The sequence below is a fragment of the Argentina silus genome, assembly GCF_951799395.1.
Source record: "Argentina silus genome assembly, chromosome: 14".
Taxonomy (NCBI): domain Eukaryota; kingdom Metazoa; phylum Chordata; class Actinopteri; order Argentiniformes; family Argentinidae; genus Argentina; species Argentina silus.
The window spans coordinates 12,816,388-12,888,117 of NC_139668.1; the positions used below are offsets into that span (position 1 = coordinate 12,816,388).

Below are 71,730 nucleotides of genomic sequence, written 5' to 3' on the forward strand. Positions count from 1 at the left end.
CCCAGAGGAAAACCTGCAGAGTAAAAGGTCAATGTTATAGTCCACGGAAAACCCAGTGTATAAGCATTCTACACACTTACTCAATTTACTACTACTACTACTACCATAAGACTTAGAAAGAGATTACAAACTAATTCAATTAGGCAACAAGAATTAAACAGGACTTAAGAAAGAAAGATCAATGTATGCTCAGTGTCATTAAGCTTATCAGGTAAAACAAACAAAGTCCAGCACATGCTATTCAAGCAGCAAGGCGTTACAAAATGCATGGTCACTACACAACAGTTTCTCTTTAAGTTGCTAATATTGAGCTCCATACAAAATTGACCTTGTCATCATTACTAACTTAGCGCTACACAACAATATCTATGCACAATTTCCTTTTTTTAAATACTACTACATTTCACTTTATATATATATATATAAAAAAAATGTCTACAGAAAAAAGGAGAAAAATAAAACAAGTAGTAACTTAAGGTAACATAATGTTACTCCACTGGTTTCCACTTTCAGAGTTTTAGTTCACTTGTTAACATTAGGCTCGCACCTCCGGCGGGAGCCTACGAAGAGAGACAGATACTGCAAGAGAAAAGAACATTTGATGGCCAAAAGGTTGACGCCTTTGGCAACACACACACACACACACACATTTGCAACATCTGCAGGTTTTTTTTTAAGCCATATGGTGTTGTTGAGCGTTCATTTGCTCCAGCGCAATGCATGATCAGGAGAAACAGGATTTAACTGGTTTGATTAAATTAACGTTTTACAAGAACGGAGGAAGTCGAATTCTAATTCCAGAGGTTAGAACAACAAAAGTGTAACTTATGTGTAATTTTTGCATCAAAACAATAGGATCTCATTTCAAAATGGAATTAGGAGCACCGAAACCATTGCACTCGAGCAAAAGTGCAACATTTCAGCTAAAGCAGCTAATTGCCATACCACAATCGAGACAATGTAAATGGTTCAGTGGAGCTACTTAAGGTCATACTGTTCTCCTCACTCCTCTTATGGCAGTGTGAAATGGAAGGACTCCAACGCTCTGCGCTACTCTGCCTGCATTCCAGCCCAGCTGCACCCTCCCCCTGCAGATGACACTATAAGACAGCCAGCTTCCAGCGACTGGATGAGGCAAATATGCTCATTGTGCCCCAAAATGGCCGGCACAATCGCAATTTACAGTTTCCCTCCATTTCGGGAGTCATGTTCTCACTGGCATTAAAAATGGGGTTGTGATGCTCAATTCATGATCAAATGTGCCTTAAACTTGCAGCAGCCTGTTTCGGCTGGGGTTTGGCTGATTGTTTTTATAGCATATATGTATGAAAGTGTTTTTGGTTTGCAGTCAAATGAGGAAATTTTCCCCTCGCACACTAGGGCTGGAGCAAAACGCCCAACTGTTTTGCTTCCATTCCTCATCTGCTTGAAACGCTAATATAAGATGGAAACATATCTGGGGGAGGTGGGGGAGGTGCATGAAGGAAAAACCAATTATGAGGCAACTGGGAATTCATTAACTTAGATCATGTTATTTTCGACTCCAACATTGTACCCTAGTTAAGTTTGGCCGAGTGTTTGGGACAAAGGCTGACATTTATGGAGATGCAGGCAGTCTGCGGAGCTACAAAGAGTCCTTTCATTCCTCATTAACGACAACAATGACCCAAGCCCCTCTAAACTGACTCCATTACACCAGGGGCTGAGAGGGGCACCACTACAGAGACAACAGGCGTGCTGATACTGGGCCCTGAACACACATATCAGCCCTCTGGGAGAGAGAGGCCAGGGGGGGCGGGGGGCTAACACACTACAAGGGCTTGCTACGAATAATCAGATAACATTACAATGTTGTGCACTGTACAACTCAAAATTAGGGGGTGCGGGTTGAGAGAGACATGAATACTGACAAATGCTTTATAGAAAAACTACAAAAATAACAAAATGTAAGTTAAGGTGTGCTTAATGGTGGGGGGTTCCTTATCAAGTACAGATGGGAGTGGGGGAGAGAGTGGGGTGGAGGTAGAGATGGAGGGAAGGGTTTTACTGCCATTCTAAATCACTGTTGGGAACTGAAATTATAAAACAAAGGAAGATCTGCGACAGCAGAGTTAGACAGACATGGAGCAGCACCTACGTACGGGAGACCTTGCGGTCAGGTGCACGACTGCCCCAGGGCGCGGGACAACGGGCACAGTGCGTCCCCGGCCGGCATGTGGCACAGATGCCCCCCGCGATCTGCACCGGCTGCTCTATGTCAGCGCGGCACTCCCTTCAAAACCACTCACACACAGAGCTCTGTCCTGCCACCACCTGTGACACAGGGAAAGCAAGACACACACACTGTATGGACACACACACCAGAGGGCTAGCTACAGTAACTGCTGGCATGATCTTTTCTTAAGAGGGAAGGGAGGGTAGTAGCAATGTGTGCATCTGTGGACATGGTGGACTTTGGTCAGTCAATGGAGTCTGGTTTTAGGATTCATAGCTGGCTATATAGTTCATATACGTTTCCTTGATGCCACCAAGTTTGTTTGAGAAGGATGTAGCCAAAAGTAATTGTTAAATATTGATTGATTTTGCTGACACTGAGTTGTATGGGTAATTAACAAAAGATAAGGCAGGTATAAAACTGTCAGCAATTCAGCATCAGCCATTTCAAAACAACAATAACCTACTCTGTTGTGGGTTGGATAGATGAAAGGTACTGAAACTATTGCAGAACCATGGTGGTATTCATCTCTTTAGTCTACATGTCCATTCTAATACCAAAGCGGTTTCCACTGCAAAACAAACCAAACCAAGAACCAAAACAAAGACTACAGGCAAGGTTGTATCGGCTAGTTATGACACCAAGCATAGAGGTGAAGATTCAATTGAGGGGGGGGGGGGGGGGGGGTTCATTGGTAGGTCATTGAGCATAACTAGGCACAAGCAATGGCACACAGAGTAGCAACCCATCCTAGAAATGAAGGCAGAGAGAGAGGAACAGGTGTACATACCGCTTTGCCAGCTCCCACAGAGCAGAGGATGGACGAGTCGGGGGAGAAGGCGCTGCAGTACACCCAATTCTGATGCCCCCGCAACACCTTCACCATGTTCCCTAGGACATACAGCATAACGATAACACTGATTAGGACATGTGTACAGTATCAAAATGCTAAGGTCATCCTTTTTACAGTAAGCATGCTTTGTGTCTATCCACCAACATCCTCTTGATGCTGTAGCAGTATAACAAACTTTTCTGGTGTTCACAAGTCTTGCTGAGTTGGTTGGGGAATTTAATAGGCTTAGCTAGAAGCATGTCGGCTTTCCAATGGTTCTCTGGAGGCTGTGTCTCATGGTGCGCAATTAAAGTTGAGAGAACTGGGCAAAATCCTGCTTCTTAGCCCTCCTTAAGCAGTGGCTGACATTCCATCTAATGAAAGGCTTGGAACAAAGTCAAGTAACCCCCCCCCCCCCGCTCAACTTCCCCCCCCCCCCCCCCCCCATAAATCACCCAATGACAGACGAGTAGGGGGTGTTTCTTAGGGTTCTGTGCTCTTACCATCGTCTTTCAGGTCCCACACTCGCAGGGTCTTATCTCTGGACGCTGAGACCAGCACTAGACTCCCATCGGGGGCAAAAGTCAGGTCTCGCACAATATCTGTGTGGTCCATTAGATTCAGCAACAGCTTTCCTGGAAAGACCAACCAAAACAAAGCAAAGAGTTAATGAGAAGCTTAGGGGGATACTCAGCACGGGCGAATGTTACTCTGGGTCAGCCCCACCCCTTCTCTGTTTACAGAGTCTTGAGGAATCTGTCACAACTTGTGGATTAAAAATACCAAGGGCTACACCTTTGGGGCGTAGAATAGTTTGTGTTACATTCTTATGGAACAAGTAATGACAGTGTTGATGACAAAGTCACAGAATAAGAGTGTAAGTGGAGAATGGAAAATGTGAGAGAAGGGTAAAGAGTGTCAAATGAGAGAATGATAAAGAGTCTAAACAGAAAATAGAGGGGATGAGAAAGAAAACAGGAAAAAAAGGGGGTGGAATTTGGAAAGAAAAAAAAACTCTCCACAAGAACTATTCAGTGACTGTGAAATCTGACAAGGGCTCCATTTCAAAGTCTAAGCTTGCTGTTCACAGAGTGACACAGAATGCCCTTTGGGTAGATGGATATGCAATTTCAGTAATCCTGACTTAATCCCTGTAATTTGTTGCTTCCTGATACTCAGACCAAACATTGGCTGCATTGAGGAGAGCCCCTCCAATCAGCGGCTCATATACAGTAGCTATTCACAAACAGTCTGCCAACAGAACACACCCATGGGGATACAATAGCTAACACAATGGTAAACAAACTGTAGGTGAAGCAAAGTCTTTTCTAAAGCAATGCCACCCAACATTATAAACCAATGGAAAAATATTGTGTAATCTGAAACATTTTGGTAATGTGACTAGGCCATTTGATTGAGGCTTTTTTTAATAATGCAAAATGAATGAAATTACTTAAAATTACAATGAATGAAAGTACATTCTCAATACCCTTTTTTTGCTTTGAGTGAAATTATCTATTAAACATGTGATAGTCACGAGTTTGTGGGCTGTTCACTAAGCGCCCCATGGTGGTGACTGGGTGTGTAGAAATAGAGGATAAAGTAACTGGTTCGACGCTCCACCACTGTAACCCTGAGGCAGATCATCAACAGCCAATGAAAACACACTTCTGGGACCAGCCCCTGAAAACAACATCTCAATCAATCACAACACCACACCGCTGGCTGTCAACCAATCACAACACCACACCGCTGGCTGTCAACCAATCACAACACCACACCGCTGGCTGTTAATAGCTAAACTGTGGGGGAATTCATAATAAAGGACAATTTCGTAGACAAATATTGACATGAACGTATATATTGTTTGGGGTTGATACAGTTTCAAGGTCAAGTTTAAAGAGCTGCATTGTGTGTTGTGTCTGTTTGCAAGAGAGGGCCAATGAGTCGGGGCCTGGTAAGGGTGGAACGTCAGCAGTGTGTCTGCTACAGAGGGAGAGAGGAGCTGGGAGCAAACATCATCACTCAGGTATGTCAGAGAAAAATGAGGGAGGAGGCGCAACCAAACAACCAGCAGGGCTGAAGCTAACTCAACACCTTACATAACCCACTATGACTGTCACACACACACCCACACACACCCCCATACACACCCCCATACAGACCCACCCACACACACACCCACACACACACCCACACACACACCCACCCACACACACACCCACACACACACCAGTTGGGGGATGAGAAGCAACCAGCAGTTCTGCACAAAGGCATACAATGTCATCAGGTCTGAGATGTTAAATAATTATTGTGCTTATTAAATAAAAAAGTTCTGTCAACAGTCTACACTTCGGACTTTGATGCCAAATAACCCCTTTACAGATCTGACACAATTAGGTAGGTGTAAGTAATATTGCTACACCTATTCAGTCCTATGAGATCTGCAAGGAGTGAACAAGGGCAAAAAGGGAAACAACTACTTCTTGCAAATAGATGCTGCTTTTAGGATGTGAGTGGGGCAGGCTTGTCCTAGAACAACTCTATGGCAGCTTAAAGTTCTACTGTAGAGAGCCATGTTGGTTGTGGTTCATTCAGGTTCTCACCAGTGTAGACGTCCCAGATCTTGATGCGGCCATTGTTGAGGCCAGTGGCCAGCAGCAGCTGGTCCTGGCCGAATTTGAAGCGGTGCCACTCGATGTTGACACAGCGGCTCTGCTTCTCCGGTACAGACGAGCCGAAGGCCAGACCCCAGACGATGTCACCGCAGTCGATGGTGTGCTCCCGGGGTTCGCCCCCCGCCGACACCTGCCCCCCATCGCTGTTCTGACGTGACAGACGTCGAGGGCCCGCTCCGGTGGTGCCCTCCCCATTGCACATAGAGCTGGAGAGAGAGAGAGAAGAAGAGGAAGCAGAAACAAAGAGTGTGTGTGTGTGTGTGTGGGGGGGGGGGGGGTGAGGTTGAAGAGAGAGATGAAGAGAGGAAGGTGAGTGACACGTACAGTGTGATGAGAACATGCCTGTTTAATGGACACCGGCCTCTGTATTACTCAAGAGGAGCCCAGGGTCAACTGTACTTGAACGCATCTGGGTCAGTGGCCATCAGACATTAACTAGATGACACCCAATAGATATGCCTCAAAAACATCAAAACAACTGTTGGTCAAGCACTGATGACACCCATAATGTACTAGCTTTTCCCCCCCATGCCAGTATAATATCCTGTTTTGTTGTAGATTACCCCGGACTGTTCTCGACTGTGTCGATGAAAAACAGCAAAAAGACGCCACTCAGAGACGTGTGTTAGGTGGAAAGGTTGGAGGAAACATTGCCTCTTAGTTTTTTATCATTGCTATTGCACCTAAAAATGTTCCCACAACAACATCTTGTTGGACATACTTGTCTGCACCGTGGCTCTGAGAGCATCACAAGGCTTTATTGTGTGTAAAAAGAGCCCGCTCGGCAGAAAGGCAGGAGATAATACACGCCACGTGTCCTTGGCAGCTCGCACCACAGCACACTGTGCTCTTTATGCTTCCTCCTCAGTTAGAGAAAGAGAGAGAGAGAGTGAGAGAGCAGACATAAATGAACTTCTAGAATATTCCAGAGAGAGAGTTCAACTCGTGGAGAAGGGCTGTGACAAATAGGCCGTCTAGAACTTAGATCTGTGTTTGAACCCAGATGAGTCCACTGCTCTATGCTGTTGACATCATCGGCGCTGGAAGGGGGGGTGGGGTACACGGGCAGACCGCTTTTAATCTCACCCTTTGACAAAACATAAGCATATAAAAATAATAAAAATAACTTCAACTTGTTTTCTGGCGATTAACGGCACCTACATCGGAAATATTTTTGCCTCCTCCATGTTCCTCTTTCGAGTGGTGTAGTCTAAAAAACCTTTCGTTCCTCGGCTGCAGGCTACCTCACCTGATCTAAAAACTAATTGCAGAATGAATGAGGAATGGCTCCATGCGGTATTGGGGTCGCTTATAATATTGCCACTAGATAGCCGTGTTATTAAACCTGGTTATTTAATAGTTAAATATTACTCGCCTCTCCACTGATGCCTCTACTCTGCTCTCAGCCCGCACACACAGACATACAACTCTGTTGCTCCTGCCTCCTGGCCCATGACTGATCCAGCATAGATAGATTTCTAGAACTGTACGCAAATGTAATGACTCAATGTGTCATTTACTATCTGTGTGTTTACAGTGGTTTACAGCAGGTTTACAACCTGACATTTTGAATAGTTGAGATCATTGAGATTGTGGCACTAAGCCTTATTCTAGTTTACTATTACAGGATATGGTTATAAAATCACAAGCTGTTATGTTTTGCTTTCCCTTGCCAAATCTTCCAAAGCCACGGCCCCTTTATGTGAAAGATTTACTTTGATTTACAACAGCTTCTTCTCACCAGTCGGAATGTGGCAAATGATAACATCCTGGAGTGTATTTCCACTAATGAGTAACATCTCAGGAAGAGGAGCACACGTGCCTTTCTCAAATGTGAACTTAGCCAACCTGGAATCTACCAGTAAAGAAAGTCCAGTCAACTTTGTCACCTACCAGCTGTTGTTTTACAGATAGCACAATCTAGAACAATTCAACCTACAGCTATCTGTGCTCTGTGCAAGTACATGTTGTAAAAGAGATTAGGTTGATGCATCAAATGATTTACTCTGTATAAATGTATCACTAGTATTTTGTTTTTGGCAATCCTGCCACAACCTTTTTTTTTGTTTGCAAGGCGAGATGTAAGATGTAGCAGAGTGGCCTGTTCCAGCAAAGGAGTGGCAGCCGCCAAAGGAATACCCAGTGGGATCCGGCAACCGACCCGCACACTCCCCCGCCCGCCCCCCTCTCCCTCTCTCATTTCCAAATTACAATATTGTTGCTTCAACTGGGCAGCCTCAAAAGTCAACAGAAAAACTGGTTGGGTTAACTGTTAGGCTGCGTGTCTGTATGCTAGTAGTGGGTGAGGAGTTAGGCCTACTTACAAATTCTCCAGGCATTTTGACCAGGGAACGAGCCTCACAATGCGATGCCCTTGAGACCAAGCGAAGTAGGAACCATCAGGTGCGAAGGCTACCGTCCAGGTCTCCCGCCCAGACTTCTGGTCGAAGGGAGCAACAGGCACCAAGAGTTCACCAATGAACTTAGCCTTACCTATGGAAAGAGAGGACACATGTAATGGGTCAGATGGTGGCATTGATAGACTAACAACTCAACTTTGACTTTACCTCAAAGCAGACAAGCTGCTTTAAAAGGGACAGTTCACTCAAAAAATCTAAGTTTGTCAAGATGTTCAGACCTAAAGTAGTGTAGGCCTAATGACTGTCAGTCAATGACCTATTCCATTAGTTGTTTTGATACACCTGTGTCTCAATAAGTTATTTTGCCTTTTACTTTGTACTACCATAATTGTCATGGTTGTCCAGGTGAATAAACCATCATATTCCTTTTAATTCATTGAGCAACTGTTGCAACAATAAAACAAGACACACGTATGTGACTATGTTGTATGTGACTTCGTGAGGTAAGTGGGCCACGTCTCGTTTTTTTTGGTTATTGAGGAATGAGTCATACTGCAGCAATGGCAGAAACGTTACCACCAGATGCTTAATGAAAACAAGGAAGTGAGTGTGAGTGGGGGGATGGTGGAAATGAGACAGGCAGTGCGCGAGAGCCTCTAATACGCCTGCATCTAGACTAAAGGGGGGCGGGGGGTAATAATAATAATAATAATAATCACATACCCATAAAACTGTCAAAATTACGTTAGAGCGGTTATTATAATAGCTAAATTGCCTCCGCAAGATGTAGGCTCCTATGTTAAGTGGCATGTATTCCAGTCCAGCGTATTATATTGAAACGGATGTCCACTAGGTATTCTAATAATAACAGCTGAAACATCGGATATATGTATTTGCGCGTAAATTAAAGAGATCTACACACATTCTGCTATGAAACCCCTCCCCCAAACACAACAGAGCATGAGATGTCTACTTACCTATATCATTTTCGTTTACAGAATCTGGGAAGCTTGCCATCTAAATAGAAACGAGATACTAAGAGAAAAGCCTATTGATTTTATAACAAAGTTATTGGAAAAATAAACCAAAACTATAACGCTGGCGAGAAAAATGGGAAAAATCCCCGTTTTTTTTTTTTTTCTTTTCCGACGCCTGGAATGCTGGTGTGCACGCGTAGCCTTCTCTGTTGATTTCAATCTCGCGTGCGCAAATTACAGTACGTGCAAGTTTTTTTTCTATATCATTCTTTGAAATCCGTCGCTGGACGAGTGGGTTTTGTTCAATTTAGAACTCGATTTGCGTCTATCAGACCACGATTTTCAATGAGAGCGTTGTAGTATACACTATAGACGACTACGTTGGAATACGTGACTGGGTGGCTTCTTGTCATTCACACTGGGAGGGCTTTGAGTGGGAGGGGTTTGTATATACGTCAGCACAGTTACCAAGGTGATCAAAAAGGCACCTCCCCTTAACTTACATGGAGTAAGGGTACCCCCCAACACACGCACGTAGACCCATATTTGTTGATTTGTAGCTGTATAATTCAGCCAGAGAGCAGTGGATAGCAAGTCGGTTGCAAATTCAATCTTTTGCACCCTGCTGTGGGAATTGGGGAGGCAGGGGGATCAAACGAGTCAAGTTTACATTAGGGGATGGGGCATTAGCACAAGATACATTGTCACCCTCACATTCAGGAAAAATAATGTCATTGTTTAGGTCAGATGCCCCAGGGAGCACTCAATGTCTAACTACTCTTTCATGTAACGGTGATTCACAACAGAGATTCGCAACCAAAACAAGACCTCAGTGTCGTAATTATGGACATTTGAAAATAGAGAGCTCAGTGTACATGATTAACGTAACAAATCATTACAGTCAGGAGGATAGGCCTATCCTTTTTTCTTTTGGCAATTATAGAAGATCCTGTGCATCGTGATGGTGCGTCATCATGGCAGAGCACTAACAATATGATAATAAATAAGTGTTCATATTATGAGAGTACTTTTGACAGTTGATAGGGACTCTTTCACAAAGCTATGGTGGATTAGGTATCGGATACTTTACGTGGTTTAATAAACCACGGGGAGAAGACTGTCTCCACTTGAAACAAACCCCATATCCATATCAGAGACCATTCTCTGAAATTAGCTAATTTGGTTGAATTTAATAGAAAATATTTTTTTGCCTGTTATGTGATGTGTTCAATGCCTGTTTGTCTTTTCCACCTATGTCTCTCCATATACTGAGAGACAATGTGTGGCAGGCAACAACCCAACACAATCCAAAACGCTATGGGATGCCAGATTTATTAGGAGACACTGTTGTTTCATGACCATAGAAATGTATATGAATTCCTTACTACAAGTCAGTGACTGAAGCATGTCTCATGCAACAGAGAGAACCACAATAAGGAAATACAGGCACAGCGAATATTGTGTGAATTTCTACAGCTCATCCACTTGCAGTGATACTGCTGCCATCTATTGGTGCATTGTGCCAGGGCACAAAAAACATACTTTTCCCCTGAAGCAGATTTGTGACAATCTTGTTCAAGGGATTGATAGAAATGTCTTTATTGAACAGAATCTGTTAATAAATCCTTACAAATGTAACACACGATCACATAAGACAGGGCACAACACAACTGTATTATTTCAATGGCTAAGAAACTTTCTTAAGTGTAAGAAAAAGTCAGATTGATAAATAAAATTTTGAGTACAACAATCACTTCAAAAACCTTTACACGTGTGTTGTGGGGAGAAACAGGCGTATTTTTCCCTGCAAACTGTCGAAATATTGTCCTTGCAAAAACAAACGACACCAACAAACCTTTTGAATCATACAATTTTATGAAGTTCGTCATGTATTTCAGTTGTGATAATGAATTACATGTTTTCTGCCTATCTGGCCTTTGTGTGAGTAATGGGATGACCAATAGATCATTCAGTTCCATACAAACCAGACTGCAAACCTTCAGGCGCCTGGTACTTGTTTCTCAAAGTAAATTTGGCATACATTCTTCTGATAGAGTTATGAGCCATATAAGATTTCAGGCTCATGTGTACATCATAAACAAGCATGTCGTCATCTCTTTAACTGGCCGCATCTCCATTCATGTACACATACAAGTCTGTACAAAGAAACATCTCTACTACAAATCATTTCTCTTAGTACTCATTTTGAGAACACTTCTAATCTGTTGCTAAAACTTTAGTCCATATTATAATTCTTTCCATTGATAACAACAAATGAATACACTTGAGACTCCATCAGATCCCGATGGAGCATTCGCAGTACTGTATATTAATCAGTCATAAAAGGTTAACGCATCAATTCAAAGACGTTTTCCAACAATGGTGAAAGTATAGGTTATGGCATCTACAGTTATGAGTTACTTTAGAGACCCACTCTGTAATTTCTATTTCCGGTCAACCTAATGTGTTTGTTTTTATTCTTGATGACTGAGGCAAGTACAAAATCAAAGAAGACAAGTAGTAGGTGCCCTGTTTAGCATATTGAACACATGACACTGCGATTGTGTATGTAATTTTACAGCAACCACAGGGAAAAGAAACGCTACAGAGTGTGCCTTTAAGTATGTTTTTATCTATACAACAATGTAGAATGGACTTTTTGGTCTATCGCACAGGTTGAGAGGATGCATTTGAAATCATGTCTGACCATTGAGTGATATTTGAAACCTTTGGGAAATAAACTCCTGTCCTATACGTAACATTTTATTTTTCTTATTTGTGCTTTCACCAGTCAGACAAATAAGACATGGAAGAACAATAGAAAGGAGTAGGGCGATTCCCTGAGAGGATAACGTATCTACAAGTATCTATGAGCAGAGTTTAACATCGAGCCATTTCGAAAACACATCACTAAACCATGCAGATGACTGTTGCCCTCGACAGTGCACACAACTGCCCATATAGATGTCAGTCAAAAACTGAATGAATATCCACAACAATTTTCACTTCCCTTCAGAAAAATAAAAAGTTGACCAATGGTGTGCAAGCACTTGGTGACTGATATCATGCAATGTTGGAAATACACACAAATCGACCGGCTGACCGGTCAGTGAGTGAAATGTCATTGGCTTTTGTAAACAAACCTAACCTTTTTTGTCGTTGCTCCTTCAGTAGCTGCAGATATGAGTCAGACTGTCCAAATAAGCAACAGCTCTTTCCTATTATGGGATGTTGTTACCTGACACATGACCTTGATGGTCTATTAGGGTCCTATACTCAGTCTCATTAACCATTTTAAGTTGCATCTATGGTGCATTGTGCATTTGAGTAAAGAGGCCTCCTCTACTCGTCTGCCGTCTTACAACTGCACTTATGTGAAAGTACTGGATTGGTGAAAGCAATAACTAGATAACTTTTGACAATATCGCTTTCACCTATCCAATCTTTACAGATGTGTGTAGGTTAATGACAGGGGACAAAGAGAGGAAGCTACTTCAACTATTGCGATGCACAGCTGACATTTTGCATCTGGGCTGGCAGGTAGGATCTCATGAAAAGACACTGTGGAGGGTCCGTTAATTTCACCGCAGACAGTTAAATTCAACTGTAGGCCAATCTTAAATACATGTACTGTATATTCTCAATGTGACACTGACACTAGGGTTCTATGTATCATCATGGGGGTAAATGTAAAGGATGGATCAGTCTGATGGCAGTTTGAGTCTGCTTGATGATGGCGCCCCCTGTCTGCCGTTCAATAACAGTACAACTGAGGGAATGGCACGGCAATGGGATATAAGAGGGCAATATGCTCCTCTCATAGGAAAAGCTGTTTGAGAATTCCTTTGTTTAAAGCTGCAGGCTCAAATGGGTTTATGGAGACATTAATACAAAATTGCTGACAGCAAACGCCAATAAAAAATTATAATAAAATGACACAAAACACACACATTGGGGCAAAATAGCACCCGTTCAAACACAACTCGTGACAAAACATCTTAAAGAAAACACTGAAAGGGTTTTGTGCTTACAAAAAATCCCCTTCCCTTCACACAATCAAACACTTGAACTTAATGAACCTCTCTCGTTATGTACATGACCAATCACCATTATGAGGTTATCTGTCAACATCCCTGACAGAGAGGAAGGGGTGAATTTCTCTCTCCTTTGTGAAACAAGGAATGTCTTCTAAATGGCTCCATCTGAGAGGACAGGATGGGTAAATGCAACTTGGGTGAGTGCAACTTCATTACCCAATCATTATGTTCCTTTCATCAATTCTGTTCTTTAAAGGTACACTCAGTGATATGATGTTATCACAGGAAGTGGGATGACTTGAGAGATGTTTCAGATTCATCAAAGCAAGATGTTTCCCTCCAGATTCCTTAGGCGCATGTGCACAGCAATGCAACATGATAGCCGTGTGACTAATAGGCTGGAGAGTGAATTATCTAGTAATCTCTGCCTGTAGTTGCACCACTATTTCATGCCAACATAAAATCACTGAGTCTACCTTTAAGATATTTTGGTGGGTTTCTAGCGAGGGAGGAGAAGGAGCCATTTCAAACCATACGGTCATAACCTCTATAATTAGCTGGCGGCTCAATAAAGTTGCTTTGAATCAAGGCTTAAGCATCTGAAATAGTATGTTGATGTGCTGATTCATGATATCACAGAGCTGGGTCATCATCGCCAGTCTTCACTTCCATTGTACTGATACATCCAACCACAGAGATACTATATAATCCTGTGTTCTCATATTTCTTTATATGCATTCAACATCAATGCCTGTCCTCACAGAGGCATCAACTAAATCATCCTCTCCTTTTCTCCCTATCCACTTACAATGACAAGCTATTTCCCATTATACAACATTACAAAACACACATTCATCAATGATGTGTAGTTAAATATCACTGGCATTTGTCTAGCAAATATTTCTAAGAATTACATCATTGTGTACATCAACAACACTGGCATTAAGCAATGTGTGTGCCCCCCCCCCTCCCCTCCCCTCCCCCCAACATGAGAAATACTGTGCTGAAAAAGACTAGCTAAGGTTGTGAGTTATGGCAGTGTAGTTTGAGGAATATCTCAATTTGTATATCCTGATAACTTGACAGGACAACGCAGGGGTGAAACAGGACCCACTTGAAACAAGCGGCCATTTCGGCTGGTCAGAGAGGGGGAAGGGACAGGGGGGTTGTTGGCATTTGAGCAGGGAGACTTGAATAACATCTCTACACACACCCACACACACGTATCAAGCTCTATAATTCCCTGTCACATTGTTTTGAGGCCACTCCAAATTTTATTGTGGTGAGTAGGGGTGTGATACTCTGGAAAGGAGCTCTGTTCCACGACTGACTGGAACGCAAGGGTCTCTGTTTCCAAGCTGTTGGACTTCCTCCATGGATTTCCGGGAAATAATGGGTTTAGGCCAATACTTGGGGGGCCTTGCCTTACGGTCAGTGTGGGGCTGAACTGTCATTCTAATAGGGATGTCGTTCAAAAACAACATAAAGCATGTTGTCACTGGTTATTGTCTGTTTGAAACTGGGCCCAGATGGGCGTTGCAACGCATAGGGAGTAAACAAGGTTATGGGACATTTAAAAGGAGGCTTAGGCTCTGACATGGCGAGCCTGGAGTCCTATCACAGCTGTATAAAACCACTCTACTAGTGGTAACACTCGATGAGTAACATATAGCGAGATCATCACGACAGATGCCATTTGGGAGCCAATACAAAAGAGGAAAGAAAACCAAAAGGTCAAAGACAAATGCATCTTTCTTTTACATATGAAATCATATATTAACAAAGAGTTATAATACAGAGATTATAATGGTAATCAAATGCAGTTATGAACAGTTACAGGCCCACAGTGGAGGGGAGAGAGGTCATCTCAGGGGAACAAGTCTGCCTCCTCTCCTCCTGGGGTAGGTGGGCAGTCCCAAGTCAATGCCAGGGCTGGGATTGGCTGGTTTGTGTTAGGGGGTGGGGGCACAGAGCTGCTAGGCCACCAGCCATGGGTCATTCTTCTGTCGCCATGGAAACCCTGATGTGGCGCAACCTTGGACGATCTGAAAGTGAGATGTTGGTCAAATCTCAGCAAAAAAAAGAAGAAAAAAAGCAGTTCACTTATTCACTGGCTACTGGCTTCTTACATTCTTAGACTACTGGCTTCTTACATTCTTGTAAGTCACCAAGTCTAGCCTTGACCTATTATGATTGGGGCAGCCATGACAGCAGTAACTTTTTTTTATTTATTTTTTTAAGATTGTTGATTAGACTCATTGGGATGGAGGTTTCTTCTCACCATGACAATGGCTCCTTGCGTGGCTCGTCCTCTTCCTGAGTGGTTGATCTCCTGGGCTGGCCATCCTCTACACACACACACACAAATTGTCAACAGCATAACATGGTAAATGACGATAAGTATCACAGGAGAGACGGCAAGGGTGACAAGGGTCATACTGGTTTCTATTTACCCCCAACTTTTGATTGACCAGTTTGCTAATGGTAATGAGATCAAGACACCTGGCTACTCAGATGCAATTCAGCCTCTGATTACAAGACAAGGACCAAAACCAGCAGCATACACGGCCGCCCTCGAGAGCTGAAGTTGTGAGGAATGAGTGGAGGATTTTAATGACAATTTTAAAATTGATAATGTATATATAAAGTTGCTTCAGCCAGGTGAAATCAACAATACACACAACATATGAATAAGGCACAAGGGTTTACCACAGGGGTTTCCCTCCACATCATCCAGGAGGTTAGCTGTAGAATTGGCTGTGCCCAGTCTGGAGGGGAACACAGTCAAGGGAAACCACAGGCTTGGTCGACACATCAACCACTACCTGACCATGCCCACACCAACACCACAGACTCAGTCAACATTTTAATATTACTAAAGAGTGCTTAAGGGTGTCCAAATCCAAATGAAGGATACGACTGGTGCTTCAGGAGTGTTCTTCTCTTTGACTTTCTCCTCTTTGTCTTTTCAGAGAATGTTCTGGCGATTTCAAACAACTTCTTTCTTGTTGCTGAGTGGAAGAAATACATTGTCATTGCAAAGGTAGATTTCCCATAACAAAGGGTGAAGTGTGCTACTCTATTGATTGAGACGCAATCAAATGGATACAAATCAGAGACACGGGCAGGGGATGATTGGTAATAAGGTGAACTGACTGGTCCATAGAGGATGTCTTACATTTGCCCATGTGCTTGAGTTTGTCTCTGAACATGGCGTCGTCTGAGACAGCAGTGCAAGCCTCCACCGACCCTGAGGCACAGAGCTCCCCTGGAACACAGTTTTAGGGAGACAGACACACCAAATATAACGTATGTACGCAAACACACACAAGCATGCACACACGTCTTACACACCCACCCACCCACACACACACCCACCCACCCACCCACCTTGGCTGAGAAAGCATATGAATGATATATACCTGTGGAATTCTCCATGCTAGCGGATGAATGATTGGACTTGGATTTCTTTGATTCATACTTCAAGCGATCTAAAACAGAGAGAGCAGATGTTATGGTCGGCAGACCAGAACAAGGCTGTGTCCTGGTGTGTGTGTGTGTGTGTGCACATGGTTCCATCACCACTGCACAGCCTTTCATCATAACCCATTGGTCACCAACCACCGTCCTGAAGAGTCATACCAGTTCCAATCCAGGTATAACACATCCACTTCTCATAAAGTATTTCATTAGCTGATTCAGGGGTGTTATTGTTGGGTTGGAACAAAAGCTTGCACACAGTGGCTCTCCAGGGCCATGGTTGGTTACCACCATACAGAAGTAAAGACCCATCCATTTAGATGGAAGACATCTTTAAGACATGCGATAGCTTTACAAGGAGAATGGACAAGCAAAAGCATACACACATGCTTATGTATGCTTCCATTGCAAACTGATTAAAACACAGAGATATATACACTGTAGTAGCATACTGATAGAAATATGTATATTTAATTATCAATTAATCTCAAGATTTAATTCCAGCCTTTGAGAGTTACGGTTTCTATGTCAAAATTATTTCGACATCACTTCATACAAATGTGTATTTTTTCAATATCAGATACAAGATGCTGGTGAACTATTTTGTACAGTGCATTCATTATTAGGAGACCTTTGAAAGGGCACACATGTGACCAGAGTCCCTGGGTTTCAGCTGTTAAATGATGTAGAATTTGTGGAGACACAGAGAGGCATGCGTGATACTTCATCATTTGAGGCAGGGCATCAGCATGACAGTAAACAACTAAGCTTTTTCATGACACGGGGAGAGGAGCGTTTTAGTTACCCTTGTCAATTAAGCTCCATACAAACATAAGCTATTGTGGGACTCCAAGGGTAACAGTTACTAAATGTTTGTGTGCACACACACCTCGCTCTAAGGCGACAAGGAACTCTCTGTTGCGCTGCAGCTCCCTCATGAACTCCTCGTTCTGCAAGAACAGGGCGATGCGCTCATCATCCAGGTACTGCTTCAATTTACGCTCCTGCTCTGTAGCCCCAGCCGCTCCTCCTGGCCCTCCAGGGGGCCCCGCTACTCCCCCGACCCCCAACATTGAGACCCCTCCCTGGGCAGTCCTCTGGCTGAGGGCGGACTGGGAGGAAGAGGAGGAGGAAGGTTGGGACAAACCGGTCTGGGAGCCCTGAAGGAGGAATGGCAGAGAGGGAGGTTAGATCTATATGATATACTGTACTGTTGTTACGTTCTAAGCTACTATGGCAGGGTTGTTGTTCGGGGTCATTGTCTTCCTGTATGATGAAGCACCGTTCAATGAGGAGGCAGACAAGTTAGCCAGTTCTAGTGGCAGCCGTACATGCCCAACCCATAACACCCCGTCCACCATGTTTCACAGATGAGGTGGTATGCTGTTGATCTTGGGCAGTTCCTTTTTTCTCTGAACTTTCCTCTTTCAATTGCTCTGGTACTTGACAATATTCATCTCATCTTATTCAAAATGAAAATATGTTTACTATCAAGATCCATCCATCCCACGCTGTTCAAAGATCCTGAGGAGAACCCTGAATGTAATCATAAAAGTAACTAAAATATTTAAATCTGAATGTAATCTGATGACAGTTTTTATTTAAATCTGATGTAATCAGATACTCCCCAACTCTGACTGGTTACATGTCTGTATACTGTGATGATGTACCTGTATACTGTCCAACTGCTGGGGCAGGATCCGCAGGAAGTCATCTGGCAGGTTGCCCAGCAACGGCGGGTTCCAGTTCCTGTAGCTGCGAACCTGCTGGTGACCTGGGGGTAGCTGGGCCTCGAACCTGCATGGTACAAACAAAGGTCAGGATCATGCTAGCATATGAAGTCCAAAAGGTTTTCCCCTCGTTCAGGAAAAAACTCCAGCCCTACATATGATTGGAACACATCACTCATTATACAGTCTAAGAATTCAATTTACTGTTAATCTCTCTCTCCCTGGTGATCTGGTGTGATGCAGAACTAATGTGGACATAGTCCACAATCTTAAATCATGGACATTTAAGCTTGGAGCAAATTCAATTACATGGAGGTTTGTTATGATCTGGTCCAGTGGCACACAATCACCAATTACTCCCCATCATCTCACACAGAGGGCCAGTTGGAGGTACTGACTGAGCTGTTCTTACCATGGCCACAAGGTGGAGCCTTGACTCACAATAATAACAGCATGTGGGATCCCCAACTCAATCCATAGGCCCTCTGATCTTTATTCAAAGCATGCACATTCACAGGGTACCATAGGACCACTTCCTCTGGGCTTAGGAGAGTTCAGGCTGTGTGTTTCCATATGAAAATAACACTGTCTCAATAAGGCTACAGAACTAAAACAATGATCTGAAGGGGATAGTTCATCCAAATCTCAGTTAGTTTAGACAAAGGTAAATACTGAATCAATTCGTTTTGGGGTAATGATGCCAGTCTATGGTGGCTGTATCAAGTTAATGAACACCTAATCACAGTTACAGTAATACAGTAACTGCTGGTTCATAAACAACTTCCAAGGTAAAACAATTATCAACACAGTATGCCAATTGAATGAGCTACCCTTCCGATAGGTTGCTTGGCAGGTTCCTCCCAGTTACCACCCGCCCTGTTCTGCTTTACCTCGGTGGAGGAGTAGGCGGGGCCTCTGGATACTTCCTGTCATAGATGTGCATGTCATACGTGGGCGGGGAGTAGACAGGAGGTGGTTCTTCATCTGAACTGTCCGGTTCTAATGTCCGCTCCAGAATCTGGCCCAAATATCAGAGAGAAAGAGACAGAGAGAGTGATAAATATAAACTATCCAGTTAACCAGCGTCAAGGGTAACAAGAACAATTATTTGATACCGTTTTCACCTGATCAATATCACAATATCACGCAATTTATATGTTTTTTAGTATGTACTATTCAACATTATTCAAAGCAGTCAGCTGTGTGACTTATTCATAGCGGCCTGTCAAACTGAGTAAACATACTTGGGTTATGCCTGTGGTGTCTGATAACGTAACTGGGGCGCACAAACAGTGCTACTTTTAGACATTAGTGCTGCCTTTACTATTTCTATTCTTGTGAAATGACTTGGATTGAGTTCCTACAAGATGACTTGCATGCAACTCTGAAAATGTATCCTATTTCCCCAGAGAGCACAGGCACTTCCTGTCACTGATGCTAACTTTAGCTGTCTGGACAATGGCTATGTAAACAAACAAAATCTTTCCACCAATACTATTCACTATATAGAGTACACAATACTATACATCATGCATTAAATGTGGGTGGACTATCCCTTTAACATTCTCCACACAAATACTTTTTAATGATTGATGAAAAACATGACCACAACACAAATAACAGGAGAGTGGCCAGTGGGGGGGTGGGGAGGGGGGTGGTGGGAAGCTGTAGGCCCACTAAGAGGTGCATTACAGTCTAACGCTTGAGTTGGAAGCAAATCAAATATGTGCTCAAGATAACAGCATCTCCAGTGGGCCATGAAGTTGCGCGCTAATGCCCCAGCCTACCATGCTTCACTCTACAAAACAATGTCATGATGCTACCCATTAGAGGTCAGACTCATTCACTGCATGAATCAGGTGCTAGTCGCACACACCTCCAGGTGTGGAACACCTAAAAGCTTCTCAGAAACTCCTAGGAGGCTAGGACTAAGCCTAACCCGAACCCAAACCCTACCCCTCACTCCTAACCCCAAACCCTTACTCCTAGGAGGCACAGAAAATAGAAGCTGACTGGGCTGAATCTAAAGTATATATGGTGGGAGAGTCTGGTTAAAGTCGTTCTCCTGTTTGAGCATGGCACATGTAGAACATGAATTGCACCTGAGAGGTGAACTGATGCCTACTGCATGGCTATCAAACTGCCTACATCTCTAAAGCTACTGGACATCTGGTTCTAGTGTTAATTGGGGGAGCATGGTTTGGAACTGTTTCTTAAGAGGAGCTTGTCCATTTCAATCCAAACTCACTTCTATCTGTCCACTAGACACACCTCTGCTGCCCATTATAAGGCTAGACTGAACCATCGCATTCTTTTACACCAACCCGGCCCAGGGGAAGTGATGTCAGTCGGTGAGCTCACACTGACCTCTGGCGGGATGCTGTCATCAGAGTCAGAGCTGTCATCCGAGCCATGGCCGTCGATGCTCATCTGGAGCAGCTGGTCGATGGTGGCGTCTACGGCCCCGTTGTTGGAGCGCAGAACACACTCGATGACCTCGTAGTCCATGCTGGGGAACATGATCTTGAAGTCCTCCATGGCCTGGTTGAACTCCAGCCTCCGGACCTGCCTGTTGGGCCGGCTGTTGTTGAGCTCTCCCTGGGTGGAGCCACCCCCACCGCCACTCCCTCCTCCACCTCCGCCCCGGGAGCCTCCGTTATTGCTGCTGCGCCTGAACAGGCTGGTCATCCTGCTGCCTGACTGACTGGCACTGCCACCTAGGGGATGGCACCGTGGCACTTACCTCACACCCCCACTTCTCTCTCTCACTCTGGTCCCTTCAGATTCAGCCCTCACTTCTGCAACCTCTCCTCGCTCACTTCCTCATCATTCCACACGCATTTTAGTCCTTGAATAGGTGAGGGAAGAGTCTGACTCTCTTTTTCTTTTTCTCCTTCTCTGTTTGTTATTCAGCTGCATCCAACACGGCTTGTTGTGACCACGGGAGCCGGCACTCACTGAGGAGGGGAGGAGGGGTAGGGTCTGTGTCCCGTCACCAGGTTCAGGTCTGAGGGGCGATCAACCAGGTCTGCATCTCGGGACCACAACAATCAGCACCTGAGAGGGAGGAAGGGGAGCTAGTTAGCAGAGGTAGAAAACAACTATAGCGACACTGTATTCAACAAAGTAGAGTTCCCCCAATCATTTCACTATCACTAGCCTAAACCCCACAGCCATTCAAAGCACCGTGGTCTTATCTCACAACGCCAAAACATCACCAGTCGTGGTGTCCAGAGGTGGACTGGTGGGCAAACAGAGGTAACGGTCATTTGGGATTTAATTTCACCCACACAAAGTTCACACCATGACTCTACAGGGGTGACCCAAGGCAAGAGTGTGGGGGGGGGGGGGGGGGGGGGTCCCAGTGTCTGTTCAGATTACTGCAGACTCCTCCTCCATCCCCTCACTCTCTCCCCCTTTCTGCTCAACCTTGCCAGCCCCCCCCCCATGCTGCCCACTGCTCATTGCCAACCAGAAGTGAAGGAACCCAAAAATGCGCATGTCTAGACTGGGTTAGTTAGCCTGGCTGCGGATAACGAATATAAGGAGTCAATGTGTGCCAGAGGGGGGGAAAGGAGGCACAATACGCACACTTGATGGGGTACACAGAAAGCATGTAGGCCGACTGTCTAATGTTCAGATTACCTACCTTGAATATGCCCACGAGTGGGTTAATTAGCCTAGCTGTGGCTAACAAATTTAATGAATCAATGTGTGCCAGAGGAGGAAGGGAGAGCAGCACACATGCACACAGCTATAAGAGTGCATTATGGTGCCCAGCTTACCCCCAGCTTACCTTGAATGCCATCAGGCCTGGGCAGATTAGTATTAATGGGAGACTATTGAGACCAGTGGATGAAACAAACCCTGCTTCTGCAATGGCCCGGATCAGGGAGTGACAGCTGCAGTAGAAAATAAACCAGCCTGCACAAACCAGGGCAAGCTGAAGAGGCAAAGAAGCCAGGTGTCTTTGGATGCTCGATATTCATTGAGCTCATATCTGCCCAGGACTGATGGCATCTAGTAGTAGTATACAGTAGCTGACCCTTTCCACTCATATAGAAATTCAAATTAGGAAACTGGTGTTATTATTATTATTATACAAAAAAGAGGAGATCAATGTGCTCGTTTGACCTTAGAAGCTCTCTACTGATGGACTGCTTTTTTTATAATGATGACATAATGCCAATATGTGAATGGATTTGACTAGGATTTGACTCAACACTGACTGACACAGATATCCCTCATAGCACTCAAACTACAGTGAAATCCCCTTTATTCAAACCACTGTCTATTTGTTAAATTACACACAATATAACAATGTCAGCTATTCCAATATCAATGGGTTTAAGAATCTGTGGCTCCAAGACAGGTGCAACTCATGCAACATATTACAACCTATTGACCCTATGACTGGACTTCTGCCACTAGCTTCTGACTGTTCTCTGGATATGAAGCAGGCTAACATGCACTCACAGGTCTCAGCACAGTTCAGTCTCTTCTTGGCTTTCCTTCAGGGGTAAAGCTTAAAAGGAATTGTCAGTTACGATGCTTGTAAAAGGTACAGTAGAGACTTTTTTGTCTAAGCATAAGCGTTACAGTACTTTTTACATTCACAGCATTTAGCAGACGCCTTTATCCAAAGCGACTTACAACAAATACATTTGTTTAAGTAAGTGAATCATCTATCCAACAGTCATCATAAGACAAAGTAATCAATGCTCACACCAGGGGCCATTGGCAGTCGTAATGCCAGAAGGCATTATTTTAAAAATTGTTTTTGTATTTATTAACAGGAGAGAACTTGTACAGGGAAGTGAGGGTGAAGAGGTCTCAAGAGTTGGGGTTAGGGTTAGTACAGGGGGGGTAGTAGGGGTGAAGAGGTCTTTAGGAAGGACTGTTAAGATGAAGAGAGAGCCTGAAGAGATGGGTTTTCAATCTACGGCGGAAGTGCTAGCTCTAAACATTACAAAAGGGAAAAGGAATGCAAGATCCTTTACCTCTGGGTTCTTTCTCCTTGTCTGAAACAGAAAACAGAATAGTGGTGAGAGTTGACAGAATCCCTGGGCAAAAAAAAAAAAACGGAATTCCAAAAATGTGGTGGTCTACTGAGAGTGGCTTGTAACATCTTTCTGATGTCCTGTCTCTTCGCTACAACCCCCCCCAACCACCCACCCGTCCTCCCTTCCTCTCTCTGCTCTGCCCCCAATAACCCCCCCCCCCCCCCCCCCCCTCTCTCTCCCTCTAGTGCTGGGAAGAGAAATCCCTGCAATGGGGGGAACAATGTGCCCAGTGCCAGCCCCGGGCCACATGGCAGTGCCAGGCCCCGCCCGGCAGCACAGACAGAGCCCCCCCACTAGCACTGCCCCCACCCCCAGCCGCTTCTCATTTACATGGGGACTGGCGCTGATGTAAACAGGGTGTCTCATCTTGCCTCGCTGTGACACTGAGGCAGTGTCTGAGTGTAAGTGTGTGTGTGTGTGTGTGTGTGTGAGCAATAGAGAGAGTGTGAGTTAGAGAGAGGGAGAGGGAGAGAGAGAGTGAGTTAGCCTGTGTGCGAAGTAAAAAAACAGAGGGAATCTTCTCACAGTTTTGGAAACTTTGCAGTAAAACAGATTATCTGTGGGATGGAACCCAGCTCAAAGGCCATTGTTCAAGAGGCCTATTAAAAACTGGGATTAACTTTTGCATTTGATTAATCATTCTAAATTGGTAGCCATGGGTACAGTTGGTCACCAAGTGTTCCAGGCTCAGGCTATGAGACTTGGCTTTGCAGGGAAGCCCCCTAACCAAAAGTCAAGTTGAGTCATCCAAGATACTACTAGAGATGCTACTTTTGTTTTTGTTTACTGACTTAAAGAAACAGGACAGCAATTATAAAAAAGTATGTCTGTCAGGGGTGGCACAGAACAGTGGTCCCTCCAGGTCCTCCCTGTAACAGCTTGTCATTGGCAAGGGGCAGGCAGGCGCGCACATGTGTGTGTCTTGACCAGGCTGCAGTGGCAGCTATAGGAAATCACTTTCATGCTCCAGCTTTGGGAACAGTGCTCTCAGGGGAGCGAGAGCCTGACTATGGGTGCAGGTCAAGTTTAAAGTGGTTCTCTGTCCTCATCTCCTTTCTTTCACCTGTATTGATCAAAAACAACTGGACTGGTGACTACCAGTGACCCACATTGCATAAGTGTAATCTCTTGAGTCAGTGCAGATGAAGGAGATGTGGAGGAAGCCACTGTAGGCTATTGAGATCCACCCCACCCTGGGCCTCTGATTGAGCCAAGGGGCCTAATGTTCATAGAGAAGAGCTTCTCTCTGTACACCAGGGGCAAAAGCATCAAGTCTTGACTCAGAGAGTCCAACTCTTGGTTGTATGAGATTGTGAACCACACAAGGTCCCAATTGGAGAGAGGGGTGGCGACTTTTACATTGAAGTGAACTGCAAAACATCACAGCACTCTTAAAGAAATGTGACTTGAATCCAAACTAATTTAAATGTGTCTGTCCTGTATTCATTATCTCTTTTGGCCTGTGAGCAGGTCCAGAAATGCTGTTCCATATAAGATAAATGGCCATATAAACCACATGTTTCATCAGGATAGGCTAATAATGAACCCTCCCTTAAGGAGGAACTTTGTTAGAATGGAGTATAAGAAGTTAGGGCTCATATTGTTAAGATGAGCAGAGAATCTGTGCTTTGTGCATACTTTGTACGTGAAGCTCCCAGTACCGAATTAAATTGATTAGATTTTCTTCACCTGGACCACTGACCGGACCTCACTTCTTGACCTTTGCTCCTTTTAGTTCTCCTACAGAGATAGCAAAATAAAATTTTCTCATGTGAGCTCTGATTAATGCCCTGCATGGTAGGTCACATTCCACCATGCAAAGTTGACTTCTTCACACTGTTGATTGGACATGTCACTGAAAGGACGTCACATCACTTAGTGACCAGGCGGTAATCGCCCAGACAGGAAACAGGATGTCAGATAATATGATGAAAGGCTTTATGATAGAACAGCCTCACATGCTAGAACAGGCCACATGAGGTCTGCTAACTCCATCATTCTTCCCCATGGCTTCTACAGTATAGCCACTATAGCATGTACCGTAGAAATTACTGCAGTGTGAATCAATCACTTCCTCTCAGTATAGAATGCTGATTCAGTCGAAGATGAATACGTTTTGCACTTAGCCTATTTTTTTGTGGCCTAGCTGTGCCTGGGGTAAAACACAACATTGACTTTAGAAATATTGTATCTGTCAGCATCATGGGATGCATAATGCTGACCTCACTTCTCCTTAGGCCTATAGCCTAGACATGTCTTTATTGAAAAAAAATATATAGCTTCCTTCCCTCAAGCTCAACATCCCCATTTTCATACTTCCAGCCCAATATTCCAAAAAGATTTTTTGAACCGGAAAGTTCACTCTTGATATCAAAGTATGATTAAGAACATCCACCTCTACTCAGTGCCAGAAGAATGAGCTAAAAGCCTGCCTGTGTGTGTGTGTGTGTGTGTGTGTGTGTGTGCGTGCGTGCGTGCGTGCGTGCTCCTGCTATGGACTCACAGAGACAACACCATATTAATCTGCACCTAAGAAGCACGCTATATATAGCTCTGGAATCCAGGGCTCTTTGTCCCAGTTATGTGTGGCTGAGTGTGGCCGAGTGTGGCTGTTTGTGTGTGTGTGTGTGTGTGTGTGTGTGTGTGTCTGCTCACAAATACAGAAAACAAACAGCACTGCCCTGGTCAACAGAGCTGGGCTTATCTTCCATCAATCATATTCTCTGTGCATGGACAGAGAAGAAAAAAACAAAACACATCAGGCTACCACACAAAGGAGTCGTAGGAAGTAGGCATCTCTGATGGATTACACTCATCTAAAATAATTATGTGGAGCCGTGGACTCTAAATGACTAAGTGCAGTCATTCACTTAGATGCTTGGCACTGGCAAACACATAGTCAAGCAGAAAATAGGTGAGAATAGGAAAGAATGACTATAAATTAATGGAATATTCACCAAAACGACGACAGCCTAAAGAGATAAAATGACATCTGTGTGCGTCTCTGCAGAGGAGATCTCATTAAAGTATTACAGTGCTTTCCGATGCTAGTATCCGTCTCCCGACGTGGTTACAACCCTATCGTCTGTCCCCATGGCAACATAGCCCCAGCATTCCTTCTGAGGCCATGGTAGGTGTGACACAATAACCTCCTGCGTTGACCTCTGCTACATCACATTATTCAGGCCTAGTGAGTCCTACTATGTCTGTAACGTGCAGGGGGAATCGTTTCAGTTGAGACAGATCCAACAAACCCTAATACAGTAGCAGTGGAGACCTTGTTGAGAGGGGGCACAGAAATAACACCACGTACTCTGGAAAATAATATATGCCCACTTGGCAGATCTAACTTTGGACTGGGCCTAAGCCCAGGTCATAATTCATCATTATGCTAGTACCGTATTATAGAACTAGTAGTTTTAATGAAAGGCTAGGCTTACAACAACAGCTGTCACAAAATCACTCACAGATGTACGTATGGAATTCCAAGATAACAAAGAAGCTGGTTGGCTATTACTAAATCACTCACAGACCTTGCAAGTCTGTTTCATATGAATAGTCAATACAATCAACTGACAAGTGAGTCCAAGGTCAAAGTCTTGGCTAACTGTAGATCTCTCTCCAAAAAGTCCTGTCCATCTGTGCAGCACTATTCATTCTCCCAAACAAGACCAGCTAGTTCACAGTCCTGCCCTGTACCTTGTGTCTTTCACGCCTGTTCAGCTGCCATTTGGAGGGAGAGAGGCCCACTTTCCTTTAGAGAGGCAGACAGACCAATGTAGAGATGGCCGACCCCCACACTGGCTGAAACAACAACAACAACAACCGCATCCTGACAACTTAGTAGGAAGTAACGGCTGTGAGGAAAGAGCCATCTGCACACAAGCCAGCACCATGACATCGAGGCTAGATCCATGTCATAAGGCATACGCATACGCACACAAACAAACACACACACACACACTTGCACACACACTAATGCTCACACGCACGGTAATGCTCGCATGCACACGTACGCACTCACATAGACACAGAAGAGAGAGGGAATGTGTGTGTAAGGTATAGCGGGTTCTCAGATTCTGCTGCACATGATGTGAATTAGAAAAGGGATCATATCCTGCCTGCATGTTGGCTGCAGGCCAAGCAGGACAGCCAGATGTTACAGCTCTTAAAAACACAGCAGACTTTGAATACAGTGTTCGGGCCAGTAGCATCATCACTGACTGAAAATCTATTGTGTACAGCACACAATCTTCTTATATGAGTGTGAGATTCATCCTGGTTCAAAAAATGACTTCATTGACCTTTAAAAAATGTGAATAACAGGACAATTATATGAGGACCACAATGAATTATCAAAATAACAACAGCAAAATGGCACAGCAACCATGAAAAACCATAAGACGGTTGGCTTATTGTATCCTAATAGCTGTGTATTGCCCTTCTCTCTTGCTCCCAGATTTCCACAGTGGCACCACACCAACCCCCCAGATCCACCTCTAATGGGGGAAGGGGGGGGGGAGGACTTCCACAGGACTCTGCCCCTCTGCATACAGTCCTCATCCCTTCTCATCTTGTTTTGAAAAATGACAAAGGCGTAAAAAAGCTCCCGCAAAAAGGCTCTATTACAACAGGACCTGGTCAGGGCATCACTCCCATCCCCATGACCACAAGAGTGGATTATCGTGTAGCATTACAATAGGAGCAGCCAGCCAGGCGTGACACCACTGTACTGACCATTAATCTGTATACATAACATTTACCCAGCCGCTTTGCTTTGAAGTGCAAGTTAGGGGCCTTCTCAGTGTAATCATATTTTCACTGTGATCTTTAAATACACTCATCTTCATCTTCTCATCTGACTATATTAGGTTAGCGACATTATTATGTCCAACATTTAGACACAATGACATTAAGACATGACGTTGGTGTTGTAGAATTTCCGTAAGGAAAATATCAAATCACGTCCATTACTTAGAAATCAGCAAAAAGCTTAAACCAGTCATTGCATGTGATCAATAAAAACATTTGTCATTGTACAAAACAAAACAACAATAATGTCCTTTAGAAACAATTGATTTTATGAGACTTTGGTGCCAGGGGCGGGGCGGGGCCTCAATTACAGGCAGGAAATAGGAAAGGTCAAATAACAGGATGTTGGTCAGATAACCCTTCCTCAACGAAAGAAGAACCAAGGAGACACGCAGGCGGACTGAAACAAGAATTGAGACTTGGAAGTGTCTTTGCTAAGCACTGAGGGACAATCTTAGGAGGTCTTGATATTGGATCTGCAAGGGCAACCTGAATGTCGTTTTTCTTTCTGATTAATACACACGTCAGAGGACGACGAGAGTGAAGACAGAAAGCCGTAACTTAACTCTCAAGAAGAATCAAACAGACAAGCACACAGCATTGTCCACCCCACAGGATTATAGAGAGGGTAGTTGTGTCACCAGAAAAAAAGATTTTCCATTCACCGAGGCAGGCTGCTAAATGCCACATTGCTCATCATCGTTCCCCGGAGCCAACGGCAACACCTTGGCAACGGGATGACGGCAGCGATAGGGAAGTGGAGCAACGACCGAGTGATAGCGGGGTGGTGTCATAAATCACACAGTCGGTCTGTCATGTCCGCCTCCCTCAACACCCTGAGTATGTGGCCCAGCACTGAGGCTTTTAGCAGCCATAGAGGGACCTGAGCAATGTGGAGACTGGCACATCGAGCAGGAAGAACATGAACCGGTTTTGATCGTAATGTAGCTCAATTCCTAAGCTGAAAGCCTTGAAACCATCATTGTGTAATAACAGCTTTTATAAGCTTGCCAATAAGTTCATTCGTACATTTTAAAAGGGTGACATGAAACATGCAGATGTTACATTTGCTGCATTGTGTCATTTGATGTTTGTGGAGGCTTTGTACTTTTACACTCTTTTAATGTTGTAGCTATCTGGCAACTACAACCTGGAGAATACTCATTTCCTTGGGTCCTACTTCAAGTTGTCCTTCATTTGATTGTGTTGACCTATAGGCCTACAAGCTGAGATGGGGGAGAGAGTGCCAAGATGGCTCCATTTCCATACATTAACTAGGTACTGCATTCCAGATCAGTGGCTTAATCACACTCATCTCACCCCCTTGGCACCAACACACATGCTGGACCCAATGAGCCATTATGAACAACCGTTTCACAGAGTTGACCACATATATCAGGCCCTATACTCCCTCTCCAGCACTGCTCTAGCCTTCTGAAATACTGCTGCTGTACACACTTAGAAACCAATTAGGTTTCTTTGGCTTGACCCTGTGGGAGAACCCTTTTAAGAACTCTTTCTGGTGCAACAATTAATTAATATTGATTTCCATGGAAAGGGTTTTACATTGGGTCCAAACAGGTCCCCCCCCCCCTTTTCTTTCCATTTCTTGTGATAGACAGGAGTGTGGGCCTCTTATTGAGGGTAGAATAACAAGAAAGAGGGGATTTGTGTTTTGTTCCAGGTCACCACGGTCAAAATAAAACTAGCTTGGATTTGAGGAGGAAAAAGTGCTGTTTGTTCCCCTGCATCAATTACAGTAATCGTTTGTGACCCATAAGCAGGGGACAGACAGAGCAGATCGCAAAGCACTGAACCACAGCCTACTCCAACATCCCATAATCTTCTTGTTCAATGACCTGGTTCTGAGGAGAGGAGAGAAAGTGAGGGAGCAGAGAGAAGAAAGTGAAGGAGGAGAAAGAATGAGTGAGGAGGGGGGTAGATCAGTGTCAAGAGCGTTACTGGAAACCTCGAAAAAAAAAAAAACGCCCCCTCACCTCCATTTGTCATCTTCCTGGAAGCCTTAAATGTGTGTTCCTGCTGCATCTGTTAGAACACACGCTCTAAAACTAATAACGACAATAATGATTGTAGCAGGCCCTTTCTGGGCCATCTGCTACCTTAGGGAATAGAGAGCTTTCTGCTTCCTAGAACACACACACACACAATTCATAGATCTAATAAAGCACAGCAGAGAGTGAAGAGTGCACATGTAGCCTACATATAGTTGCTCTTAACAGTGCAACAATAGAAATAGCTCCTGGCACCAGGTACCTTTAGACAGGTTAATGAAGACCTGTAAGGGCAGCATCTGAGAGTGACAGTGGAAAGTTTCCATAGTCAAATGGCAGCAGTCCAGACATTCAATTTCTAGGCAAACCCCTGGATGTGTTCATGCAGCGGTTCCGGAGCCTTGTTGAAAGGTTTGTGGATGAATCAGAGCAGGGCTGAGATTGCATTGTGTAGTTCAAAAGTCAAACTAAACTATAGATGAACCATAGTGGGTTTGTGTAGCGAGTGAAAAAGGCCTATAGATGAACCATAGTGGGTCTGTGAATGACAAGAGCCTGTACCACCACTTTTCACCAACCCCTATCCACAGCACAGCAGAGAATGTTCCCATGAGGTGTCACATGACCACTGATTACCATGGGGTGACAGCGGGGTGGGGGGGTGTGGGCATGTCCAGATGGGCCTCACTCTAGCCCGTCTGCCTTTTCCCAGCATCCCCTGGGAGGACCAAACAGAGGGTCAGGAGCTATGCAAACTGGGAACCCTCTGAAGTGGAAGGGAGTGGCACCAGCTGGTTGGGACAAGCAGCAGTATAAAGAGAAGATGGGCTCATGCCTCCTCCATCATTAATAGCCTCATCACTGGTCTATGGCTGGGTGACACATTATCACACTGCATTCAGTGCTCGTCAGAATTCCCGACAGCGTTGTTGATACGAGAAACCTAAGTTTCCCCAGTTCAAATCAATCAATAGAAAGCCCTATTCTAAAACGTACGCAAAATTAAGTCGGATGTTTTGAGTTTCAGAGGAGCACATGAACGCAGCATTAGACCATGGGTGGACAGATCATTCGCTTTGTGGGGAAGAAGACCCAGTAATCATATAAATCAATGAGAGCTGCAGTCATAGCTGATGGAGCTGCCTGTGGATAGAAATGCAATGTACAGAGCTGACAACGTTTCTTTATGACCAGGAGTATTCTTCATCTCTTCTGTAAACTATATTTCTACAATAAGCACATGGTTTGACAATTCAAGGTCTTGAAAAACAGACATCTTTCACCACTGTTTCTATGAGCAATGACAGTGCATAGTCTAATAAGGATGCACTTCTAAAACTATTGCTGGTGGTTTGGTCAGTTGTGGCAGTGATAATCCTATGTACATCACACATCAAGTCATTCTGAAACCACCAGACCACTATTACTTGCATGAAACACTCCAAGCGATGTGTTGTGAACTGGGTCATAAAGATATCTATCTATCTATCTATCTGTGTCAGACCTCCATTTCTCTTCATGCTCATGACACAAGAAACAAGCAGGGGAACAAATAGACCAGGAGAGGCAAGGTAGGACATCATGTGGTCAGACTCAATCTTTATAACCTGTACATGTTTTGGAGGTTGGTATAGTCAAATGAATGTATAGCCTCAACTAAAGCCAGCAGTTCTTACAGTTTGGCAAGCTCTCTGGGTCATCATGAGACAAGCAATGAGAGAGGCAAACAGCGAACCTTCTGTCCAAAAAATTCCTAATGAACGATTAGCACTCCTCATCCAAAAGCATCGGCAGGCATTCCATGGGCTCGGGTCCTCTGGTCTGAGTGTTGTCTAATGAAGGGAGTCATGCAGTTTAAGGTGTGAACCAAACTTTAACCTGGAAGACTGTGAAACCAAAATGTGGTACTATAGGCTAAGCACACTAAGACTCTCTAGTGCACACAATATAAACAGTGGATCTTGGTGAACTAGAAACCTGAAATTAAAATCACTGTTAGTACGAGGAGATAGGCCTATGTCTTAGAAATGTAATTCACCAACAAGCCGGTGTGAATTGTGTAGGTGGGCAAAGTAAGCATCTGCAGCTCAAATGAGTAATCAGGCCATTCAAAAGGTGACAATTTTTTTTACCTGCCCACTAAAAGGTAGGCTGTGTTGTACATTTGAATATGAAATCGTATAATCATCATAATAATCACAGCATTGATTCTCTGTGTTTCATGCATCTAATGCATTATAACATATGAGAAAAATGTGGAGTATTTTGAGTGATGCATAAATTGGCAGACTCTGAGAACGTGTTTCAAACACACACATTCAGCTCATGGTGGTCTATAGGTTTAGGACTAGAGCCTGTAATGATAGGTTGGGACACTAAAATAGAGCTGTTTGCATGTTCTATGAGTCCTCAGTAACTTAGACAGACTTTAATTACTTATGAACACATGTAGATTTTGGCTAACTGTGTTTCACTGATGAGCTTCTGATACTGATACATAATAATACTCAATATTCCACATTAAAATGGCAACCTGGATTTAAAACAACAAACGGTAACCCCATCACTTTTTTAGGTAAACAGCTTAAGGATGGGGCTGGAGAAATGTAAGCACTCTCAAATACATAAACAGAGCTGCAAGACTTATCGTCCATGTGATCAAAATTATAGTTTTAATCATATGTTGAAGCTATACAGTGTGTGTTTACAATTACATTGTTTACAAACAATGGAGTAAAACATGCTTATATTTCGGATGTACCAATCCCAAACTGCCCCTTTAAAACAAGAAGCAGACTATGGTTGAGATGCCAGAGAGCTTTAAACATTTCATGAATGAGCAGTGAGCAAATCATTTTTGCCTGTGTATGTATTTACATGAATACAAATAAGAAGTACGTACTCCACAGACAACATCAATTACTGTAAATAGCTCTTCACCATGTACACAAGCTAACGTTGCGCTTTCATGATAAAATTCAGAAAGCTAGCTAGCAAAGTAACTCGTTTAATTTCTTTCGGTCAAACACGAATGACATGTTTCTTTTCTTAAACATAGGCTATCCTGCATGCAATCCAAAAATGCAACTAATCATGAAATCACAAAGCTGAAATCAGATCTGATTTAGCAAGTAGCTAGCTAGGTTTCAGCTATAGAATGCTGCACGATAACATTGGCCTCGTGAAGTGGCTGACTTTTCTACATTAGCTGACTGGAAACTTGCCAACTAGTTGTATGTAATGATTTTGTTTCAAATAGCAATAACGTTTAGCAAGTATTTACTATCCGCGGGTTTTTAGTTAGCTAGTCGCTACCATAGACCTAAGTGCAATGGTGCAACCTTTATCCTGGGATAGTATGCGCACGAGCAATGGATAGAACAGGGCCTTGATGATTCCCAATCCCAACATTCCACCATGAAAACATGGAAAATCCATTAAGGTTTTAATTCACCTTGCCAAGTGTCCTCTAATCATAAATGTGCACACTTCAAAGTGCGATTCTGTTGTCTGTTTAAATCACGAGCCAGCCAGCTACCCAGCTCCTCTACTTGACAAGCTGAAAAAACAATCAAAGGTCTAGCGAATGTGACTTACTCCAATGTACATCAAACGGTCCGCACTCCGAGGGAGCTGTTGATATCTCCCGTTGTGCTAATCATATGGTTTTATTGACAAACGGCGGCAGACACTGGGCGAGCGACTCTCCGGTGCTCGAAATGACCACAGCTTAACTGTGTTTGGTTTGTCCGTGTCCAAATTATTTCAATAGAGCCCAGGCGGCGACTATCCTATAGCAGTCCCCCCCTGTTGGCTGATAGTATACCAGAGCAATGGAAAATTTTGCCTGGTGGGAGCCTGCATCTCATCTGTGCAGCCGCAGAAACAAAGAGCCAGACAGCTTCCTAGCGGAGAAATGGGCGAAATACATCGAGAAGGCTTGGAATATTGTCAGAGATTTCTAGATGTCATGTATGCCTGACTCCATAAAGTTAAATGCCCAGCATAGTCACTGAATAAGGCAAAAGTATAATTTAGTAATAAAAAAGATAAATAAAATAAAAACATTACCAATTGTGTCTGTTCCTCTAACGCGCAAATGCTTTTCCACCCTTCGGCTTTTTTTTATAGAAAGAGAGAGAGAAAAATATAAGCCCAACAAGACACAATTATACACTACTTGGGCTCTTGTAGCCTATTGACCATCTGTAAAATAAAAACAAGAGTGTCCTTGAATGAAAACTGTAAAGTATAATGTAGGCCTGAGTGTGTGCATGTGTGTTTCTTGGGACCTAGGTGGCGATGAATGGATCCATTATGTGCCACATGCCAGCGCCACAGCAATAACTGCACAGAGGACACAGCAGCTGCCAGGCTGACTACCACATGCCTGAGAGCAGGAACCCAGAGATGGCCTGTGTGTGTGTGTGTGTAGTTCCCACCCTCCTCTGCCATGGGTCTTCACTGATGCAAGCCTTCTACAGGAGTTGAATTGAGCACTGACACCAAGTGCTGAAATCCGACCTGCAAAAGAGAGGTAGGCAGCAGGCATTTTGTGAAGGTGAAGATTCACAAATGTCTACTACACCATACAGAAATGGCTAGGAGTAAGAGGGCTTTGCCTCACCAAAGTTCAAACAAACAAACAAAAAAGCTGAGACAACTCATCCAAGTTTCAAAGTTTAATTGATAAAAATAAAATGAGAAAAAAAAAAAAAAAAACTCCCACACAATTTTGTCGTCACACAGAGCATGGTTTGGCACAATACACCCCATAATCCTCACCAATACACAAACAGTCACAGAGGCACTTATTATTACACCGTACTCCCATAGCATGCCAACTGTGAGCCAGGCAGTGAAGACACCTGAGGGTGGGTGGGGAGGGGGGGGGGGGTAGAGAGAAAGGGGGAGAGAGGGAGAGAGAGGGACAGAGAGAGACAGAGACATAGAAGGGGGTTGACATTGAATTCCAAATCAACCCCTGGCACCTACAGATCTGAAACAACTGGATAAGTGGAAGTAATATGTCTCAAGTTCTGGCCATCAGAAGGCATGGTGAAGTAATTACCATTTTATTTCAACCTATCTGATTCCATCAGATCTACAGGAGAGACCCTAGCAGGTAGAGGCGGTTTGGAATTCAGTGAAGGAGAGAGAGGGAGACCTTTCATGAAGTGTTGAGTGAGCCATCTTTACTCTTTCCTCCCTACACCGAGACTCATTACGGACAGTCCACAATCATGTTTTATAGTTTTCTTTTATTTAGACAACCCAAATAAAAGGCACATAAAACATTGCGCATATGTTTACATAATTACTCTTGACAGACATACATTTAAAAAAAAATGTAGGAATGTTTTACCTTTCTGCTAATCAGAAAGCCTAGTCTTCGTATATACAAAATTACCATTGTTAATGTTCTAATACAAAAAGATTTATAAAAGGTTATCTTACTTGTTTTTTTTTCTTGCATGTGTCTATCATAACTAACACGTCCTCTGAACTAAATGGTTTTGTACAAAGATATACATTCATCAGCCTTCACAGGGGTCCAAGATCTGCCAATTCATCAATGAAAACACGAGGGAAGATCAGACTCCCTTTCTCTTCCAAATTGTAGTTTTAAGCCCGAAATAAATCATTGCATTTTAAGAATTTCGGGTTGTTACAATCAAATCAAAAACATTTGGTTAAAAGAAACTGATGGTGCATGACAGTAATGGCCTTTTTTAACAATACAGATCCACATCTTTAAATATGTTCATGATATAAATTTAAAAATGTTAATTACATAACAAAAGATTAATTAAATGTGGACCATACTTGGGAAAAAAATAAATAAAATAAAAATCGGGGGGGAAAAATCACAACACTTCAATTTGGTTGACAGGGCTGTCTGGCACTGCGTCATCTCAAGTCGGTGAAGGCTTCCTTCACAAAACAAGTCCATCACACATCACATCTAGAAGAGGAAGCATCGAAGTGTGGAATAGTCTTGCAAAGCAGTTCAGGCACACCAGTTACGGCCACTGCGGAAGGACAAATGACACCACACGCATACTTCAAACCTAATTTTTTTTTAGTGTTTTCTTTCATTTCAAAAAACGAGCCACTAGCCTCCTAATGACTGTTTTTGAAGTCAACCCAAAATCAGACGAGCTCAGTCGTCCGCATGCAACATCGAGAGATCGATGGAAAAGAGAATCCATTGCCAAGATTATAACGCCATTCCAGATTTGCACGATTCCCTTTGGGGGGGGCAGTATGTTGGCATGCATGCAATACTATCCAAGGCCTCAAACACCTTACTGCCACAACAAAAGACACTGGGAAGGCACCCACAGGGGCAGGGAAGTGGTTCGGTGTTTGAACACACCGTCATATCCCATCAAACCATTACAGCCCTACCATGGGCAATGTGTCACATCCACATTGTGTGCACAACGCACAGTCGGCTACAAGTGCTTCAAAGAGTTCCTGTGGAGCGAGGGGCCCATTAACTGAAACTAAGTGGTGGGCTGCGGAGGGAAGCAGTCCTCTATAACTTATACCACCTCCCCCCCGTACAACAACTAGTGGATGCCCCCCCACTCTACGTTTTTATTCTCATTCAGTCCCCTTTTCACAAGGAGCATGAAGGGAGGGGGACTACGGGTCAGGTGCCAAACTCTGGACACCAGACGGCAGTTTTGGTTCTAGTGTCTTAGGGACATCCGAGGATATAAATACATAGAACTAACCTGGGAAGTCAACTACTCAGAATTAATCCAATGTACTTCAGAGTATTTTTCTCATTCACAAAATGGACGGCCATATCAACAATGATAAAGTAATTGCATCTCTGACTGAAGGATATCTACGTTTTGTTTTTCCAACAGGCAAAGATAAAAGAAGAATAAAAGAATAGTGTTTCATATTTACAAAGAAATAGTAAAAGGTTAAGAAAAGTTGTGTGTTCAACTTGATTTCATCCTTTCACTCAAGTCAAATGACTGGGCTACTCTTCAGTAAGGTTCCTGAGTAAAAGGTCATACTTATAGGATCCTAAACTTTCAACAGAAAAGACAGAGGGAGATAAAATGCCAAACAACAATAACACCTCTCACCAATATGAGATTATTATTACCATTATACAGTTTTAAAAAAGGTCAACTTTGGGACTGCTTTTTCAGCATAGCATCTACTTAGCCACTAGGTGGCCCTGGTAGCCTCCACATTACAAGGCTTCATTTACCAACACTTACAATTTCTTGATCTTTGATAATAATACTGCCATTATCAGGACATTACCCTGGGGATATGCTTTCAGTGCGAGACACGTTTCCTCTGTGCTCCTGTACCATTATCACTGTGTCCACTTGACTACTTAATAAGTAGTAATCGAAACACACCCAACTCTTCCAAAACAAAACTAACATAAAATCATGTACAGGTATACAGTATCCAGCAGTGGGGAGTGACCGTTTCCAGAGATGAACTTTTACAATGGTGGCAGGGCTGGGGAGGTTAACCGTGTGTCATCCAGACCTAAGTTCAAAAAAGTATTTGAAACTATTTAAAATAGTTAGCTGTGCTTGATTGAGTTTGCCTGGCAGAATGGAATACACTAATTCAAAAAGAGCGAACCCCGTCTAGCATGCACTTCAGGGAAGGCTCAAGCAAACGCTCAAGGTATTTCAAAGTACTGCAGTACTTTTTTTATGCAGATCTGGTGTCATCAGAGGCATTATTACCTAGGACACAGCCAAGGTCCCTCTGAACTGTTTCCCATCAACATAATATTGTTTTCAGAAAAATTACCCTCCCCTAAAAATGGAAGCCTTAGTCCCTTTTGTTGTACTTAAACTCCTTACAATGCATACAACTATTAAATACTGATAAGCAGGCTAATAAAGAAAAATGGAAAACAAAAAAAACAAATATAAAAACCATCTGCTCTGTAAGAGAGCGTTTAAAAACAATAATACCAGCAATGCACTTTTGTTACAGTTTGTCTCTAATGCTAGATGTGCAGGCATTCTGACGGTAGAGGCGACTGAGCCTTTGTTGTTGCCGTCAGGTATCCACGTGGTGCAGCGACTAACATCTTGGTTTTCCGTTCGAGCCCTCACAAGACTGTCCTTCAGCAGATCAAAATAAAATAAATGCAACAGATAACATCTACAGGGGCTTGCAAGTTCACCTCTCTCATGCTGCATTCACTGCTAATGCTTCTGCAGAGACAGAGGGGTCCAGCTTCCAGCTAACTCCCCTGGGCCTCTGCACTACTACAACATAATCTACAGTAAGAAGGCGGTGCGGGGACTGCTACCGTAAGGAGCAATTAATAAACTAAGGGGTGGGGGAGGAAGGGGTTTGGAGGTAAACAAGGGAAGGGGGGGCACTAGTGAGGGACTGAGGTTAGGTTTCTACCAGGGAGGGGAGGAAGGCAGGACTTGAGAGAGAAAAGGCATGCTATCCATGGGCCTCATGGCGATGTTGAGGGGGCCGGTGATATTCATGTGCATGGGAGTAGTGATGGCCACTGGGTGGGCGATATTCATGGGCGAGGTGGTGGGAATGTTGACTGACGCCAGGTTGACCGGCCCTGTGATGGTCACCGGGTGCTGCAGGTTGAGAGGCGAGGTGATGTTGACCGTGCTGGTGGTGATGTTCATCTGGGCGGCGATGGTCACCGGGTTACTGGCGTGGCCGCGGTGAATCGCAGAGGTGATGGCAGCAGAGTTGGTGACAGGCGTAGCTGAAGCAGAGTTGTGCACATTGTTTGAGTCTGGGGAAAGATGGAGGGAGGGAGAGGGAGAGGGAGAGAGAGAGAGAGAGAGAGAGAGAGAGAGAGAGAGAAAAAGAGTAAGTAATGGTTTATTTTCACTCTCCCCGTGGAGGACAGCCAAGACTCCCCATAGTTCCGCGGGAGTGTGGGCAGGAGGGTTACGAAGTCACTGCAACGGGCAATACACCATCAAAACACACTTTCAAACTGTGGTAGGATTCTTATGAACCTACCTTGAGCACGAGAGATGTCAATAAGGACTTGGAACGAGTTATTTAAGATCTCTCCTACCGTCAACTCACCTAAGGGAGTAATTCAAAAAGCAGGATCAATGTGCTAGCCAGCTAACTTTTCTAATTCTATAACAAAACTTCATATTTCTTAATAAATATATATGGGCATTGTATAACTGACACAATACGTTCACCAACCCATGTCAAATGTTTTGCTTTATCTATGAAACATAAAAATGTGTTATATCTCTTCATCAAAGTTATCAGGTTAACATATTGATCCAGCTTTATGAAAAACAACCCTGATACCTGAACAATCCTATACAAATGATCACATGAAAAAATAAACAAAACACACTTCTGGTTAATTGGAGCATCAGCTGCCACTAGATCGAAAACAGCTTCTAGCTTTGACAGGCTACATAACAGGTCTTTTGTGGAAAGTGGGCCACTTCAATGCATGAGTATACAGCGTCAAATTTGGAGGGTTGAGGGTATGGGGTTTCTGCTTTCAGCTACAATATTACCTTTTCGTAGCCCTGAGTGGTTCCACTGCCAGTCACTTAGCCCTATTCGGAGATACAGACGACAGATAGGGGTTACAGTGGAAGGCTGCAGTTGCAGAGCTAGGACAGGGCATCATTTAGGCTTGCGTGCCAGCGGCGGCAGGTACAGGGCATGGGGTTGGAGGGGGAGTCAAACATGAGCAGGTTACAAACACTGTTGGCCAATCACATGATCGCCCATCTTAAAATCCACTGACATCCTGAAATTAATGTGAAAGTGATAAAACTGAGAGCTAGCTGATGTAAGGCAGGCTCTACTCAACCAAGAGACCTCTCCTTCTTCTTGGAAAATATTCCTTCAATGTCAAAACTGCACTTCCAACTCCCAGAATTCAGCTTTGGGGTGACAAATCAGCCATCATAAACCTCCATTCCACAGAGACAAACAAGACAACCACACAGAGACCAAAATTCTCATCACACTCTCAATCAAATATTTCTTTGGTCAGGTTGCATATCGCTTTGGGTGGCTTATATTACCTTGCTAGTTTGCTATGTGCGTCAAATGACTTGAACGTGCAAAGCCCTTTAAATTTAGAACATCTCATTACAGATCGCTTGCTACGGGCCATCCGTTTCTGTCAGCAAAGACACTTGTCACAAACACATGCTCACAAATGGCAATAGCAGGCTGGCCTGAGCAAACTGACATCATCATCAAATGAATTCATCAATAAGTAATAGACTGCCTATACTGTGAATGTCCCTCCATTTTGATGTCTATTTGTTGTTGTGCTGATCTGAACAACATAAATGTCAAAGCAAAAACAGCCCCTATTAATAAATGTTTCTATGTGATTACAGAACAACAAGGGATAAGGCCATCAATAGTAATGTGAATATGCAACTATGAACTGAGAGGTCTGATACGGGGGATCGTAATCTAAGATTACAGTAAAGGTCAGAAATGTGACAACATCTGAAACCTGATGACAAATCTGACCATGTGCTTAGGGAAAAAAAGCAAACCTCCAATGGACAGTGAAGACACCGTTGGAATGAGGAGGGACCAGTGGAGTTACCAGTTTATAAAACGTTGCAACCTGGGCATTAGCAAGTGTATGACCTCCTGGTGAGACGTGGCTGGAGGCAGGTGAGGCAGGAAGAGGAGGGAGGAGGCGCATGGTGAGGTGGAAGGGAGGAGGAAACGGAGGCTAGGGCGTACCTTTATTACAGGGGTTGTTGAAGCTGGCCTGCCCGTGTGTCTTGAGGTGGCTGGTGATGTAGGCGGCGCTTAGCATCTTCCCGCAGATGTTGCAGGTGACTTTACCCTCATGTCGGATCATGTGGGAGCGCAGACGGTCTTTGGTGGCAAAGGCAGAGGTGCAGGCCTGGGGGGGGGGGGGGGGAGGGGGGGGGAGGGGGGAAGGGGCAACTTCAGTTCAACTGGTGTCCATCTGTGTGTGTGTGTGTGTGTGTTTGTTTCTCCATTTACACAAGGCATGCCTGCACACTGAAGGTCTAGTTGGGATGAGGTTATATCATTGATCCTTTTCACATCCCCAATAATGTTGCAAACGGACAGTAAATGAGCAGGATATGACAGAGACACTGAAGAGGTTAGGAGCATGGGGGGGGGGGTGACTTCTTACCGTGACTTGGCATTTGAAGGGCCTCTCTGAGGAATGAACGTGCTTCACATGACAGCTTAGATGGTCTGGCCTGCAGGGTGAGAGGGGGGAGACAGGAGAACATGGGAATTTAAATGCCTGGAGTAGTAAAACACAAGTACAGTTTCATTCACACCAGACATTGAAAAGAACTACGGCTGCACACACTACCAACACTTTGATAAGACTTTAGATTAGCAAACAGGCCAACAAGAGGTTATGGCCCAATAGTTTAAAAAGGGTAAAACTAACCAACTCAACAACTTGTGTTATAAGTGACTTTATATGCATGTGGTGATAATCTGTCCAGTGAGTTTGACAATTGGTGTACCATCATGCGTTCTGTGAGCTCACTGTCATATTTCAACAGCTTAATTCTGTAAAATGTATGGAAGAATATTACTGTTTATTGCTTGTTAATGAAGTCAGATTATGTCCCTGTCCACAATAAGTGATGTGGCAGGTCCTAGTCTAGGCCTACAGTGTACTGTATGTACCACCGCACTACATCCCTCCTTGACCTGTCCCAAATCTATTGTAACATTAGTCCTTGCAACAAGACCAGGGTGGTTTGGGCCATGCCCAAATTGTAGCTTTCCAATGTAAAAAACAAAGACCTGAGAGCTGCTTCTGAAAAATCAGCATTAGCTAACCTTGTCAAAAAAAAAACTTCCATAAACTTGTGTAGCACTAGAGCAACCTTCACTGTCCATTTTCATGGATATTTTAAAAATCAACGATCACCAATTCATGTCTCAAAAACATAATATTGGTTTGGATATCCAGGCGTATTTTTGGGGGGAATCTCTGGAAACCATGAGGAATGAAATTTAGACGTGACATTTCAGACTCTAGGGTCTCTATTCTACTACATGACAGATAATCATGTCTGTGCTCTATATACCCCTGTTAAAGATGCGGACACCACTTGGGCAACAACAGCTGTCAATTCTACCCCTGTCTTCACTAAGCAGCACTGAGTTGAGCTCTACTGGACAAACGGAGCCAGGGATTTTCCATCCAACCGAGGAGGAGAGTGCGGCTCAAAAATGTCTCTAAGGAGGCGGTTTCACACGGGCAGGCTTTTCACAATGGCGAGGAGGCGTCTGATCTCAACTTCTCAGAAGTGCAGTCGAGCTGAAAGGCTCACATCCCCCCTCCCACTCAAGACTCCTTCGTTTAAGAAGAGAGGGATGGCCCTTTCAGGCCTACAGAGACTACAAATGAACATGCACCTTCCTAGCCAGACGTGCAAAATCACAGGGTTCTTCAAATTTAGCCTGCTAGTCAATGCAATCCAGAAAAGATGCTTTACTCACTAACACACTAAAAACTCTCCTCAACATCGCTCTGACAACCTCAACTTCATATGCCTGAAGATGTAAAATGAGAGGGGAGAAAAGATCTCTAGAGAGCAATGACATATTTGTGACAGTAATAGGGGAGGGGCTAAATCGATTAAACAAATCAGACCAGTTAGTCAAAACACTACCATTGCGAGCAGGAGTGACACTGGAGACCCATCTCTTCTGGTGCAGTCTGGCCCCTGCAGCAGCCTCCCTGTCCCATGGTGTTTTCCCTGAGAGGGGGGACACGAGGGACTACTATGTGACGCACGCAAAGCTAAAGTTAAATATACAAAGGGGCACTGCTTGCATGTCATGGGCCTGTACTGAAGCTGCATGGGCTGTTGGTGGGCATCACAGCCCTGCCTAAATCCACTTATGTTTAAGGAGGCCTTCCTTATGGGGGCATTTTATAAATAAAAGGACTGGTAGGGAGGTCAAATAAATGCAAATATTATGCATTGATTAACGAACTGACTGTTACTGCTAATACAGATTTATCTGTTCAATTAAAAGGTGCAATCTGTTAGATTTCCCACTGCCCAGTGATAATTTCAACTGCAGAAACATCCCCTTGATGTTAGAAGACAGCTTAAATATGCCTATGCTAGCTGGAGAAACTAACCCATCATAACTCAAAAACGTTATTTAACCTCGTTACGATTTTAACATCCGAGGACCGGTTACAGAATAGAGAAGTATAAAAACAATTCATGAGTCTATAGACCTTCAAATGATGTTGAGCCTTTGTTTTACCACCGGGCGAATTGCAATTAAATCTTACAAAATGCACCTTTAAGCCATGTGCTTTTAATCAATACATTGGCACACATTAAGAAATTACCTAAATTAGTTGAATTGCAAAACATGGGGATTTTCTCAACTACTATGACCAACTGACATCAACCTCGAGTGGAATTGACTCCAACAGAACCAATCATCACCTGTGTGACCATACCTATATCTTACACTTATCATCATCTAGTTTTGCTCTAATTAGCAATATACTCAGTTGGCTGGTGCAACCCCACAAGCGTCTCCCTATTTTGCTTAATATTCCATTGCCAAGCTCTGTCAGTTACCCCAGCAAATTACCAAAGTCACATCTTGTGAAAAACAATTTAATCCGTCCAAATTTCTTCATATATACTGTTGTACCTTACAGCAAAACCCTGAAAATTAAATTTATTTTAGTGACTAGCTAGCGACCTAGGCTAGACTACCAAGGCTCGGATGGGTGACCTTGGCTTCTGTTATTATTCGATTGATCTATTCGCCAACATTGCAATTGATTTTGTTATGGTCAAGCTAGGTCAGTCAGCATTTAACAAAGTTAGTTGGATAAGTAACAAAGTAGATGGGTGACATATCAGCCTAGCCATTTAGCTTGTTAACTAATCAGTGCTTATTCAACTAGCTGCAAATTACTTGCAAACATTAAAATGGCCGAAGTGCTTGCCATTTAAAATCTAGTACCATGAATATACTTACTGTGCTAAAATAATGATATCCAATTATTTTACAATTTGATCATCTGATGTTTTTTTCCTTAATCAAGGAATGAGAAAACATTTGAGCCCATTGAAATGAAAGCAGTGAAAAAAACAAAACAAAAAAACACTTTCCCAACTTAGTGGTATCGATAAGTAACTCAAACTAACCTCAGACATCAAGTGTCCATCAGTCAAACCCTAGACAATTTCTAAACATACATTTGTTAAAATTAAGACGAAACATTACGGTCTTAGAACTGGTGAGAAAAAAAACAACTATTGGAATACTAAGAAATGTACCATAAATGAAAGCCACTTACCTAGAAAAACCCTTCCCACAGACGGAGCAGATATAAGGCTTGTGAACACCACCGTCGTGAGAACGTACGTGGTACGTCATGCGATCCTTCCTCTTGAACCTCTGTTGGCAGATAGGGCACTCGAAGGGCTTCTCGTCCGAGTGGGACAGCTTGTGGCGGTTCAGGTGGTAGACGTCCCGGAAGGCCTTGCCGCACATCTCACAGCCGTGGTTCTTCTTCACTGGCTTGGGAGGCTTCTTGGGGGCGCTCTGCTGCTGTTGCTGCTGATGCTGATGATGATGCTGCTGATGATGCTGCTGCTGCTGCTGCTGCTGCTGCTGCTGGGGCATGGGTGACATGATGCTGGTGCCTGTGGAGGCAGAGGTGGTGGCTGTGGTGAGGATGCCAGCGATGGTGGAGATGTAGGAGGGGTTGCCCGCGTTCTCGCGAGGCACGGTGGAGATGAGCGGCACCATGGTGGGAGCCGTTTGCATCTTCTTGGGCCGCGACACCATCTTGACGCCCGTGTGGCAGGACTCGTGGCGCCGCAGGTGGTAGCTGTCTCGGAAGGCCTTGTTGCAGTAGCCGCAAATGAAGGGTGTCTTGGATTTGGGCTCTTTCTTCACCACGGCGACTGGCCCCCCACCGCCACCTCCACCCCCTCCCCCAGCCCCGCTGGCCACATTGTCCTTGAGGAGCTCTGCAGCACTGACCGGGGGCTTGTGGTCCAGGGGGATGGGCATCACAGGCTTCTGGTCCTGCGGCTCAGCACCAGAGTTGAGGAGAGGCAGAAGGCTGTTCTGGGCCACCTGGTGCTGGTGATGCAGGGCCTCGTTTGCCTGCTGGGGGGACAAGACACAGCCATGCAGAAGCACATCAGTACACAAACACCCTCAAAGCTACTACAGCGGCATGTAGCAGAGAGAGAGAGCGTTTCTGCTCTAGACTTGATATTTGCTGCCTTGTCAACAAAACTGCAGCAACCAATATGTTCTCACAAGTGTAATCTGGTGTAGTGGGGGATGAAAGTGGTATTAAATGAACAGGGCTTTTTCCATTCTTCAGGAGTAATAAAATGTTTTAGCGCATCTTTGAAGGCTCGATTATACATTAAAAATCAATTTACGACAAATAACTATGCCTATGAACTGTGTTAATGAACTAATAATCAATTTTGCACTTTCCAATTAATTCATTAATTATCTTAAACTTAACATGTACAGTTTGATCGTGTGTTGTTGTTAGGGCTGTGACGGTTACGCGGTTGCACAAGGACGGCCGTGTTAAAAAATAATTTAAAAAAAAGACAGTCATAACCATTGAAATACATTGATCTTGAAAATGTGGATTTTTATTTTCATGCAGATATCTTTTACCTAATAGCATGAATGTAAAATGGCCGCTGGACAGCCAGGGTCGCTTTCCTTTGATGGCGAAACTTGCAAGAAAATACATCTGTATTTGCACAACGAGCAAAGCCTCAGAGAGATTTTAGTACAGCGGGGAACATTGTTACAAGGTAAATATGCTTGTGTTCCTGGAACGGAAATTAAAGAAAGAGGCCTAATAATAGACTGAACAAAGTTCTTATAGTTCGTCTACTTTGCTATTAAATAGTACGCGTTTATCTTGCTCTTTTAGCCTGTTATTTTAAACTGACACGTACAACTGACTACGGTATGCCGAGTGTGTCTCGTGTTTGTAATTTTTCTATTTATCAAGTCCAGGGCCGTTTTGTTGTCCCTGTCCGTCCCTGGTCCCTGTTGTGAAACGGTTATGACGGTTATAACGATTATTTGCCAGACACTCGACCGTTACCCAAAATTCCATGACCATCACAGCCCTAGTTGTTGTGCGCACACAACTCAACATAGGATCCTGCCCTTCGTAATTGGGACTAAATGTTCCTAAGAAACCAACGCATCTCGTGAATAGATTAATAGGGGGGGGGGGGGGGGGGTAAGTGCATCTTTGTGGGTGATGTTGAGGGTTCTCCCCATTGTGCTATATAATCAAAATTTCCGTCCTTAGTCAACACTCAGGCAGCCAAGTCACTCAGATCCCAAGCTCTCTTGGCATAAGACTGCATCGCACTGAGAGGAAGCCCAGGCATTGACAGAGAGACAGCCTTTCATTTATCAAAAATAGAAAGTGACTCATTTCCTGGGCATCTGAGCGACTCGGACAACAAGAGCAGCCATGAATGCGACTCCAGAGGGGATTAAGAGGCAGCTGTTCAGCAAGGTGCCGAATGACTAATAAGACACAGGAGAGGGAGGCAAGTATTCCAGCTTTGAATCTGAGCTCAGAGGGTGATGTAAGGTCAGTTATGCTGTGCCAGAATATAATAGGAACAATAAAAAAACCCAATGGTAACCTATCATTATTCTCTGCTCTATGCATTCCCAGCTATACAAATGACAGGTTAGTCTGCTTCAAATGTAGATTTGTCTCTTGACCGAGTTAGATTAGCCTACTTTTCCAAACCCACCTACTACTATTACCCTAGAGTCATAAGAAATAAACACAAGCTCTTCAAATAGAGACAGTCCAAAACACACACACACCCGCTCCCTGCCACTGAAGAATCTAAATCTGTTGCATGTAAGGTGATATCCCATGGTGATGGAGCTGATTTCATGTGACCAGTCCTCCAGTGGCACAGCATGTTCTGGGTTAGAGCAAAACCTGTACATTAACTCTACCTAACCACGTCTACCCTAACACACATGCCTGGAAGTCTCAGTGCAGGGGGGGCTTTAGCCGTAATGTACAAAGACAACCACAGGACACAATGCAAGTCAGAGATGTCTATTACAGTTGGCCAACAAATTAACGAAACTTGACTAAATGGCACCAGTGAGTAAAGCGTATGCAAGCTCCAGGTGCCTATGCCAGCAGGTCACAAAACAAGCAACATTCCATTGATGGATAGGACAAGTTAGACTGCAATTGCCTGCTCCATGAGAGGCAAAAACAAAAGAACACTAGTGGATTGGATTGACGGGTACAATAGCCACTTCACAAAATCTGGAGTAATTTTCTAGCATCTCATGTTTACACCCAAAACTGTTACAAAGGGCAACTTCTCATCTTCACTTTTATGTGGTGTTGTTCATGTGTGTGTGTGTGTGTGGGGACGGACGGACATATTTGTCCCAATAGCAAGGTAGCTTTGCTGACTGCAGAATTCAACTTCTGTCGATCTGGCTTATTCAGCAGTCACCATAGGCCTAACCTTCACCTGGAATCCATCTGACTGCAAAGACAAGCACATACTACATTAACTAATTAACAGAAGAGAGCTGCCATTTTGGTGCCCATGTGAATGGCTGTAACAGAACCCTTCAAAGCTAGTTATTTCTGAAATGAAACTCCTGTGTCGAGTCTCAGGATGACTCATTATAAGCTGCTTACACAACTGCTATAAATATCCCTTTCAAAGCAATTTCACACCACTTTCATGTAGCATTCTGGGCTTGGTGCTAGTTGAGGAATCACACTTTCCTCCTCCAAACCACAATCGTCATCATCACACTACCTTACAAAATTCCTTAACACTTCTGTTATGGTCAGTGAATGACATTAACAATATTTCCTATCATCTGACCCTTGTTTTAGTGGCAACCACATCAACATTTTAGAAAAGGTGCCTGAGATGTAGAATCATTGCTGCCCATCAACTTACTTTTTTGCTACCCTCTTAAAGAATGTGCATTCCTTTCACTACATAAATGTCATGTTAGGTATTCATCTAGGCAAAATACAGCTTAGTAATTAGGCCTAGGCCTTTACTAACCTTCCCATAGGACGAGGTTTAGCTAAAATGTAGTCTGGACTTACTTTCCGTTCAAGCCGAAAATCCCCATTCATGTTTCCCATCTGGATTTTTTCTAACAGCCAATATAAGCGTTGTGTTAAACATAGGCGTACAGTTTCTTGTACATTCTATTTTCTGATTAACTAGTGTTTGGTTCTGGTAAAAGTTTCTCAATTATTAAGTCAAACCTTCAAAAATAAAAAAAAACTTACTTGGAGACGAGCGATGGCCAATGTAAGTAAGCCTATGTGTTACACAACACTTATATTAGCTGTTTGAAAAAATCCAGATGGGGAAAACAAATGGGGATTTTCAGCTTGAGCTGGATGCAAGTTCAACAAACTACATTCTGACGCCACACGTCAAAGCCCTACAGGCTATCTTTTATTCCAAAGAAAAGATTTGGACATGTTATTAATAATAAGGAAAAGTTCTTGATATAATGTGTGCAATAAAATATGTTCCTGTTTAGAAACATGTTTTCAGGATTTGAGCCATTGTTTTTTAACAAGGATGGCCAAAAATGACATGGTAGCAAAAAAATGACCCAACACAAGTGATAAAGCAGTGAAGAGGACATCTTAAGTATGCAGCTGCCAGCATTGTCCAATTGGTCACAGCAGCCCCCAAAGGATATACATGGGGAGGGGGAGGGGGGTTTATGAATATTCTTGGTCTGCGGGTGAATAGAGTTTCACATTGTAACCAGCAACCTTACAACAGGACAACCAAAGACACCCCAATTGAAGACAACCTTGTTATTTTCGGTAATCACCATAGGGCAGGGTTAAAGACCTGACCCCTTGGCATTCAGGTTCAGCCAAGCATCCCAACCCAGTCAGCCAGGCAGGGGACGTGGTCTGGGAGTCGAAGAATCCCAAACCCTGTTCCCTTTTTTATGTGCTCTTTTGTGGAGGACACAAATCCAAGCACTGATGCACTTACGGCCCTTAGGGGGTCTTTGTGACAACAGTCCTTCTTGATTTGCAGGTTCTTGTTCAGCTGCTGGCCGCGTCTCTGCTTATCAGGGGCAGTTGCACAGGCTGAGCCGCCTTGTTTTGGGAATGACATGAAAAAAAACCCCAAAAAAACAGGAGTCGTCAAAGCGTGTCGAGTTCCCTTATTGTCCTCCTCACTGTAGTAGGATTCAGACTGAAATTGTTCCTGCCATTAGCATTTCTTCTAGCTAGTGCATGGGTGTGTGTTGTGTGTGTGTGTGTGTGTGTGTGTGTGTGTGTGTGTGTGTGTGTGTGTGTGTGTGAAAGAGCAGACGGGCCAGGCCCTGTGCGTGTGTGTGAGACAGCCAAGCGCTCAGACACAGACAGAGGCATAGGGAGAGCAGCCCGCTGCGCCTTCACGCTGCTCTGATGATTTTGATACAAATCCGCACTGATGGCTGAGGTCATTCCAAGATAAATAGCGCTGAAATGGAGTGGGGGCGTGGAAAATAACAAGGAACAACACAAATAAAAGCAGCCCACTCTGTTCTTAATTCAGTAAGAGACGTTTGCCGGGCTTCACAATAACGGGAGCGGAATCTCATTCAACAGAATGTTAATCTGTTTACTTATCAGCGCCTCCCCAGACAAGGAGGCGAGGCGACGGTCGCTATTCAATTGTTCACTTCACTTAAGACTTTTGGGTCACATAAGAATATCAAATATAACAAATTATAGGCTAGATACAAGGTCGGGTTTTGTGGAATAGGCCTACGTTGTACACAACAAACAACATAACTCGTTACACTTGCAGTGACACCTCTGGCATTACATAAGTGCGGGCTATGGACATTTGCACGCTATGGATGCTAGTACTCTCTTGAGCATCACCATCTCTGCCAGACTAGTCGTAAGGAGTGCAGCCACTGTATTCAACGCTCGTGCAAAACGTGGCGTCGGTCAAGCTTTTGACAGCGTCGTCGTGGATGGTACTATTGCGCTCTTCTACAGTTGACATGGAGCTGCTTGTACTTCCGCTCAGAGGACACACACTTGTCACCAATTTCCAACGAGGACTCAAAACACACTTCGTAAAGAAGCCTCGGTTCAGAATAGGGTAATTTCTATTTCAACTCAATTCAGGAGATGACTGTAACTCTGCTTATTTATTGAGAAGGCTTTAAGGTGCAGTATGCATCACTGAAGCATTTCTAATGGTTCTAAATTACTGTTAAATCGGTAGTGACCAGGGAATGACATCTCCCCCCCATATGCAGAAACACAACAGCAATGTCCGACATTACAAGTCCATTTCGGGGGGAACGTGGAACTAAATTTCACCTCGGTAGCAGATTTCCAACAGACTTACGCACATCACCTTTAAGTCCAACTTGAAACCTCTGAAAATGTAACTGCGAGCTGAATTCCACACAGGGATTGTTCTCTGTAGGGAGGGTATACTTTACTCTCCCGTAGATCATGTATTGATTCCCCTGAATGATAGGGATGTCACTACAGGCTTACACAAAAGAGAGAGTTAAAATGCCTGTACTTAGACATGACAAAATAGGGTTATGTACACTAGGCCAAGTAAACCTTACAATTGAAGATTGAGGTTCATCCTAAATCAGGGGAAAAGTGGACACGAGTCAATTATCAGCTTCATTAGGGTTAGGAGAGGCCTATTGAGAACGGCATAGCTTAAGAACACCCCCTTCAAGCCTAACCTCTGACGCCGACACAATAACATTACAATAACACACAATAACAAGTGACGCAGACTACAGTGAAGTCTCATTAGACGGCTCATCAGATGCCGTGAATTAAGCCGAGCTCCAAATAAATATTTTTTTCCCCCTCGCAGCTACCTCACACCAGCTTCAGGTATTTCAGCCTTGTTAGCCACAAAATAAAAAGCATCATCATGGGTCTCCGGCTCTTGCCAATTAACTGGGAACAGCTGCACCTCTTGAGGGAGCACAGAGGGAAGGGAACTATATGTGACCGTGCCGACAATACAATTAAATGGGGGGGGGTTAAAAATAAGAAGTGGGATTGTGACTGAGGACATCAATTTTAAAACACTGGTGTTCACATTTGACCTGGAACTGAAAGCCTAACTCTAATGGGATATTTGAGATTGTGTTGTGCTGTGTAAGGGTCTTCTCCCAAATCGAGCCCAACGTGTGACAATGACATGGGTAAAATTTGTAACTCCAAGTAAATAGCATACCAAATAGAAATGCAATGTCAGTCCCTAACTTAAGTTAACAACAAAACATAAGAATTATTTGAATTTGATTTCTGAGCCACTGAGAGCATGTTGCCACATAATGTGAGAACCGACACTTCTAAACCAAAGCTTAAGAAGGTGCATTACACTGTGTGCACTAAAGGAACTAGCCCACATCATTGATGGGAAAGTTTCGCAAACCCAAAGAAGAAAAACAGAGTTCCAAATGATGACTGTCTGGGGTGCTTTCCCAAATCCAGTTAGGCTTATAAAGCTGTACAAAGGTCTTCTTACTGGATTTCCAAATGCAATACCGAGATCACTTCCTTATACTGTGCCTCAGGTGTGATGAAGGACAGAGCTATTTGTAGCATACCAGTATATAGACCTGACTGGTACATCAACTTCCTATGGCTTAAATATCAATATTTAGCATTTAGTCTTGTGCCCTATGCCTCGTCATCCATTTCAACACATCTACCTTCTCTTATCAGCAGTACAGACCACTTTAGCAGTGTACCAAATATGGTCAGTACCTTTGGCATTAGGCCTTCAAGTCTCTCAGCCCTTGATTTTTCATGAGTATAAACAGGCAGCCTAGAATAATGAAGTCGGTTCAATTGTCAAACCTTATCATAACCAAACACCAAAGGAGGTATTACTCCATTGTTTATGGTGTTATTGTAATAGCATACTATTCACATAATGTATTACAAAAGTAGGCTAATACTGCTGTAATGAAATGTCATTCCTTGAGCACTGCAGATATGTCATAGAAATCAAGTGCTATCTTTTCACGTGAACATGCATTTTCGCCATTGTTTACGTTTTTTTGCAGAAATGATAGTCAAACATGAGACAACCAATGTATGCAAACTTGCAACTTAACGGTTGTTGTATTATAGGTTGATAACACTTTCAATCTATAACACATAGTTGATAACAGACAAAGAATTGGCACATCATTTGAATTTCAATGAGCAGATTGCAATGTATCCACAATTATATTCACATTTATTGGAAATCAAATGTTTCTCCTTTTCTAATAAAATTGTCTATCTGATAAAAACTCAGGAGAGGGCACAGAGGTTACAAAATCATTAGCACTGCAAGAATAAGCTAGTAGCTTGCCTTGGCCGCAGCTTAATACATATTTTGAATTCTTTCTCCAAACCGCGGTTACATATTTTGGGACTAGGAAAAGGAGGGTGGAAGTTATAATCGGAAGTGCGGGTTATTCCCTCCTTGAGTCTGCAAAGTATCCATCCTCGTGCCCAACCTCTATTTAGAATGATATTTGCTGGGGAGTGGAAATAAATTCCACACGCATCACACTAACACATTAATCACTGATTTCTAAAACCAAAACATCTTGCAAGCCAACATTCACTTGCTCTTTAGCGTTGCTGGTTGTGGGGATTGTTCTCGTTATTTTATGTCTGTAGCAAGCTAACTAGCTAGCTAGCTGGCTTAATAACGAGCGCGGCATGATCACACTTGGCTAGCATGTTCTAACAAAGTGGGATCAATCTAACATACCAGGTAGCTATTTCTAATAAATATCCATTGGCGGATTTGAACTAACATCTGCACCAAGAGATTCGACAAAAAATCGGGGGGAGAGCACCCAGATTTCCCCCTCTCAGCGTCATCTAGCAGGCTACCTCACAGCTGGAAGTCTGGGATTGATGTAGCAAGCTAGCTTAGCAGCTTGCTCTGGCTAGCAAATATGAGCTAGCTAGCTAGCAACCATTGTTTTGCTTGGATAGCTCTACTTGAAATCAACGAGTAAATATCTGCAAGGGCAACGATGCACAAGGGACTTGGGGAAATTTGAGTGTAGTTCGTCAAATTTCCCCCGCTAACGTGACACCTACCTGGAATAAAAACGTACTCCAGCTCGGTTCCATTGCAACACTTGAAATCTGCAGGAAACCTACAAGGATTCTACAACAAAGCAGCTAAACATGGCAGCTGCTACAACTTCCTGTAACCCTCCGGGCTGAACCATCCCCAATGGACTTGTGTGGGATGTTCGAGATTTCTAAATAATCAAGATGTTGTAAATGATTTTGTATTTAAATGCTGCTGTCAGCAAACGTGCGTAATCTCGATGTTTTTAACAATTATTGAGCGACATATGAAATTGCTTGTTACTCAACAGGAAAATCTGTCTTAGATGGGATATGTTTCCCTATTTGCCATGGTTTACTAGTCCATAAGAGCGCCTTCGAAAGATGGCAAAAAGTAACTCATTTTCGTCAAAGATGACCGACTGATTGCGCCTCCATATCATCATCATCATGTCTACACAAACTGGAGAGGAAAGGCAACATGTTGTTCTGAAACAAAGATTTATTTTCTCAGTAGCAAATTCATTTTCATTTGCTTGGAAATAGATCCCAGTTTATATTTATATATTTGTTAACTGTATTTATGAATGTGTATATGTGTGAGTAAAATGATTTATTTATGAAGAGTGCAGGGAAACAGACAAATAAAGACAATGGAGTTCATGAAACGGGGGTTCAGTGCATGAGTATTAATTTAGTTTTCTAAAATGAGCTTTACTTTTGAATAAAACTTATAGACAATAAGACAATATCACTTTTTTAGATAGCCTTGTGGTATCGCTAATATGAGGTCATCCGTCACATAGGCCTAACATGTACTGTGTTTTTGAGTCTGATGACAGATGGTGACAAGTTATATGTGCTTTCCCCATTCAATGGCAGTTTACTATAACAATTTTCATTCCAATTTAATAAAATATGACCTAAAATATGATCTAAAATATGATCTCTGAAATCACCAAACGAAGATTGTGCATCTTGTGTGCGAATCAACTATTGTTTTGTTCTCCATCCCATTCTACTACATTCACCATCTGATAGGCTATACCATTTGTGACATGTAGGCTATGATGAGAAACATATCACAATCTAACCTCTACTTAAAACAATCATTATTAATGACACATTTTAATAAAGCAGGAATTCCATTAAACACTTTCGTGTCACCCATCACCAATATATAAATTGGTTATCCCACTACACAAAAGATTAGAAACATTTAGCTCAATAATTGACACAAAACCAAGACATCAGACCACATTCTTGTAGAAAGATGACAAGAAACCTCCATACAGTACATGATATATTATATAAATCAAAGACCATTTTTGAAAAAAAAAAAGGGGTTTTCTCCACCCCAAATTGACAGCTGTGTATTTGAGCTGCCCGATCGGGCCGTTCAGTTATTGATCCAATTTAGCCCACTGGCTGCCGGGAGTGTTTACTTATGACACACACACACACTAGACCTAATCCAGCCTTTCAGCCCATCCACACAGAGTAACAATTGAATTCCTGCCCCTCACTAACTGCAGGGGAATGGCCCTGGTGGTGTGTCCTGTCCTCTATTCCAGAGCCAGAGTGGAAGGACCACAGATGAAACAGGGGTTCGGATGGTGTGGAGGATACTGAGGCTTGGACTTTCAAAGTTTGATTCCACGATGGACATTCAAGGGGATGGACAGACTGAAAAGGCTTGATCAAATCTTCCTTGACAAACAGTTAAATGGAGATATAACCGTGCTGTGCGTTACATTTGTGGACTTGTATTGGATCTCTGGATACGTCAATGACATAAGCCTATTACTGCCACAAGAGCACCATTTGAGAAGACAATCTTGTTTCGTCCAGATACAGTAGTTCCAAGAAGTCACACCTTGTAAACCTTTTATGTATTGTTGGTCAGACTTCTGGAAGTGTAACATGTAAGGAAAGTGTAGGCTACCACACAGGTTATTGTTACTGTGTAGGTTTGGGCCTATATTGAGAGGACTGAGCAGAGAGGCCTACAGACAGAGAAATGCTGTAGTGATACCTGGTATGTGTGAACCCAGCTTTGGATCTAACCAAGTGGTCCTGATTGTGTCTCAATCATATCTCATTACATGTTATCACATTCTATTCAAAGATTGTTTTGAGCATAGTCTGGAAAAAAGTTGAAATATTCAATCTTTCATTTCTCTAAATTGTTACTTTTGAAACGACGAGGAACAGAACCTTTGCATAAACCAGCATTGTTTTCCTTTTCCAGCTTGTTCCCTGCAGTATTTGTTTGACCATTCCCGGCTGTTCAGAAAAGGTGCCTCCCATTGTACTTTTAAATCTTTGTTAAACTGTACATTGGCTGCCTTTGTATCCCCACAGTACAATGACAGTTTCAGATAGAGTGGTTGAATATGTGTGGTCAGCCTATTCTCCCATACCACGCTCAACAGGGTTCATAACGTCCATCAAACAGCACCCTCATTAAACATAGCCATGCGGATCGCATGGCAAAGTATTTTTTCAGATTTGCTTTGGGAGGAAAACTATCAAAGGGTGAGTGGACTTTTCACTATTTTGTTTTCAAAGAGTTTGTCCACTGTTGCAATTTGATGTATTCGTTTTCATATGTACCCTATGAAGTTACGTTTCTATCTTGTGCACTTATAGGCTAAATTGTGATCAACAAAAGAAGAAACATTGTATGAGGACCTAAAAGATAATGACATTTCCAGGATAATGACTTAGTAAACACAATGAAAGGGTTTCCTGGATTGTACGTTGGAATGTTGTCATCTAGATCAGAGAGGGAGACATTTTTTCCCTTGAGGCAAAACTGAGACAAATCTTTACCTAATGCTGGTGTCTCAACATTTGCACTGTAATACAATGTGAGTTTTTATAGTTCGTACCACTGAGATATTTACCAAATGTATCTTCTCTCCCCAGGTTAAGTTATGGGCGACTGGTCCATTCTCGGCCGTTTCCTGTCCGAGGTGCAGAACCACTCCACAGTGATCGGCAAGATCTGGCTGACCATGCTGCTGATCTTCCGCATCCTGCTTGTGACCTTGGTCGGGGATGCGGTCTACAGTGATGAGCAGTCCAAGTTCACTTGCAACACCCTGCAGCCTGGCTGCAACAATGTATGCTACGACACCTTTGCCCCCGTTTCGCATCTGCGCTTCTGGGTCTTCCAGATCGTGCTGGTCTCCACCCCGTCCATATTCTACATAGTGTATGTTCTGCATAAAATTGCCAAGGACGAGAAGCTGGAGGTCCAGAGGGAGCAGGTACTGGCCGAACGGCCACCCAGGAAGAGCTTCAGGCCGCTGGGAAGAGATGGGGTGGAGGCCCTTGAGACTGGAATGCCCAGCTACTCTTCCCAGTTCAGGGAGGAGTGGGGGGGCCAGGAGGGGGAGGGGGTGGAGCAGAGCCTGCTGGGGGAGGACTATGGTGAGGTGGGCGAGGACCCTACCCAGCTGTCCAGCCAGGTGCTGCTCATCTACATCCTTCATGTCCTCCTACGCTCCGTCATGGAGATCACCTTCCTGGTGGGGCAGTACTACCTGTTTGGCTTTGAGGTGCCTCACCTGTATCGCTGTGAGAGCTACCCCTGCCCCACACGCACCGACTGCTTTGTGTCACGTGCCACCGAGAAGACCATCTTCCTCAACTTCATGTTCAGCATCAGCCTAGGCTGTTTCGTTCTGAACATCGCCGAGCTCCACTACCTGGGCTGGGTCTACATCTTCCGTGTGCTATGCTCCGCCTGCTCTACCTGCTGTAGGCCAGAGAGGGAGCCCGTGGGGCTGTACACCGACCACAACCCCCTGCTGCTGCAGCTGAAGCATTCTCTACGGGGCAGGCTGGTGCTGCAGACCCCCACACCTCTGGCCCAAGAGAAGGCTGGAGGCCTGCTCACCCACGCCCCTGCCATCTCCTTTGAGACAGATTCCACTGTGGAGTGCACCTCTAAGAGGAGTCCTGAGGAAAGGGACAGGGTGAAGGTCAAACTGGCCAATATGGCCAAGATGGGACGGACTAAGAAGTCTTGGCTATGAAAGGCCCATTTTGTGTGATGTGAAACTTCTTGTGTTCTCCATTGCACACTGCATCTGATGGGAAAGATAAAGAGTGGATGACAGAGGTTGCCCACAGGGTTGGGGTCAATTCTGAATTCAGTTGAGAAATGCTGATTGATTCCAATTCAGTTCTTGAGTTTGAATTGAAACGATCAGTATAGCATAGATACGGAATTGAAATTTGGAGAATTTAATTCACGGAAATTCAACGACATTGTAATGCCTCATATATTATATAAAACACTATAAACAATGTTTATGTCAGTATCAATAATATATTGTTATAAAGACTGTGTCTAAAACATGACATTTGTAAAATTAATTTGGCCTACAGTAGTCGATTCATATTTTGTTTGACTGAGCCTGTTTGTTGTCTACAATTATTCGGTTATACACTTTGATTTTGTTTAATGTCAAAAATACATCTCCTTGAATGCATTAGACCAAACACTGCTGAATGTAAGGGAACAACCTAAACTTAAACACTTAAACAATATTGTATTGGTATTTTGTTATGGTATTTGAGAATGGTTTTAGCATTTTTTGCAGTGATAATTGGCAGATGTTCTGGGGAGCTTGTGAAGGTACAGTATATGTGTCTAAGTAAATGAGGCTTTCATGTTTTATACTGTAAACGGGTAGGATTTCATTGAATGTCATGGAATTAAATTCAACTTCATTTCTGCATCATAGAAGTTTTTTTCTATTATTTTCCATTCCACTTCAATAATTGAATTGGATTAGAATTCCATAATTCAGAATTGACCCCAAACCTGATAGCTCAGATCGGCCACTCCTTTGAAACATGTGAATTGTGTTTGGAGTTCAGATCTATTACATTAACCTGCACTAAAAGGAGTTGCCTTTTACACCTACTTCAGAGAAAATTATTTTATAGAATTGAGCTTTATCATCCATAATGAGTTTGAAATAAATAACCAGATTTGACTATGAACCAAAAGAGATTGAAATGGAAACTTTGCTGTGAATTTTTATAAAGTCAGTCAACGGTCATTTTCTATTAGTCTACATGTCTGAGAGGTAATAGTTATAGAATTAAGTGGGTTAAGACTACTACAGCAACATTTTTATGCTGTAATTCCTCAAATTTCTGTTGTCCGATGAATATTTGTTTCTCATAAAAGCGTTCTCAGAATGACCATATCTGATTAGCTCATTGACTGGAAGGGAGCCTTTCACTATTTGTAATACAGGCATGTGCTTTGGACACATACAGTCAAAAGTGGGAGGTGGTTTTAACTAAAATGTTTGTAGTTATGTTTCAGTCTCAGACATTTGGATTCATATTTTCTCAAGGTGGTATCTCAAGGAAAGAAAACATTATGTTGTTGTGATTGTGTAAAAACAATTTGATGTGATTTAATCAATTTCCTTATTGATAGAAATGTGCCATACGACTGTTGTGTATTTTTCATGCATATTTGATCATGATTTGTAAAGTGTTTTTGATTCATGTAATTTCATCACTTAATGTTGATGAAAAACAAGGGTGCACTATGTTTCATAAGGCAGGGGTATACTGTGTCCTCAAGAATGTTTAAAATCATCCCCTGCACTTTAATGAGTTTAGTGAGGTTGAAATCTGACCACAAGAGGTCGCTATAATATAAAGTTATCAAACAGGGGTGACGATAGACAAATTTAAAACAAAAGTTACTGACTGATGTGCTGTCCATTTGACTTTAAATTATGTTTGCCTGTTTTAAAAAGCAATAAAATGCCACAAACAAAACCTTTTTTTTAAAAATGCCATTAATAAAAAGTACACACTGAAGCCCCAATTCTTGCTTAAATATCGTCTCATATGTACTGTATCTGTTTATTTGAACAGGAGAATATCGCTGTTGGGTGCACGATGTTTGATGAATGATTAAAGTTTTCTGAATAACTTTTCAGATGACTTTACAGCAACCTTTTGGCCTCTTGATCTTTCTTCGGCTGCATGTAAGAAGAGGCAATGCCAAATACATTTTATGGAAATTGACCTTTGACCACATCAGCCATAAAACTGCATAACTGTGGATGGCACTTCCTCCTAGTTGTCCTTTGAAAGTATGAATCAGCTCAATGAACTTACCCATTGTTAATTGGCAACGGTACAAGACTATGGCCGTATCCTAAAGCTCATACTGCCTACTGTTTACTAAAAGTATCTACTACATACTAGCCACACTACATACTATTTAGAGCCTACTGCTTAGTAAAATGTATGCAGTAACCTAGTATGACATCCTGGCATTTTATTTCATTAAATTTTGCATACTGCAAAACTTCCTAATCTTGCATACTGAAAAGTCACAAGTCACCATATTCTGAAGACATTCGAGTTTCAGCAATTGCAGCGTCTTCAATACCTTTTGCATGATGGGGACAAAATGTGTCTGACTTGATCAAAAAGATTGTCTGCTTGAGATTTAAGGTTGCTGCTTGAGTCGCAAGATCGAGGCTTATGTTAGCCGCTGGCGGGCTTGGACTTTGGGCCGGCCGGGGTTGCTGCTGCTATCCATCCCCATGCAGGCATGTGGCATGGGCTTCATGGATTGGGGGTGGTCTGTCCTGGGCATTATCCGGGTCTGGCTGCAGTCATTGTCTGTGGGCGGGGGGGGTGCCCTGCGCCAGTGGTGTTGGCCCCCCCTGATGCAAGTGTGCCACCGAGGATATTTGGAGGATATTTGACTGTTTTTATTTTTTGTCAGTGGATGAGTATGACCAGGTAAGTCTGTTTGTTTAGTTTTGTTGAGAAGTACGTGTTGAGAAGTGCTCCCGTTTATGCAACCGGTATTTTCTTTGTGTGTAGTGCCATGGTGGTCAAGGTCAGGTCAGCAGGTGTAGGTCACAGGTCAGGTGAATCAGGAAGTGGGTGAATTGGCAGGAGGCACATAGATTTATCTCCCCCAAACAAACCGCTTTGACAAACTACACAGTTTGCAGTCACTCCATTACCCAGTTAGCACACATACATCGGGCTATTGGTTTTCAGTAGCCTCACCTCCACCAAGGTAAATCAGTGAATTAGACTCAAATCAGTGAATTAGACTCAAATCAGTGAATTAGACTCGGTATACTGGCTTTTTACTGTCTTGGACGCAGTTGCAAGAAACACCAGGACACTTATTATTTTGGTGATGAAGGAGAGAGGTTACACAGGTGTGTGAATTTTTGATAGGAACGGTATGCAGATTCTCATTGAGTTAAAAAACTTAAAAATTAGCATTTTTTCTTCTTTTGACTCAATACTCGAAAGTTTGGATTTGAAATCAAACGATTACGATTTAGAAGATACCCAGTGTCTGGTAGGGTCACAGACTTCAGGCAGTTATTGCATGCAAAGGATTATTGAGTGTTTCATTTGGACATTAAATTAATCTCCCATTACTTTTGGTGACCTGAAATAGGGGATTGTATAAAAAGGGTTGTCATTTCTAAATGGTGACACAAATATGTACACAAATACCCTCAAATAAAAGCTGAGAATCTCTATTTTAACCTAATTTTAATGGTTTGATTTCAAATCCAAACTTCTGGAGTACAGAGCCAAAAGAAGAAAGAATGTTTCACTGTCAAGCCATGTGAGCATCATCCTCAAGTGAACACCAAACTCTGTACAGGTATTCAGAGTGATGTCCTTGATGCCTATGCCAAGTTTCATGTGAATTAAACAAAGTGACTTGAATTGAGAAGTGTTTTAACATGGCTGTATGAACTATAAAACATTGTTATTTTATTGTTTTAACACTGTTGTTAGAGACAAGTGCTGTGAGCATAATGTAGTTAATTTCAAGCGAATCGCACTTGCGGTTCATGAGGAGAAGACACAACAGCAAGGTGTATTGTCAGCCAAAAAAATGTTCTCATCTCTGCATCTCCTCCTTCGTCCACGAGCGACGCTCGCGCAATCTTCGTAGCTCAGCAAACTCCTCTCCCATCGGTTTCCACTGGGAGGACTTGCGCGGTGGTGTCATGGCGGCATTGTAGAGCTTGCTCAAAGGGAAAAATAACCAACCCGTACTGTCCTCTTCCGACACCGGTTCTGGATTGAGTTTCGGTCTGAAACTGCGAGGGACGTCCACTTACATATTGGAATTGCAATTAGTTATCGGCGGTTCCGTTCCGCCTGGCCATGGCGGCGCATAAACCAGTGGAATGGGTCCAGGCCGTGATAAATAGATTCGACGAGCAGGTAAGCAGCAATAATACGAGTTGGAAGAGCGGAGAGTAGTTGGCTAGCCAGCAGTGGTTAGCTAGCAGTGAATTCACCTCTGAATCGTTGTGCATGTCTTCTCAAAACAATTATATTTAGGGCTAGGGTTATCTCAAAGCTCGTGCTAGTTTGCACAACAAATATGTGATGAGGAGGGGTGCAATAAGTTACATAGCTTTTGCTAACTGTAGCCATTTATTGCAGCTAGCCAAAGAACACTTTCATGTTGCATATCATTCTACAGAAATTAAAGCCAATAATGATACATAGTGTTGCACAGCTACCCAACTAAATGTGGGAGTATCGAGAGGTAGCTAGTAACACAGTCAAAACATGTTTTTGCTGACAGCTAGTACGACCAGTGACAGCTAGCTGACTGTAAACAAATGAGGTGTGACACGAATGGAAATGCAGTAGCTATGTTCTGGTACCTTGCTGGTAAGCTGGTGTATTAAATTGGTGAATTTGTATTTGATAATACAGTCAAGTCTAGTACTCCCAACAAGGCAGTGTGGCGTTGGCACCTCAATGCATTCTACTAACATCTCAATGGATGACATGCACATAACTTATGATTCGCTGACTGCGTCTCATATGTGAAAACAATGTCCTGTTTTTTTGTACTTTTTACAGCAACCACGTTAATTAAGTTAATAATAACACTGCTTCTTTTCCTCCCTTCAATGTCACCCAAAACATGTTAAACAAGAACCCACCCACACACGCTATTTAGCATTAATGCATTAGCTGCATGGGCACAGTGCTGCCTGAGGAATGTGTATGTAAAACTTCAGGTTAAAAAACCAACACCATGCTTTGATATTTAAATCAATTTGTATGTCTTGTACTTGCACATACTGTTCCATAACATCTTCTAAAGGAGGGTTCATGAGTGACTTTTGACCATTGTTTTGGATTTCTCATGTCTCAAATCAGATTTGGGCTTTGAATTTTATTGAATATTATATCAAACACACACACACACACACACTCTTACGTTTGTAAGAGAGGTGATGAGAGAGATCACATGTTACTACCAAGATGCCCTGCCTGAGAAAGTTGACCTCGGACAATGAGGATGTCCGTTTGGTCTAATGTTATACATCTGGGCTTGCCGTGCGACTCGAAAAGGGGTCTTGTGTTCAATCCCAGGCAGGGGTTATACAGACAGGGTCAGAGCACAGGGTCAGCTACAGTGCAGCAGTTAGGAAGCAGGCACACATCTCTATCCACATGGCCAACTCCTTTCCATTCACACCAGTTGAATATTCAATATTTCTAGTGCCAGCCATCAATTTTGTTGCTGCCCTATACAGCATCCAGCGCTAAGGAGATGAGTATTGATTTTCGAAGTAAACTACAAAATGCCTATTTTGGGTTTCATCCTCTGATCTTTCAGACATTATTGTGATTGTGAGTCACTGGCTAAAACCCAGATTTCGGCATGCTTATCTACTTGAGGTTACCACAGAAGCTTTCTACAAGGCTTGCCCAATAACCACAGATTATCGGTCGCATAGCAAACAGTAGGTAGTGCTGTGATTTTTTTGAGTGAGTTGAGTTTTTGAGTGGTTCATCTGATGGAATTGAGAGTTATTAGATTGAGCAACAGGTCCTTCGACAAAGTCTTTAAACTGTTGATTTCAACTGTTGATCAGAAGCAATTGTGTCACAGGATAAACAACAACAATAAAGAAACCTGAATATCATATAGGTTGTTCAACACTTCAGGTTTAAATGCAAGCCTAACATTCATTGATATATTCCCATATTTGCAAACATCCCAACTTAAGGTAGCAAGTTGCTTGAAAGCTTACATTGTTGCTTGAGAACTTTGCAAACGTGGTATGTGTTGGAGCAATTTTGGGTTTCAAGATGTCCCACAGGTGTCTACATAATTGGGAAAAACTGCTTTTAGCTACTGTGCTCCTCCAGACTTGGAATGATCTGAGGGGTAGACTGAGGTTGGAGTACTTGGTCCCACACAATAGTTTTAAGTCCTTGGTAAGAGACCAGCTCACAGAGGCATGCTCTTGTTTTTATTGATTTTTTTATTGTGTTGTTTATTGAATGTGTTGTTTTGTAATCATATTTATATTGTAGGCAGGGCACACCTACAAAAGAGACCTTGGTCCCAGTGTGTTTTCCTTGGATAAATAAAGGTTCAATAAAAAAAAAAAAAGTGAAATTGAAGAATTGTTTTTCTGTTTTGGTTGTCAAGAACTGTTGACAAAGGCACAGATTCAGATGGTTCTTTTGCGATGGTTATTGCTTTACATTTACAATGCTGTCAAAAGCACTGCCTAAAACTCTTCACTCCCTTCAGGCTCTTTTGGGTAGAAAAAAAGCTTTGTTTACAGGAGGTTTGGATTGAGCATACACTTGCTTCAAGTCCAATTCATAAAACTTATAACTTACAAGGTAAGTGGAAAATATGGTAATTTGTATTTGATTAAACTATCCCTTAAAAAAAACACGAAGGCCACTCTGTATTTTACAAGTTCAGTCCTTACAGCAGTGCACCGAACAAACAAAGCAGGTTCTGGTAGATTTGGTTTGTTATTTCAAGCTTGAGTGAAGGAATTGATATGGCACCCACAAACACTTGTTAGGCCTACATGCTTTACTCTATGACCTCTACAATCTCGCTGAAAAGGCTTATTGCCAACTGTTCTTTTTCACTCAGATGTGACATCGGAAAGTCCTGTTCTGGTCCATGTTCAAGATCAACAATGTACAGTATTTTTATTTAAAAATTTTTTTTTAGAAGGAAGTTAGATCATGAATTTGAAGTAGGCTTGTTATCCACACCTTTTCCATTTCTGAGATGTTCAGCAACCGGACACTCAAAACTCAAAGCTCCTATTCTTTCCATTTGAAAGGGAATATTATCTGGTTATTTAGTGTCTGCAGACCTGAGCCCCTGGTTTCAGTGCGGCCACAGAGTGGCGATTGTACCAGGACTTAGCAGCAAGTTTCGGCTCATTACAGTTTGATGAAAGTGTAATAAGGGATTAAATCAATTTGTTATTGGTAAGCCCATTTGGAAGCCTCTAAATCAAGGGATTGTGTGTGTTGGCTTTTCTGGGCTGCAGTTCATTGCCAGAATTAGATTTTCAGTAGCTCCTTATTTTACGGCACTGTTTACACTGGTGATAAGTCTAGCGAGTATTTACTAGGAAATTATGGTATTATGACTACCTTCTGGTACTTACTTCAACATATTTGGTATCTACTTAGCACATGGTGCTTAGTTTTGATACTCATGAATCCTAAAGAAGCAAATGAGTAAGTCATTGGTTATTAGTAGGCTAATTACATAAGTAAACACCTGCCTGGTAATTTCGGAACCTAACTAGTTATTACCAAGGCCTAATTAAATATGTGAAACTGGCCATTAGTGTCCAACCGTCAAAACACAAGAGTTGGGTTCACCTATAAAATATACAAAAATAAATGGCCCTGGATGGGTGAGCTATTTAGCATGGTGTCCTTTGCTCTGGTGATGGCTTTGGACTCTACTGTACAGGACCACCTTCAAACCATGACCTCTGCAGTGCTGGTGCATCGTCGTGGAAACTGAATCCAGCCTCACCCCCCTCCCCCCCAACCCCCGGGACAGCTTAGTTGTCAAAAGTGGAGATAGCGGATTAGATTAGTGGATACTTGACCATAATGCCCTTCACTTTTCTGATTAATGTGCAGTTATTATTGATTAATGGTATATAGTGCATAGCTTATTGACAGAGAATTGGGGAGTAATGGAGAGAGTGGTGGACAAGGGGATCAAACCATGGAACCTTCTCGGGCAATGTGTTGTCAGGAGATGACGGCACTCAACATGATACCAAACTTGGGCACTAGTGACAATTTTCAAGTGTGCTTGTTAAGACTTGGTCACAATCAACATTATCTCTTGTCTTACTCGGCTCTTTACCACATTGTTAGACAGAAAGGCACCATTGTTCACACAAAGCCCCTCTATTCACAAAGATCTTGAAGTATTAAATTATGTTCATTTTCCAAAATTATACTGTATTCATTTTTGATGGGAACAGTGACCCATAAACATCACATCCAGGAACAGTGCTCTTTTCATTCATTCATTCATGCATGCAGGATGCATTTATACATACATACATACATACATACATACATACAGTGCTGCTTGAAAGTTGGAAATTTTGGACTCATCTGTCCAGAGAACGGACTTCCAGAAACCTTCAGGCTTGTCCAGGTGGTCTCTGGCAAAGTTAAGACGGGCAGATTAGTTCTTTTTTGACAGCAGAGGCTTCTTCCTAGCAATCCTCCCATGAATGTCATTTCGATTCAGTGTCCTTCTTATTGTTGAAGCATGCACAGTTACCTGAGATGCAGCAAGGGAGGTCTGCAAATCTCTAGATGCTATGTTTGGGTTGGCTTTTACCTGATTTTAATTATTTTTCTTGTGGCTCTTGGGGATATTTTGGAAGGGCGTCCACTTTCTAGGCCAAGTTGCGGTCCTGTCAAATGCTCTCCATTTGTAAATTATTTGCCTCACAGTAGACTGATGAAGCTCAAATCTGATTTTATAGCCTTCCCCAGACTGATGTGCTCTCACTACCCTCTTCCCAATTATTTACCCACCCGATTCTACTTACCTACTTGATTTAACCAATGCAACTTGGGGTTCACTTATTTTAGCTCCTGCACTAATTTCTTTATAATTTAGTTTTTCTACTACATGCATAATTTCCTCTAAGCCAACATATGGAATTGGTAAATATAAACCTGTTATGTCAGATAAAAAAAAAAACTGGTTCTGATTAAATAAAGATTTCATGGTAAAAACTAAAAAAATATAATTGCACAAAGGGTTCACATACTTTCAAGCAGCACTGTACATACATACATTCATTCATTCACTCATTGCATGCATATGTACATACATACAGTACATTCATTCATTACTTACATACATACATGCATACACATAGTACAGTACATTCATTCATTCATTCATTGAGGAATTTCAAACCACAATTCTGTGAAACAAAGTGCTCACTGTCTCTGACTAATGTCCGTGGTCCCCGGTCCCTGTGCGGAGCTGGATGAGAAACGGGCTGAGTCTCTCTTGCCCCCATCTTGGGACTTCCATTCCCAAGCACACACTTCTCCTGAGGGGGTCCCAGCAGCACGGTGTAGGAAGCCTTGAGCCTCTCTTCCTCACCCTGGGTTGCAGGCCTGGAGCCACTGCTTAACACAGCACTGTGTTTTTCCTCCTCCGCTCGCTTGCTCCTTGCCTATGATAATTAACCTCCAATGGTTTCAATTGAACTGTTTGAGTTTGCGGTCCTGACTGTAGCTCTGTGGCATCCCACCAAGAAAACAACCTCGAATAAACGCTTGCTGTTGTTTACTGGTAACTCTTGGCTCTTTTTATGTCATGTCACTCTTGACCGGATACTCCTCTGACTAGATTAACACACATCCCTTTTCTCTCTTTTTTTTCTCCCCCCCCCCCAGCTTCCGGTCAAAACGGGGCATCAGAACACCCACACCAAAGTCAGCACAGAGCACAACAAGGAATGCCTGATCAACATCTCCAAGTACAAGTTCTCCCACGTGATCAGTGGTCTTACCAACATACTCAAGAATGTGAACAACATGGTAAGTGAGTTTGTCAAAGGAAGGCCCATTACTGCTATCAGCTCCGGGCTGGGAACTGACTTACTCTCTCTGTTTACTATGGGGGTTCCAATACTACCATCGTTTTTGCCCTTGATGATGCTGCTAGTGAATTGTCCCTCTAACCCTATCCTTTACCTCTCAAAAAACGACTTCCTGAGGATATTAGATTACATTAAGGTAAAGGATTGCCTGATGTTGTGTTGGATTAGCTAACCTCTACCTCTATCGGTGCATAGGCTCCCACCTACAGTAGGTGATCTACTGCAGCCATTATGTGCCTGGCTGCTCACCGCTCATATGCTGCAGGCTATCAAGCTGGTGGCGCCTGCAATTGTGAAAGAAGCCATCGTCCAGAACTGGCATAAACAGCACCATTTATGTCACTGACACTGTTGCTGTAGTAGCAAAATATACATTTATCTTTGGCATGGATCTAGCCATTGGTTAGGGAAATTATTACTAAACCCTCTGAGAGACCATGAAGGCAAGGCACCTCACCTGAGTGTTATCAAGACTCTCTAGACAGCACAAAGTGAAGAGGCGTGGCATAGGTGTTTGCTGAAACATTGTGTGCTGTGTGTCACCCCTCTCTTGGTCTCTCTCTCCTCAGCGGATATTTGGGGAAGCTGCGGAGAAGAACCTCTACCTCTCACAGTTGATCATACTGGACACACTGGAGAAGTGCCTGGCAGGGGTGAGACACCAGAATGCTGTCCTCTATATTGTACTATCTCTATCCAGTCCCATATTAGTCCTGCGTCCTCTGGCTCCACCCTTAATTCATGTTCCTGATTTAGATTGGCAATGTTAATCAAAGCATTGCCCCTCAAATCCTGGTTCCCAGTGCCAGCCTCTGAATTCACTGTCTAACATAACTGTTTAGAGTAGGCTACTGTAACCAAAGTCAAGAGGCGGTTACTGATGTCACTGTTCTGTCTCTGGCATTAGTCCGACTCCGAACACAGACCCTCTGGTAATGCACTTAAACCTCCTCCGCTCGTGCTTTCCCTTTCCTCCACAAGAGGTGCCTCGCAACCCCGTGGCAGAAGATTACATTTGCAGGTGTTTCCTTGTCTTGAGTTAGTGCTTTCACAACGTCCAATGGGATCGCTGGGAGTTTCCTGTATAGGGTTTTCATTAGCGTATGCCGTCGGATGGAAGCCAGCTGCTCCCACCATGGACACTACAGAGTGTAGATTGAATGTCTTTTTTTAGGGAGTTTAATATAATTATTTTTCTGTGAAAAACAATCGACTCTAGCCAGGTCCCCCTTTGTGTCTTTGCCTAGACATATGGCCTGACTGTGACATGCTCAGGTGTTGAGGGCAGATTGTACACATTGTTGTGTGTCCCAGTATGAAGCTGCCAGTATGAGCCAGTACTGTAGGTTTGGAAGTGAGCCAGTGCGAATCCCAGGTACATGGAGTGTGCTACTTGCCCTCAATAACTTGACCCTATATCCAGCTGGATAAATAAAAAATATAGATTTTATTCATGAAGATTTTAATCTTTAAGCCACTTATAGCTGTCTTTCAGTAGGAACTGGAAAATCTCAGAATTTAGACTAATGTATTGATTGTTAGAGTAGGTGGTGGCAGGTGATGAAATAGTAAGACTATGATTAGTGAGTAGTTTAGTCATTAAAATAGAGAGTAAAAAGCCATTTCTTAAAGCTTCTAAAGGGGATGGGTCCTCAACTACACCCTTGAGTTGTTCCTTGTCCTTCTGTTGATTGTACACACAGCTGATGTCTCCCCCTAACCTTTTACAGAAACATTATGTTCTAACCTGTATTTGAACCAGGAACCATTCTGAGATAACAGATCTCTTTTCAGTATATGAAAATTCATTTTTCATCATTCCACTTGTTTCTCTTTCTCTTTATTTTTTTTTCTTATTTTTCTCCTCCCCCTGTTCGCCTCAGCAATCAAAGGACTGCCTGCGTCTGGATGAGACCATGCTGGTGAAGCAGCTGTTACCAGAAATCTGCCACTTCATCCACACATACAGGGAGGGCCATCAGCACGCTGCTGAGCTGCGCAACTCCGCCTCTGGAGTCCTCTTCTCCCTGAGCTGCAACAACTTCAATGCCGTCTTCAGCCGCATCTCCACCAGGTGACTAACGACAAGGCAGCTGCTGTGTGTGCTGTGGACTCCATTGGCCCAATTCCAAATTGGCTCTTACCCCCCCCTTAAGCACTTGCTTGATGCCAATGAATTACAAACGGAACAAACCCGGCAAACATTGGCTTCTTAGAGTAACAATGTCCCACAGATATCTGGATGCCATGTGTTTTATTAGACTAACTTTTCCCTGTGTTTCAAGTTGAGTCCAGAGGCCCCCAAATCAGCATCCAGGACTGCCATTAGTAGCATTTATCTGTTGAGAAATATGTAGGCCAAAAAGTTTTAGGCAGGACACCATCCATCCAGGCAGCGGGGCCCGCCCTGCCGATTCAGTGGTAGGGAAAACACTGTTGTGTGTGTGTCCAGTGTGTCTTAGACTGTGTCTCTCCTCTCAGGTTGCAGGATCTCACAGTCTGTTCAGAGGACACAGTGGATGTTCATGACATCGAGCTTATGCAGTACATCAACGTGGACTGCTCCAAGCTCAAAAGGCTTCTCCAAGGTGACCACTAGCTAGTGTCAATACATTGGGATTGTCTTGATTCATAATCAGTAATTCAATCACACACAAGATAATAAGATACACACAATGAATACACAGAGGACACGGTACGTTCATAACATTGGATCAGTTACCAATATATCACATTTTGGATATTTAATGCGATGTTTAACCCCCTGGATTCCATGTCTGGGTTGTGATGGTTTGTTTTCGTACCTCAATCTTCTCAGATACTGTACTAAAATTCAAAGCCCTCAAGAAACCAGCACAACTAGCCGTCATCAACTCTTTAGAAAAGGTATGTCCTCCTCTGTAAAGATTTTCTTTTCTTGTACTGATATTCAGTGAAGCTGAGAGAACAGTGATATTACTCACCGTATTTACTGCTGCCCCCTGCTGGTGAAATTAGTATCCACTTCTGGGATGTCCTGCTCAGTTCAGTAGAATAATTAAAAAGTATGTACTCCTTAAGAAAGGGTTTACCAATGTTTACACTTTTGGGATGTTGAATGAAGCCGTCCGCAAACATGTTCTCATATTTTCAGACGATTTGCTAATTATTCACTTTTCGAGAGACCCGTCCTTCCAACCTAGTGATGAATTGTGTATTTCTCCCCAGGCCTTTTGGAACTGGGTGGAGAACTACCCAGATGAGTTCACCATGCTCTACCAGCGACCACAGACAGACATGGCGGGTGAGAAAGTGAGACAGAAAGAGCCTCTCATGCCACATGAACATGTGTTACTGTGGACTTCACTGTGCACAGATGCTACCCTAACTGTACATGCTTTCTTTTTGTGTGGTGTTAGTACCACTTGGTAACTGTATGTGTATGTGTGTGTGTGTGTGTGTGTGTGTGTGTGTGTGTGCCTCAGATGTTGCAGAGAGGCTCTTTGACCTGGTAGACAGCTTTGCGGAGAGTGCTAAGAGGAAGGCAGCAGTGTGGCCCCTACAGATCATCCTCCTCATCCTCTGTCCAGAGATCACACACACCATCTCCAGAGATGTGGTGGAGGAGAGCAAAGCCAATAAGGTGAGAACACACACACACACACACACACACACACACACACACACACACACACACACACACACACACACTCACAGTCTCCATGAGGCACATTTCTTCTATCAAAGCATACCTTTGTGCCCATCTAGGCTGTAACCAAAACACACACGCACACATCTTTTAATGCTCAGAGGTCACACTCTTTTAATAATGATAATATGAGTTGGCTGACAGCACAAACAGATCTGGACTGACGAGGCTAACTGATTACTACTCTGTCTCTCTCTCTCTCGGTGCAGAAGCTGTTCCTAGACAGCTTACGGAAGGCTCTAGCAGGGCAGGGGGGAAGTAAGCAGCTAACAGAGAGTGCGGCCATCGCCTGTGTCAAACTGTGCAAAGCTTCCACCTACATCAACTGGGAGGACCACTCAGTCATCTTCCTCCTGGTGCAGTCCATTGTAGTGGACCTCAAGGTCAGGAAAAAAGTTCAAATACTTAAATATTGCCTGGAGGGTGTCAATGTGGAATTGGTGCCATGGTGACATGCCTCCACCTCTCTGTCCCATCAGGCCCTGCTGTTCAACACGACCAAGCCTTTCTCAAGAGGGGCAGGCAGCCAAAGTGCAGATGTGGACCTCATGATCGACTGTTTTGTATCCTGTTTCCGCATCAACCCACACAACAACCAGCACTTTAAGGTCAGTCTCAAGGACGCTTTCTGCGACTGGGGGGTGGGGGTGGGGGGGGGGGGGGGAGTTAAGGACTACTGCAG

The 71,730-nt window shown here is 43.3% G+C and overlaps 5 protein-coding genes across 6 annotated transcripts in view; 2 read left to right on the plus strand and 3 right to left on the minus strand.

The window, feature by feature from the left end:
- Positions 1 to 9,449, minus strand: part of wsb1 (WD repeat and SOCS box containing 1) — a 15,092-nt gene extending 5,643 nt beyond the window's left edge. The window contains exons 1-6 of the mRNA XM_083684461.1: positions 9,063 to 9,449; positions 8,050 to 8,218; positions 5,654 to 5,931; positions 3,551 to 3,682; positions 3,006 to 3,106; positions 1 to 13 (exon numbers count right to left, since the gene is read on the minus strand). The exon at positions 1 to 13 is cut by the window's left edge and continues 160 nt beyond it. Of these exons, the coding sequence (XP_083540587.1) occupies positions 1 to 13; positions 3,006 to 3,106; positions 3,551 to 3,682; positions 5,654 to 5,931; positions 8,050 to 8,218; positions 9,063 to 9,102 (733 nt within the window). The 5' untranslated portion in view covers positions 9,103 to 9,449. The remainder of the gene's footprint in view (positions 14 to 3,005; positions 3,107 to 3,550; positions 3,683 to 5,653; positions 5,932 to 8,049; positions 8,219 to 9,062) is intronic.
- A 4,659-nt stretch (positions 9,450 to 14,108) lies between these two features.
- On the minus strand, positions 14,109 to 33,940 carry cuedc1b (CUE domain containing 1b). Its single transcript, XM_083685184.1, has 11 exons — positions 33,794 to 33,940; positions 20,677 to 21,366; positions 19,200 to 19,327; positions 18,250 to 18,376; positions 17,469 to 17,739; positions 16,522 to 16,590; positions 16,278 to 16,367; positions 16,017 to 16,110; positions 15,809 to 15,867; positions 15,381 to 15,447; positions 14,109 to 15,144 (listed from the first exon to the last, which is right to left on the minus strand). Coding segments are annotated over exons 2-11 (1,227 nt in total). The 5' UTR covers positions 20,998 to 21,366; positions 33,794 to 33,940; the 3' UTR covers positions 14,109 to 15,143.
- Positions 33,941 to 35,542: 1,602 nt separating this feature from the next.
- Positions 35,543 to 53,475, minus strand: vezf1b (vascular endothelial zinc finger 1b). Of its 2 annotated transcripts, XM_083684838.1 has the most exons (7): positions 53,385 to 53,475; positions 44,538 to 45,358; positions 41,361 to 41,430; positions 40,934 to 41,099; positions 39,730 to 39,771; positions 39,203 to 39,271; positions 35,543 to 38,969 (listed from the first exon to the last, which is right to left on the minus strand). In XM_083684838.1, the coding sequence occupies exons 1-7, from the start codon at positions 53,415 to 53,417 to the stop codon at positions 38,608 to 38,610; spliced, it is 1,563 nt and encodes a 520-aa protein (XP_083540964.1). In that variant the 5' UTR covers positions 53,418 to 53,475; the 3' UTR covers positions 35,543 to 38,607. The 2 variants fall into 2 exon arrangements, with proteins under 2 accessions (XP_083540964.1, XP_083540965.1); XM_083684839.1 differs by lacking the exons at positions 39,203 to 39,271; positions 39,730 to 39,771.
- Positions 53,476 to 56,299: 2,824 nt separating this feature from the next.
- LOC310814977 (gap junction delta-2 protein) lies at positions 56,300 to 57,406 on the plus strand (the record flags this gene model as incomplete). Its single annotated transcript, XM_083684562.1, has 1 exon — positions 56,300 to 57,406. One exon carries the CDS (start codon positions 56,300 to 56,302, stop codon positions 57,404 to 57,406), a length of 1,107 nt encoding a protein of 368 aa, XP_083540688.1.
- Positions 57,407 to 61,416: 4,010 nt separating this feature from the next.
- The window catches only part of nf1a (neurofibromin 1a), a 60,096-nt gene continuing 49,782 nt past the window's right edge, over positions 61,417 to 71,730 (plus strand). Inside the window, exons 1-10 of the mRNA XM_083685291.1 lie at positions 61,417 to 61,628; positions 67,155 to 67,298; positions 67,930 to 68,013; positions 69,244 to 69,434; positions 69,842 to 69,948; positions 70,179 to 70,246; positions 70,568 to 70,643; positions 70,825 to 70,982; positions 71,258 to 71,431; positions 71,528 to 71,656. Of these exons, the coding sequence (XP_083541417.1) occupies positions 61,569 to 61,628; positions 67,155 to 67,298; positions 67,930 to 68,013; positions 69,244 to 69,434; positions 69,842 to 69,948; positions 70,179 to 70,246; positions 70,568 to 70,643; positions 70,825 to 70,982; positions 71,258 to 71,431; positions 71,528 to 71,656 (1,191 nt within the window). The 5' untranslated portion in view covers positions 61,417 to 61,568. The remainder of the gene's footprint in view (positions 61,629 to 67,154; positions 67,299 to 67,929; positions 68,014 to 69,243; positions 69,435 to 69,841; positions 69,949 to 70,178; positions 70,247 to 70,567; positions 70,644 to 70,824; positions 70,983 to 71,257; positions 71,432 to 71,527; positions 71,657 to 71,730) is intronic.

Bases quoted from the DNA above. Each gene is read 5' to 3' on its own strand.
- cuedc1b (XM_083685184.1), bottom strand. From the start codon at position 20,997: ATGACCAGCCTGTTCAGGCGCAGCAGCAATAACGGAGGCTCCCGGGGC. The intron at 19,328-20,676 runs GTCAGTGTGAGC...TATTTGGGCCAG, and splicing joins ATGACAGCATCCCGCCAGAG to ATTCTGGAGCGGACATTAGA. The intron at 17,740-18,249 runs GTACATCATCAC...TTCCTCCTTCAG, and splicing joins AGCAGTTGGACAGTATACAG to GGCTCCCAGACCGGTTTGTC.
- vezf1b (XM_083684838.1), bottom strand. From the start codon at position 53,417: ATGGAACCGAGCTGGAGTACGTTTTTATTCCAG. The intron at 39,772-40,933 runs GTACGCCCTAGC...ATCTCCGAATAG, and splicing joins CAACAACCCCTGTAATAAAG to GGCTAAGTGACTGGCAGTGG. The intron at 39,272-39,729 runs GTAATATTGTAG...TTACTCCCTTAG, and splicing joins CCACTCAGGGCTACGAAAAG to GTGAGTTGACGGTAGGAGAG.